Source organism: Rhea pennata, chromosome 3 (genome assembly GCF_028389875.1).
Source record: "Rhea pennata isolate bPtePen1 chromosome 3, bPtePen1.pri, whole genome shotgun sequence".
Classification (NCBI taxonomy): Eukaryota; Metazoa; Chordata; class Aves; order Rheiformes; family Rheidae; genus Rhea; species Rhea pennata.
In genome coordinates this window covers 34,550,503-34,622,591 of record NC_084665.1, presented here as the reverse complement: position 1 = coordinate 34,622,591, position 72,089 = coordinate 34,550,503, and the positions used below count along the sequence as shown (strand labels likewise).

Here is a 72,089-nt window from a genome sequence, read left to right as displayed (position 1 = left end):
TTTTCTGCAGTGAAGCATCATGGTAACTTAAACATCTACATCCCAAAAGGAGAGTTTCTCCCCTGCTTTGTCGGTGCTGCAGAGGAAGCAGTAGCAAAGAACTATGCTGTAACCAGTAGCAAAGAAATGCTACTGTGTGTCTTGAGAGACACATACCTGGAAAGAGTTGGAGACTACAAGCTGGAGATAGTGATCAAGGTGAAGAGGTTGTTTTAAGTAGCTAATCACTGAGATCCATTGGCTTATGGTGGCATGGAGTGTGTGGCCCTTTCTCAGTGTTTCTGAAGGACAGCATAAATAAGAGGAAGAAACAGCCTTTTGAGTGACTGGTTAGCCTGTCAGATATACTTATATTTTTAGTTCAGAGGAACAGTCACTTCTAAAGGTCACAAGGACTATAATGGGTCAATTTTGGTACTTAATCGGTTCCATAAATTCCTTATGATCTGGAGATGGAAAACCAATGACAGAAAATAAACAGCTTTTGAAGCTGATGCCAAGGTCTGAGCTCTTGAGGTAATAGGGTCTTCCTTTGAGCCACTGGGCATTAGAGAGTTCAGAGGCAAAGTCCCATAGGAATGGTGTCTGGGATGCAAAGTTAAATACCATGGCTCTGGCAAAGCATGTCTGAAAGACCAGTATCCGTCTCTGTAAGGATTTCTGGAGTTTCAGAGGAAGGTGAGGGAACACAGCAGATTTGCACTAAGTGCCAGTAAGATGAGGCAAAGTTCTGGCCAGCTCTCTCAGCTATGAATTTGGGTGGCAGTCTGAAAGACAGGAAAGGTTGATGAGTCCAGTGTTACTGCAGCATCAGAGGCTAATGATCAGATAGTTTCCATGTAAGTGCTTGTACTGCATTTAAAAGCAGTAGTAGCTGTAAGCAGGACAGACATCCTCCCAAGCCTAGGAGAGAAATAAGAAGTTGATTTAGAGCTGGAACAGGATCAAATGGCACCTCTGAGTCTCTCTCTCTCTCTCTGTCTCAGGATGGTATAGGCCAGAATAGGGTCTTCTGCTGGCAAAAGCCAAAGCTGAAAGCTCCTTGTACAGATCCTACTACCTCTGTGATGTTGAGAGGTATGAAGATGTTTTTGAGTTTTGAAGATCAGCTTGTGGTTGCAAAAAAAAACCAGAAGTAGTAGAAAAGAGTGGGAGGGGAAATCCATCCTAAGTGTGAAGAATGGTCTAAATGAGTTGCAGGAAAATACACTATAACTGCCTGGGCAAAACTGAGGAATGGAGAATTTGCACTACCCTTTCTGTCTTCAGGGTATAAAGAGGGTATAGCACCAATAGCACTGCTATACAGGTACTATTAAGATGGAAATTTGAGTTTGGCGTATGGCATACCTATGCATTTACAATAATGTATGTGTTAACAATGTCTTAAATTCTACTCTAGGTTTTTGACTTGCTATTTTAAGCCATGACTGAAATCAGTTGTTTTCATAGTTTTGATTTAAACTTGTATAGCTAAAGAGTATAACTGGCCTTAAAATTTTTGATCTACAGCTGCTATCTGAGCACTTTTTTTTCAGAGAAAGTAATTGCTGTTTTCCGTTTAGGCAAGTTGTGTCGTTACTGGAGATGTCCTTCCCTGGTTACTATTGACATGCAGAAAGAGGGACAAAAACCATGACAAGCATTTTCTAAAAATTATTACTCATATGCAATTTTGTATTTAATTCTGACACGATATATAAATATATTTTTTTAAAATATGGTCACTGGCAGTGGCTTACTTAGAATTAGCTGCTTAACTGCTGCAAGCTACTTTATATTAATAAACCCTCCTGTGAGGTCTTTTCATAGATAGAGATGATATAAAAGATCCTTCCAAACCTTGCAAAGCGGGAATAGATCAATCCAAACATCGAAACTATGATCTAGATTTTCAGAAGTGTTAGCATGCTGACTCCATTGATCCAGTAGTCTGTCGCCATGCTAAAGTGTCCACAGATTTTCAAATGAGTAAGATGCTCTTTCCACTTTGACTCAAATGTCCACCACACGGTTAAACAGCTGCTGCATCCTACCCTAAAGCAAGCTTTCCATCCAGTTTTGATGCAATGCTTTGGTGCAACGTTTCAATGCAAGCCCATACTCTGTGCAAGCACTGCGTGATCCTTCAGGACAAAATGTGCCATCTGATCTTCAGTAGATCAGCAGATCATCAGTCTGCTCCTGTATTTCCACAGGGTGCCGGTAGAGGGCAAAGATGACTGAGATGACTGTGGGCCTGGGAGAAACCAGGCAAGTGGCCCTGCAGAGCAGAAACATTTCACGAAAGAGGGCAAAAATGAGGGGGAGTTTGGGAAAAAGAGCTGTTCCAGGAGCACTTCTTAATGCTTTTGCCTGCCTTTACACACAAGTTTCCACTTGTCACCAGGAAGTGCCCCAGTGCCTGGGCTCAAGCCTTGCCTGTGGATCATGGCAGGTCATCATGGCATCAGATGTGACCTGCGAGGTTCTAGGGACCCAAGGGCGGGGAGGGGGCTGACCCTTCTCCATGCTCTGTGGCCCAGGTGGACGCAGCCCCTGCCTGCCTGAGGTGCTCTTGGGCATGGGCTGCCTGTGAAGAGCACCTATCTGGCGCCTGCCTCTGCTGGGGGCAGCAGTGGTCCCCAGCACTGGCCCAAACCTCACTTCTCAATCAGCTTTCCACTTGCCTTTCCCACACTGACTGCTTAAAATGGGCTAAATCTAATGGGCTAAGTCTTCCATCTCTTTTCTGGTAGTTTGTGGCAGCTGAATACAACACCCTTCTTTCTTTTTTTTCTTTCTTTCCTTTTTTTTTTTTTTTTTTTTTTTTGACTCTAGTCTGGGCAAATGTAATTTGCTGTAACATAAATAATCTTTAAAGGTGTTGCAATCCAAGTAACCCAAGAAATTAAGATTCAGGAATGTACAAGCTGATTTTAAATTACAATGAAAGGAGAGGAAAAATTTACTTTAATAAGGTTTGTTAGAGACAACTTGAAACACTTACTGACTTAAATTCTCTTTTTCTTGGCCCAGGGAAAAGAGTTAAAGTAAAATTTTCTCTCTTTTCATTGCAATTTGGACTCATATGTCTGGTTGTTTTATCAGTTCTATGTAAGGTGCAGAAAAGTTTCTCTTGTATACAAGCAAAACCTAAGTCTCTGAGACATGAGATCTCTGTTTATTCTTCTACTCCAGAAACTGAAATACGTTAACATTATGTAAAATTGTAGGAGCCTGTCTCAGGAGCTGATGTAAAACCTTTCACACAAAACTTCAGGGATAAAATTGGATGTGAATTGGAAATAAGCTTCTTGTTCCATTTCCTGAGAAAACTGTTTTTATAAAGCTTTCCAACAGTCGGAGGTTTTGCCAAGTCTCTCACCCGCAAAGAGAAGACATTCGTTTGAGAAGCCACTGGCTGTGTTTTGGCTGTGGCTGCAGAGAGCGTCTGTGCCCCTCCAGATGGCAGAGCCTTCTGCAAGGTTCCTTTTCTCTCTTTCAGTCCCTTTTATTAAGCAGTGAGGTAAACAAGCTGGGACCTGCTACATGGCCGCCAAAGGCTACCAAATTCAGAATCCAGAGGACCATAATCTAGAGAAGAATTTCATAACTGATACATAAAAGCCAATGTATAGTACAGCCACTTCAAGTCACTAAAATATCTAGGAGATACATGGGTTGAGAAGCAATGGAAGGTGACTAAGGAGTGGGAGGAAAAGCTAGGCAGGGAGGAAAAGCTAGGCAGGGAAGAGATTGCTCAAGAAGCTGCTTGAAAAGAGAAAAATTGCTGTTTCTCTCCAAGAAGGAAAGCAGATGGAATATGCCTAAGTATAGCACAAACTTGTGCCTCAACGCTATCATATCCAAACACCAGCAATAGAAAGGAAAGACAGACAAGAACTAGAAAATCCGATACATCATCATTTTCCAATGGCCTCAGCAGCAAAGGAAGCTCAGGAAGAAGACTCGTAATGATATGAAGTTTCCTCATATTTTTATTATTTGTGAGATTTTTTTTTCTTTTTCTTTTTTTTTAATTTTTTTAAAGTTAGCACATTTGAATTACGTTAGGGCAGACAGTTAATCCTACTAAGTAGAAGAGAATATTTTACTTGCATGTGAAATATTGCATCTGATTTCTAGCAAACAGTATGCTGTGTGACCCCAATGATGCAATATAGTAATAATATTACAGAGAGATAAAAGAATATCAGCCCTCTTAGAAAAGGACACAAAACACAGAAATGATGGAAATGTAAAACTAAAAGGAGCCTCAAGAGATTATTGAATCTCTCTTGCTATTTTGGGCACAGTAAATACAGCAAGACAGATGTTTGCCTGAACTGCTCACAAATCCTCCAATAATTTGAATTCTACATCTAGAAAAGTTTATTATTCTTACAGTTAGAGAGCATTTTATAGTACTCAGACTCTCTTTATTGCAACGTGAACTGATTTCCTTTTTGCTCTTCCCTAGAGTCTGCAAGAAAGAATTTAGCTCTCTCTTAGCACTACTCAGCAGCCTTTTGTCCATCAGAAAACTTAGGTATACTGACAGTATTTCTCTTTGCTAGTCTAAAAAATGCTGAAAACAGGGTTTATTTAATATTTTTCTCGAGAGACATACTTTCTTAAAACACTTATTCTTACTGCCATGTAGACTTTTCTCAGCTCATCTACATCTCCCTTAAAATGTGGTGACCAGAGCCCATAGCAAGTCCTCCTTGCCCTAGAAAGTGGAACAGTTGCCTCCCAATCCATTCATGTGCCACTTTTGCTCATGCATCCGAGGACAAAACTCATACTTATTACAAGCAATCATAGTTGGCTAATGTGGGAGCCCGTATATCCCCAGATCTTTCCTGCAGTAGTACTTTCTAGCCAGTTATTGTTTCATTTAATTTTAATTATCTTTAAAGACTTTGAGATGACTTGTTTGAGGTGGAAGGATGAGATTTTAAGGATCCCTGATCTGGGTTCTATAATGACCCATGCTGTTTTTTTCTAATGAATTCTGTTTTTAGTTTCTTCCTACTGTGCTGCCCAGAGGCCTCTGCACCCAAGATAGCCAAAAATTAAAATTACAATGAGAACAGGAACTAATTATTTCTACTTGCTAATGAGAATAGACAATTATCATGAAATTAAACTTCAAGAGTTGCATGTTACACATGAGAATAATTAAGCTATCTGAAAAAGATCTGCCAAGGGAGGTGGTAGAAACATCAGTAGGAGATCTCTTCAAAGCTAAGGCTAGCTGGTGACTCATTGCCGGCTCACAGTTGTTCAGGACCACATCCTGAAAAGAGTCATAAGTTAGGGAGAAATGAGGTTTGCCCATGTGCTCTGGCCCTCCAGAGCTACAAGCGATCTCAAATGGGTGAGAGAAAACTCAGCCTGATGTAGGGACCCTACATAGGAGACCTGCCTGGGTTCTGGTCTGACCAGAGGGGAACCTGAGTTAATGAAGAAGCAGCAACAAGTCATGAGACTTCTGATGATTTGGCATGGGGAGCAACAGGGAACAAGGTTATTGCCTTGGTAATTCTCAGCTGCCCTCCTGGGGAGTGTCTTCTCCACAACAGAGAATCACTCACTTTTGTGAAGGATACACATATCAGATTTTATTTAAAGCTTGCGCAGTGAAGACCTTTGGTACGAAGGTGTAGCTTTAGCTTTATTTTACCCTTGAAGAACATAGTGCTGATTCAGTGGGAGAGAGTAAATGCCTTTCCCTACTGTCTGCTCCTTATGGGTAGATACTGATTTTTGCTTCCCCCCAATCCTCCGTCAGCTAGCATAAGGCTGCACAAACTCTGGCCTCCTTAGAGAGCAGTTTTTAGGGGACATGCCACATCTTAGAGCCCCAGTGCACAGGGATATCTGAAGAGATGGCCCTCAGCTCCACTGCTTCCAAAGAGACAAAGCTTCCTAGAGCTGTTATATTTATCCTAGCTCATGTTCTTCCCCTTCTTCTTTCAAGCACCAACTAGGCCTAAACATAAGTTATTTAGCAGGACAACTGGCTAGGTCTAGTAGGCAAAAATCAAAGATGAAAAAACAACCTTCTTCATCTGTAGCTAACAAGGCTTCTTCAAGTACACCTCATGTAGAGTACATACAGGGTGCAGATGCCCATGGGTAGCCCTGGAGTGAGGAGGATCTCAAGGTCACCCCACAATCTCCCTCCCTCCCAAAGGTCTGCATGACCATCTAGCCCTGCTTGTAGGTCCCAGGGTTAGGTTTCTGTGTACAAATACAAATGACTGATGATACTAGATGTCCCCAATACTAAAAGATGATACCTCTTCCTCAGTTTGTGGCTGGCCAGCCAGGAAGTATGCAAACTGGGCAAATGCCATCATACTTCTTCCTTGAGCCCAATGTCCCAGCTATTTTGGGTCTATTCCTCCATGTTTGCAGTCAGTCTATTGGGTCCATTTGGAACATGTCCCTTATACTCCCTGGTGCCACATCACACTCAAATTAAACTGTAGGACAAGGTATCAGCTATAGCCATGCTATAAGCTCATGTTTTCACGGGTTACTAGCTTTCTGTGGACTCCACAGTAACACGAATGAGAAATCTAGTGAGGAGGTGTCCTGCTCAGATGGGGGGCCAGGGCAGACTCCTGCACACGCTCTCCCTGCCAGGGTCCTCCGTCAGCTGCATTGATGTGCTACGAATTATATAAGCAGTTCCTGACATCAATCTATAACATTTCTGCAGTCACAGTTGCCTTGACTTTTATTTGGGAATAAATGTAATTGGAAAAGTAGCACATACGGATTTCTCTGGTATTTTAAAAAAATTCTACCGTGGGAGTTTTTGGTAGCCTAAAGACTCAATGTGTAGGCTGTCTGGATTACATTGATTACTATCTGGCTCTCAGTCCTACTCTTTGTTTTCAGTCTCTGGGCCATTATGTCTTTAGTAAATAATCAAACATATTTTGTTCTATTCAATTTCTTTTCTTCTGTTGAATTGTTGATTAAGAGCCAAAGGTTTATTTAAACAGGTGATAACTTTGCTGCTTACTTGGTGCTATTGGAACATAGTTTTAGGTCACATCTCCATGACAAATGCAGTCATGTCAAGCAATCTGAACATACAGCAACAAAGCATAGTGTTTCTAAGGCTTTGGAGGCGTTCTGGAGAGCTCTGAAGAACAGAGAGCTCTGCCTGAGCTGTGTGCAGGCTCCTAGTCCAGGGGCTGGAGCGGTCGGGTCAACCGCGGTCTTGAAGAGGGGCTGGGGAGTTCAGGCATGGTGGTAAAAGGGACACGGGGGTGGGAAGAAGAACCAGGGATATGGTCCTGAAGAGGGTGCAACTACAACAACTCACAGTAGGCATAACCTTTTTCAAAGACTGTTTTCAATCCCAGCATCGTTACAAATCTCTACAAGGCTTCAGACAGGCTTCCCTGTCTCTCCACGGCCTGTTGGGGGCCCTGCGGAGAAGCTCTGTCTTTGCTCGTAATGAATCCTGTCCCTGCAAGATCAAATCCACAGCGGATACAAACAGCGCGTGGCTGGAAATGTGCAAAAGCGTGAAGGTTCACCTTGAACCAGGCCACGAGCGCTCAGCTAGGTGCGGCGGCCGCTCGGTCACTAACCGCCTCCCTCTGTGGAGGCTGTAGGGGCTGGGCCGGCACTGCAGGGCAGGGGCAGCAAAATCTGTCCTGCACTTGTCTGCCTGAAATGCCAAGTGGCTGCCGTGTCCTGCCTGCCGGCAGCTGCGACATTCCTTGGGAGCCACAGGACAGGTGCAACAGAGCAGAGCAAGGGGAAAATTAAGGCATATAAGCAAGGAGAAAAGTGGCGGGAGCCAGAAGAGCCAGACTAAAGGGGTGGAAGTTGGATTCTTCCACAAAAAGAAATGAGTTAGGTGGTTACTGTGCAGGTCCAAGTAGAACGGTGTTTGAATCAGTCTCTGCTCTCCTCATCCTGAATCTTGGTGTGGTTGTTTTAAATGGTCATTTAAAACCATTTTACAGTAAATAAACTGTGATAACCCCAAAGCCTTTTCCTCTTTCTCTGTGCCAGAGGAAGCTAAGTTTATCCCAAGTAATCAGTATTCCAAAATCATTTGCATTTTAAGAAGCAGTAATGTATGGGGTCAGACGCTTATAAATAAAAGCCAGTTTGAGCCTCAATCCATTTCCACCTTGTTTTTTATTTTTATTGCATACTCTGAAGGAAAAGTCTCTCTCAAGCCTACATGTTTTAACAGGCTGCCAGTTCTTTTCAGCAGCTTTTGCAGCTTTCAACTATTCATGCTTCCGTAACTTTATAGTTTTTAGTTACTGACAAACATTGCAGAAATAAACTTCCTCAGAAAAGTCAACGCCATTTGGCCAGTCGTCTTCAGAAAACTGCAATAAATTTACATCCAGGTGCTTCAGATCAAATTTCCCCACAGATAATGGATCCCTCAACTACTATGGCTTTGGGTCTCTGATTTCTTCCTGTACTTGATACAAATTGTCTCTCTCCTCCTGAAAAAAATGCAGCTCCCAAATCAGCAAGAAGCCCCCCGTCTCCTTCAGTTTTGCTTGGGTGACGTGTTGGGGTTATCAGAGCGGTACTGGCGTCAGGCTCTCTCCTCAGTTTCAGCTGTTGTGAAGGATGAGGAACTTGCACCAGCAAACTAAGGAGAACTTTGAGCTTAAAGTTTATATATAGGTATTCACTTTATCTTCTTGCATTTAGCTGATTCCTGTTGCACATCTCAGAATCCAGTTGGATATTTTAAAATTAAAGACACAGGAGACTTACTTACTTTCTGAAGAAACAGCACAGAGCGGAAAGAATCTTACAACTTGTATCTTCTTCCTTGCGCAAAAGTCCTCTTTCTACGCCTTGCTCGCTTGGAGGTAAACCATCAATTTTCTCTCATTTATTAAAAACTGACAGTCAAAGACAGCAGTGTCCCCCCTCAAATGTCTGCGGCATACTGCTTACTCCTGCTTTTATATTCATTTCCCATTTTAATCAGCAATTAAAAACCAGACCAATTAGCTGCCTATTTTTCCTTCCTTTCCAGCCGTGCCAGAGATGGAGTTGGCAAAAGTCCCAGGCTGAGAGGAATAGAAAATATCAACAGAGTTTGCCCGTGCCTCAAGTCTTGATTTGTTCCTTTACTTTCCACTAACCGCCAACGTACAACAGATAAGCAGCAAAGACGAAGGTTGCCAGAGAGGGACAACACAGCTTTAGGGAAAAAATACATATCCTCTAGCTTGTGACTTCTGGTTCAACCTGAGCATAAATTTATTTCACATTTGTGGACACAGACACTTTTCAGCTGCGCCCAGCAGCTCGGAGCGTGGAGGAATGATCGCTTCTCTGCAGCCGGTTTGTGTTGATCAGTGTAAGCAGGGCCCAACCCACAAATAAGCACACAAGAGGAATTTTCTCTCTGATCTTAATGACATTAGGAATTAATTACAATACTTCCTTATACACCCAGAAACTTAACTAGATAAATAAATATGTGATCAACAACTGCCCTAAGTTGTAAGTCCATGGAAAGTAGAAAGCCCTTGACAGGATCTTTTCTTCTCAGCGTAGGACTCTGTTCATTCATACTGAATATATTAATTCTCCTTACAATTAAAAAGCATACCATAGTGCCACGCACTACTCTCATGTTTAGATAAGGTGACAAATGAGCAGAAGTACTTGTTTTTTTCTTGAATACATAATGCATAGAACTAAACTGAAAACTCAAGTTTTTCTGTATGAAGTATTTAAGAAAGTATCCAAAAGAATTTTGTTAAAGTTTAATGTTGAAAAAAAAAAAAAAGGTCTGTGGGAAAAAGGTTAACCTTAAATTATCTTTTATTTTAGTTCCCCTCCCAATTCAGAATACATACTTTCGGATTTTTTTGTTTTGTTTTCTCTATCATTCATAGTTCCATGCAAACGAGGAGAAGAGGGGGCGAAAACAGTATATTTTCCACGACTTCCTCCGTGTAGAAAACAACCAGCAAAATATGACAAGTGAGTTGTCACTATCTTTCTATTCTTCCATATGAGCAGCAAGGAGAGGCAGCAGGGAGGTAATTTCTAGTAACCCCCAAAAAAGAAATCCTAAAACCAGGAAGCATAAGTTGTTTTATTTGTAGTTGTTTCAGTTCAACTTCTAAATTCAAGGTGAGTGATTCTTTAAGTATTCCCATCAGAATACTTCTCAAAGATCAAAACTGGCTGTTTTTCCAACTGTTCAAGTGACCACTGACTCTATCTGGAAACTTGGGACACCAGAGAAACCCTCTAACCAGAACACATTAGCTGCCTTTCAAAGGCACTTTGTGCAGGATAATGCCTCTAGCCTCCCATGCCACCTCAACTGTCCTTTTTCAGATTATCCCCTCTCAGGTGAAATGGCAAATTTCTTTGGGCAGCGAGCCCAGTCTTTGTATACATTTCTCTGTATACTATACATTTCTTTTTGGACCTCTGTGCTCACACCGGTCCCAGTACTGCTCCCTATGTTAGGATAGCTGCATAAGCCAGGAAAATCACTCCACGAATTTGTTTTCATTCCAGGCTGTAAAACACCTGCTTATGACACCTGTCTGTGTTCCCACGAAACATCATCAAAAAAAAAAAAAAAAAAAAAAAAAAAAGAAGAAGAAGAAGAAGAAAGGGTGGTGTGCGGCGGGGCACAGCCCTTGCTCTTGGGACGGTACCTGTGTGAGTCAGCAGGAACTGCACGAGCTGCCTCACTAAGGAAGGCACCTGCCAACGTGAAAGCACGAAGCAATTGCTAAGCAAGCCCTTTAAGCTGCATAAGACCTACGGGTGTCAAACACGTCCGAGCAGAGAGGCGAACACCGCAACAGTCTGCTGGGAAAAGGCACGGCTGAACACTGGCTACCCGTGCCGCGGTGAGGTGCGAGTCCTCCCAGTCACCTGCACGGTCCCAGCCCCGGCATCGAGGGCGAGCCCCCTGCTCTGCCAGCTACGGAGCCAGGCTGGGGCGAGGTGTGGGGGACTGGCCCGAGCAGAGGCTGTGGCCAAGCCCCTCTGCCTGCCTGCAGCGGCCTGCTTTCCCTCCAGTTATCTCCACTCTGCTCTGTCTTTTTCTCCCCACAATAAAGGAGAACAAGTAATAGGGTTCTCCCTTAGCATCGTGGGGGAAAAAGAAAGAGCATAGTAGAAAGTTTATGCTGTTACTGTCTTCTCACCCGGCCATCCTGCCAGTATTTGGGGGCAGCAAACAGCACAGGGTGAGCCGGGGAGGCCTTGCAGTCCACGGAGCCAGGGCTGCCCAGGGGCACGGGGGCACGGGGGCAGGATGCCTGGCCCTAGGTAGGCTGCGGCAGTGTGCACTACGGGCAAGGCTGGATTTGCTTCCACCCGCTGCACCCCCTGTTCCTCAGGCATGGAGTCAGAAGAAAACTGCAGCCCGCAATTGCGCAGCGAAGCCAGGTGCAGTACGCGGATAAGGAAGCATGCGGTCTGTATGCAGCGCAGAGCTCCCTGCGCGTTCTAAGGAGCCTAAAGAGGCCAAAGTCTAACGAACGTTGTAGTCGGCCCAACCTTTCATTCCTCAGTATTACATACTGGCTATCTTACAAGTAGGAAGTTGTGGCAAACTGAGCTGAAAGGCACAATGCACAAGCCATGAATTTAAAATAAAAACAAAAAATTCCCATTCCTGTTCTAACCATAGAGCAAACTCCTCCACCCCACTAGCAGAGCTTTGCATAAGAGTTATTTTAGCATTTCTTCAGGATACATGTCTAACTACAGAAAAATGCACCAAAGAGATTCAGGTAGCATTTTTCTGTCTAAAACCATACTGAACAGCACCTTAACCTCCTATTTCACCATTTGATTCTGTGATTTTCATCTGCCAGAACAGAAAGTTTGAGTTCTACATTTCCATGAGCTGCAGGTTTCTGGTATCATGTTGCACCACACGTTATAAAGAGCTACAAGTGCTCAGTAAAGATTTCATTTTTCTTAAATGTTGGCTGGTCTGTGATTTTATCAGCTAGGCTATTGTGTTCAGAGAGGAACACACAGCCAGGCATGGACCATAAGAACAGATGCTTAACAGATACAGGTTTATCCTGTTTTTCTACTTCTTGCTACCCTACCACTCAAAATTACTAAATCTCTACTGAAATACTGAGAGTAATAGGTGAACAGTAGTCTGCAGGCTCTAATCTGCTGGGACCTGATGGGAAGTGTTATCAGGTGCTTACCAAACTCAGTGTTGCATCTTGTCACCCTCAGCTCCATCAGGACCCCACCTCCCTCTCCATTGACTGCTTCAGCATTAGTCACCAGTCAGGCACCTCTTCCTCCTCCAGTACCTCTCTGTTTGGGTGAATTCTTGTGGGGCTGAGGGTTAATGTAGACATTGGCTACATTTACCTTACTCAAATCATGACAGCATTCCCTCTTTCTCCTGTGCTGGTGCAACTCCCCATTTTTCTAGCTCACACCTCAATGACTTCCCCTTGTTGCTGAAAAACTAAGATTCAGTCTCTTCTCCCTCACTACAAGGCTGTCCTCATTTCTACCGATGTCTATCCTGAGTAGCACTGAATCATGTTTTGACACTCATTAAGGCAGACAGTTACCTATTTTGCAAGGTAGTTTAAGGGTACTGTTGGAGATGAAAAAGACTGTAAATACTGCCAGACCACTTGATATAGTTACACTGTTGCTAAGTCTTGTGAAAAATTCATTAACAGTTACTCAGATATTAAGTATTTCTGGCATTCAGACAGCAACCATAAAAGCACATTTTATTTTACTGTAGTACTAATCAATTCTAATACTTCCTGTCTCAGTTCATTCTTTTAACCTCCTCCTCCAAAAAAACATAACCTCTAGAAATACTTTTGTTCCTCTTTCAACAGCTGTCCCTAATCCTTGTTGTATAACTCACTATGCTGTACCCAACTGAAGACCAGATGCTACTGAAGTCACCAATATTCCATATAAATGCAGGCATCTGCTTGCATCAAACAGCTTGCTTTATCAGCTCCTTACCTCCAAGCTCTTTGGAACAGAATCAGTCTCATCTGTGAGGTGCCTTACAAGTGTAGGGAGTTGTAAAAAGAAATCTAATTTCTTGATTGGCAAAGTTTTCATGACAGACAGAATAAATTGTAATTTTTTTATTGCAAAATATTAAAATAAATTACATTTTACAAAGACTTAGCAAATATTTACATACAGTGTGATTCCAGTGACAATCAGCAACAAAGAACAGACAGACAGGCATATCATGGAGTGATAGAGTGAGGGTTGTACAAGCTTCAAAAGCCATATGAAAGACAAGCTAAGTTTTTAAAAGGTAAATGTATCACAAGCGGAACAAAGCCCATGAGGCACAAGAATTACAACTCTACAACAGAGTTCTTAGGTTTCGGTTTAAGTCAACAGACTTGTATATTGCTTCTCACTCCCTCTATCAGCAAGGCTTGTCTATCTTTACCTGTACTCTCCCAGATCAACAGGAGAAAAAACAAAGTCTCAACTTATACAAGTGTGTCACCCTGGACCTGTTATCAGTCTATCATTTTATTTCTGCATGTCTTGTAACATCCATTGCCAGCAACAGATTCACAAATCATTAGTGGAGAAAAACATAGAACAGCACTTCCTGTATTTCCTCAGTGATTTCGTACCAGTGTATCGGATGTGTTAGACTGCCTGCCATGAGATACATATCTGCTACTGATGGTCCTTCTGATTACCCCAAAACAGGTTTCAATAGCACAAGACACAAAAGCAAGAAGTGTCACAATGACCATTTAATTGTAAAAGGGTTTTTGTAGGAACAGAGTTTTTTTAAAAAAACATTTCAAGATTTTTTTTGAATTATTGGCTCACTTGGAAAAATTATTAATATTGTGCAAGTGGATCTATGCTTAACCTAATGGCCTAAAAGTGACTAGAAATCAATTTATTTGCAGACAATAGCTAGAAAGAAGATTTTTCACTTTTATTCCATCCCTTCTTCATACATCCTTATAGGCTTGCTTTTCTTGCCTTTTTTTTTTTTTTTTAAGCAAACAAAAAAAAACCTTTCCCTTCTCTCTCTTCCCAGCAAGAGATCTGTTTTACCTATAAAAATTAATTACATAGAATTAAAAGTTACTAACATTGCTATTAAGCCAAACGAAATCTTAAATGGCATCCAAAGAAAATGTTTCCAGATTGCCCAAGTAAGTGAAATAGTTATATGACCTTACCAAATAGCATTGGGGAATTCCCCAAGATTAACCACAGGTACTTCTAAGGCTGAACATCTCAAAACCCAGCCTGGACACTCTTCTAACTCACTACATGTAAATCTGAAGGCAGAAAGACAATATTAATTTAGGTTCCCCAGAAAGCTGCTTTTCTCAAGACATGGAAGACATGCAGTCAAAAAGCTGTCTTGCTTAGCACTTCAGGAGTTCTGAGGTGGCACCATAATTTTAAAAACTCTGGGAAATTGTTCAACTTTTTGTAGAGAGCCAGTATGAAAGCTGTATGCCATCTAAACTCCCCCAAAACATAGAGAACAAGTATGGCTTAGCTCGAACATACCACTTGTGCTGGCCCTTGTGCAAAGAGGTGTTTTTTTCCCCAGTGTTAAAATTGCATTAAGGCACATGGTGGGATGTCTTGAGAACAGTTTTGTGAGGTATAGTGTAATCATGTTTTGCCCTAACAGTGGGAATTTTTTAGTTTGTTTTAATAAATTTAAACTACTATTTTAAATCCCATGATGCTTGTTATGCAGACTTATAGTTTATGCTGACTGCACTGGGAAAGGCCAAAGAGCCACATCTAACTTGATAACATGAAACAGATCCCATCTGTCTTCAGCTCTGCCATACAAGTGCACTCCACTATGGAGAGTCTGGGTTCCAGTGTGCAACATCTCCTCCCAATTGAAAAGCCCAGCCAAGTGTCTGGCTTGTATGATTTCTGCATTAAAGAGGATGCTTAAAAAAGATGAAGATCATACTTTGGCTATGCTTTTGCATTTGGCAGGCCTTTTTCTGTCCTCACCATCCTGTAGGTTACTAACTGTTCCAAAAACTTTGATCTTTGCATCAATAATGGAAGACAAGTTGGAGGACAGCAAGAGCAGTATGGAGTGCTTTTTCATTTTCTTGTAAGTTAGTATGCACTTCTTAAAAAGGGAAGGTTAGACTTACTATACAAGCATGCTTTATATCAGGTATACTGTCATTCTTACCATTTCTTATGGCTACAAGGTACAGTTGTCAGCCACAACCCTTCAGACGCATCAAAACTGTTGAAGGGCTTGGAATCCTTTCAAATTAATGGGGGGGGGAAGTGGAAGGTCTATTAGAACTAAATCAAAACCTTCCCAATAGGGCTTCTTCCTCTTTCCTCTCAGCTGGAACTCAAATCAATCCAGCCACCCCCATTCCAAATGGCTGTTGCATAATGGAACCAGACTTCAAATTAGAATCTCCCTTCAGCAGTATTATCATCAAATATGAATTAACTACTGAATCCAATGATGTTGATTCCGTATTTTGGCCAGTGTTACAGAGCTGGCCCTGGCCTTGTGTAACTTTCTATTTGAAAATCTCATACATGTGGAAGCTTCTAAAAAGAAATTAATACAGACATTCTCATGTTTCATAGTGGGTGACTTCAAAATCTCTTGTTAACAGGATATTCAGTCAGAGAGTTGGGTTCCCATGTGTCCTCTTCCTCACTTGGAAGGAGTGGTCAACAATTCAAACAGCAGTCAGTATTTGCAGTTATTAGAAAATTTAGTCATTCAAGATTAGCATTGCAAGATTCCATAAACCCTTCTTACAAAATTAATGAGTCAGCCAGCATTACATTCAAAATTAGACAACTTTAACTGTTCACTGAACTTTGGAAACTTTAGGGCATACTGGAATGACTTAAGTACTGTAAAACTAAACTAAAAAACAGAACTTGCCATATAAAAGTTCACAGGTCTTGGTAATTTTCTGTTCCAAGAATATTTGATACAACTAAAATTAGTACCTTTTGCCAGCATGTGATCAAGAGCCTCATTTGAAAGAGTTGTCGAGATTAATGCATAGATATGCAGAAAAGGAAGAAAAATAAAAACCATGTTATAAATTTTTTTGTAGGCAAAATGATTTGGACTTAAACGTTATTAAATGATATACTTCCATATATCAATGAAAAGCCCATCTCCAAATCAAATGATAACACTTTATAGAGCTCAGAACTGAAGTCCAATTAAAAAAAGTGCCTTACGGTCTTAAGTCACACAATCACATTTCAGTTTTACACAAGATCTGACATTACCCAGCCTTCTTGAAAGTGGTATAGAATAACCATTGTGTACCTATACAGGTCAAGCTTAAAAAAGAGAAAAAAAAAGCAGAGTATAACCAACTGTTTCATAAATCATTTCATTCAAGTCTAATCCGAAGTACCAAGGCAAGGAGGAACAGCAAACAGCAATACTGACAAACACACTGCGCAGAGCAGCAGTGCTGAAGGTCCCTTCTGACAAGCATCATGGCATTTGGAGAGTATCTGCTCCTCCAAAGCTGATTTTTTCTCAGAAAAATAGCATCACTAAAACTTCACCTGTACATCGATACTGTATAAGGTTCATTCAAGTATTTCCTCTAGGAAATGAACAGTGGAAGGACACTTTCAACATTAAAAAAAAAAAAAGTTGCAATCTGCTTGTGCTCATATATTCTTTGATCAATAGTTCTTCTAGTCACCTTATCTTTAAGGGTTCTGGGGCTGACGTGCAGTTTAGCAGCCCAATAGGTGAGCTTCATCCCAGATGAGTTGTTCTTTGTTAGAGGGCTCCTTCTCAATTCATTTCTTTGGAATTTTTAATTTTAATATTTTATTCACAAAAATATTATTCACTATCTTTTGACCAGCACTGATGTATTCTAGGCAGATATTTTAGAAGATTCCTCTCCAGTCTGTCAACACACCTCAGCTCAGATCTGTGTGTCCTAGTATTCCATCTCAAGTTTCTCGTAAAGAGCAACTAACAGTTGTACCATTTTTTGTGGTAGCAACTTACCAATAGGAAGCTAAAAAGCCTCACACTCTTTTCCCATGTGATCAAAGCAGGGTTCAAATCCAGGTTTTCAGAGGTGAAGGGCTAGTGGAGTAACTGGACATATTTGATGGCCAAAACAGTCTATCCACAACAGTATAGTTTCACTCCCAAACTAATTTCTCCATGAAATGCACAAATGCAGAGTAAGTCCAGTGTAAGAACTAGTCTCTTCTTTTCTAGTTTGTTCAAGAACTATAAAATCCCAAGAGGGAGAAGGACTCCAAATTCAACTGTTATTTTAAAAGCTTTCTTAAAAAACTGAAAAGCAAAGCTGACGGGCTCAGAAACCAACTTAGGATGGCAAAAAGACACCAAAGTTTATTAGTCTGGGGCTTGCTTTTGTTTTCAGAGAAATAGAAGAAACTGCAAAGACATGCTCTTCTTCTTGCTCCATTAACTTGTTCAATATGCACTGACCACTTTCAGAAAACTGTTGTCAAACGTGCTTCACGTTGCAGCCTTCGCATTGCTTACTGTATTATATTCATTCATCAGTTGTTCATAAGGCACAGAAAGTTCCAGCTCATTGCTGGTAAAGGTAGATTCATCAGAGGATGGGAATTTTACTAGTTTTTTTGCAGTTTCAGGTTCCTCTACAAGATTATCATCCATGGAGGATTTTGAAGTTTCCTCATCATCTGTGAGATCCTCCTCTTCATCATCATCTTCATTTACAAATGTTATGTTGGCATTCTCAAAGATTAGGGGTCGATAGTCTCTTGAGTCCCACACTTCCCCTTCTTCTTCACTGATCCTGTCTAGCTGGTTTACAAGCATTGTTCCTTCCAGAGGGCTGTCACCAACACGTTTATCATGTAGGTGTCTCAGCACATGCCCATTCTGAATATCTAGGGAAGCCTCATCATACTCAAATGACTTGGTCTTTGTATAAGTCACCTGAGCATCTTTACTGGAATTCTGCATATTTTGCTTGGCATTTTCTACTTTAATAATTTTGTCATTATTCGTTTTCAGGGCCTTCTTCCCAATCTGCTTAATAAGATCATTGTAGGTCTCTTCCTTCTTTGAAAGGAAGCTGAAAATGTTCACATCCTTTGAGGTACCCATTTGAAGGGGTTTCTTAGACCGAGGATGATTGTCAAATGATTCTTTTCTTTTTTTCCTCCGTTTCTTGATTGCTTTGTGGACTTCTACAAACATACTGACCTTCCAGTTGACAAAGAGTGAAAGCCAAGCCAGACCAAGATAGATCCATAACTCCACAAAGTATCTGTAAAGGGCATGATAGTTTGCATCTGGATTTACACCTACAAAGAATTCAAAACAAGAACATTATTGAAAGAGGACTTGCAGCTGAAAAGCCTTCAAATTCAGTGTGGGAGGGAGTACTTCTCCGGCTAATAACAGAGCCTTACTATTTGAATGCTGCTCTGAGAAGTGGTAGTGGGGACCTGAAACCTCCTGACAGAAGCAGTTGATACCAAGTCTTCTACTTCTTGCCTGTGTTCTACCCATTGGACTACAACATAAAATAGCAGCATGTTTGTTCTCCCCTTGTAAGCGCTAAAGCAAACTTAGTTCTCTTCAAAAAAATACTAGCACTCTCCCTGACCCTAATTTTCCTTGAGAGAGGGCTCATCCTGATAATTCCATTTGCAAGAGCTCTCTTCAAAGCCCTAATCAAGGCAGTGGATTTCAGAGAAAAATAGTGGCTCTCCCTTCTAAATCCTATGTTTAGCATTTCCTGTCGGTTAGTTCTAGCTGCATAGAGAGCATCACTTCATCTGATGTTCCCTGCTCAGCATACAGGATCCTATTCCAAGGTGCTTAACTATTAGGGTGGATAGAAAAGTTCCTTGCCTGAAGGAGGGACCTGATGCACCTGAGTGTTATGAACTCCAGAACTTTGCTTCAGACTAAGGCCAAGGGCTTAGCTCTCTAAACCAAGCTAGAAAAGCCAGATCCAATCCATCAGAGCAGTATTCAGCTTTTGCCAAATCTTTTACTAAACAAAATGCTTTGGAGAAGCTTAGAAACCACCTTTTATTACTATAATTTAAAAATACAATTGCTACACTATCCACAGTGTAATAATATGAAAAATACAATTACTGACCAGCAACAAAATCTCCAAATCCTATGGTGGTGATAGTGATGAATGAGAAATAGAGGCCTTCAATGTAATCCCAGCCTTCAGTCACCATAAAGACAAAGGGAGGAATAACCAGATGGACCAAGACACCCCAGACAATGAAAATAGCTGTGCATGTAATTTGTGCTTTCCTCTGTAGAGAAAAAAAAATAAAAAGTCAGGGAAAGAACTGGATGACAAATTTGCTGTAACTAAAAGTCACTGTCTGAAGTAAACACTGAAGTAAAGGTTTTTCCTTTATGCAGAACAGAATATTCTTACAACCATTACTCAAAAAATGAGGGAATGATCTGAAAACAAATAATCATGCTTCTCTTCCACACACTCTAAAAGCTTAATAGTTTCTGATAGTTTATAAATAGGCACAGTATACAGACATACCACTCTGGTCTAAAAAGCACAGTTAGTATCTCTTGATATTCACTTTATTCATTTGACTATAGAGGATGAGGAGCTGGGTTAGGACACTTCTCTGCTACTCATCTTCCCTTCTCTATACCACTTGTCTAACCTCTGCACAGTTTGCATGCAATTGTTCACTTCTCCATCATTTTCTGTACTTTCTCAGGTGCTAAACCAAGAAAGTTTTTGATGCATTAACACTCAGGCCAGCTCTGTTTGCGAAATCAGAGCCTAAACCTACCTCATCCTCTCTCCCAGGCATTCTGCCCCTGTATTGCCTCCCTTCTCTGCACACTGAACTAGAACTGAAACAAACTCACCCAGCAAGGAGGGAAAGAGAGGAAAGACAGAAAGACAGAAAAAAAACACAGTAACACAGAACAAAACATCATCTCTCATCTGGTTCACTACATTGCAGGAAATGCCCATGCTAGCATAAAAGCAGTTGTGAACAAAGTAGGAGAGCTTATTTCAGTGCTAGACATGCTTGATGGTAATGTTTGTGAAACGAGAGTCTCATCTACATTCAACCTGCAGTTTTTACTATGGAAAAACCTATATCTCCATAGAAGCAACAATATTTACATTTAGTATCATTCAAAGGTTTCTTCAAGACCTCAATTTGCTGAGACTTCTGGTAGAACTTACCTACAGGACCTAGTCCTACTGTCAGTTATATTTATGCAACACCACTTGGGAAATGAATACTTGCATGTGTGTTTATTACCAAGATTATCAGGTAAGTGAAGAAGCCTAAGCTTAATTTATGCATACAGGAAGATAAACAAGCAGAGGATCTTACCAGGCTTACTCCTCTTTTTGTCAGAAACTGGCCCAGCCTCTTGGCTCGTCCTCCGAAGAACTTCCCCAGAGCACTGATCCAAGTCAAACAGAGAGGAACTCCAAAGAGTCCATAAAATATGCAGAAGAGACGCCCAGAGGGTGTCTTTGGAGAAACATTTCCGTAACCTAAAAGAGATAAGTATGTACATGGTCTGTTCTTCTTACAGAGAAATCGAGGCAATTCTACCTATATATAAAACATTGTGTGGGCTTCTGCTGTATCAGATACTCCTTACTTCACCATCCATAACAGCTTTAGTCTACTGCAGCTGCTGATCTTCTGAATCTGGATGCCTTCCAGCCCTACTCCAGCAAATGTGTATTCCATTAATGCAGACTGAGAGGAGTGCTGCATTTTGAATATTTCCTGGATTGTGTGTATCTTTTTCTTGATTAGATGAGGTAAACAGTAGATAAAACTCATCTCAAGGCCTCTGACATGATTTCCCTCCCTCCAGTAGCAATGTAAAAAACCTGAGTTTTAATGTGAACCAACTTTACACAGTAGAAATTCAAAATTGTCCCCAAAGTTAGCTTCCACTTGCAAGAGCCATTATGCCTATATGCCCAGTGCCTATCCAGGAAAGAAGCTTGTGGGCAAAGTGGAAGATAAGTTGTGACACAACAAGGTATTTTGACTGAATCTAGCTTTTTGCTGGCCACAGAACCCAGTAGGTTCTGGCTCTAAAATCAGTCTACTTTCTAACTCTCTGCCATGGTTTTCTTATTTAGGTCAGTTCCTAATTTCTTCAACTTTTGGTCATAAGTTATATATTATGAGTTTCAAATAGCATATGAAAAATATGATGCTGTACACGGTTTAGTAGAAAGCCTTCAAATTCTGCATACCTCAGCTTTCTCTAGTTACTTTGCATTCCTGTTTCTTACATAATAGGTGTAGCAAGGGTGTGACAAAATCTTTTAAAAACTAATTTTCTGTAAAAGCAGAACACAAATAATTTTGAGTTCTTTTGTATGTTAAGGAAAGAAGTCCTTCAGCGCAGAGCATATTATAAGCACAAATTAGCAGTAAGATTTATAGGAGTCCACCTGTCCTTCTTTGCTTTCTTGAGGATGGAAGGGAAAAAATGTCTAGACTGTTCTGCAAGCCAAGAACACTGCTACTTCAGCAGCTTAAGAGAAATGCATGTTAGTAGTAGGAGAGCCATGTAAAAACTTCACAAAACATGTGACAAACATTAGCTTAATGAAATATTTTGTAACAGTTCTGTTCTGGGATTTTATGATTTGGAAATTTAAATGCACAGTTCAGTGCAATTAGAATGAAATCAGTCATCCCAGAAACCAGCACCCCAAACCAGTTACTCATCAGAAAGGGCAGCATTTCTTTCATTTAGCCCATTAATGGAGTACCAAAGAACTGTTTTTCTCTGTGAACTTGCCTGTAAAGACAGGTATTCTATGCAGCTCCAGTGACAGGGACTTTATTCAGTGGATATCTTGACACAGAAGAGTACAAACTCAACAGAGCATAAGGAAAATTACAGCTAGGAAAACTGATAGAGTAAATACTTACCGATTGTAGTGATTACAGTAGCAGCAAAGATCACAGCGTTAGGCCAATTCCAGTTGTTGAAAGTGTTGTTCCCAGTGATGGCAACTCCTTGCCCAGCAGCATTTGACACAACCTGTAAGGAAATAATTTACAGTCATTCTTGGAAAATAGTGGCAGCCTTAAAGAGAAATGTGCGTGTTGCTTTCAGGTTTTCCCTATTTTGTTCATAGTTGCAAAACAATCACATGAGTTTTTTGTGAACGCTAGCCTCGCATATTCACTGACAGTAATTTTATGAAATAATAAAAATTTGCCTCAGTAAGCAGCAGCACAGGTGCTCTGACATTTAAACAGTTTTTTTTAATTCAATAAGTTCTTACTTGATTTACCAGTTTTACCCAAATGGATCTCTTTTAGAGACCCAACACTCTCTTCCAGATCTAGCTGGCATTTAATTTTCAGTATAGTTCCTAAATTTGTTTTAATACTAGACAGGGACATCTTCAGAATTACCACTCATTTCAAAACACTGTTACAAGCCTCAGCTTGACTGGGGTATGAACAAGACATCATAGAATCCTTGACAAAACTAGTGTGATTAATGTTAATTCACCTGCTGTCCCTGGCAAAGTCAGACTGTCTACAAGCCAGCATAAAATTGTATTTTTAAGCAAAGAAAGATAAATTACACTTTTCCAAGCTAACTAAGCTGTTTCCATGCAACAGGATTCTGATCATTGATGCTGAATTAGGCCCCTGTCTCATCCTCTGTCTTTGAATCTAGCAAGCTATTACGAATGCAAAGCTTTTGTTTACAATTTTGTGGGAGGTGGGGAGCAGGAAAAGGGCAGTTATTGGTGTTTCCACAGATTCAGCAGGTCAGTTTTTTGGTATCTGTTCATGTCTTCAGGAACTGAAGAATTATTAACCATCTCCACCTTTTGTAGGAAGGGACATGGACCTAGCCTGCTCCGGTTTTCAAAAACCAGACTGTAGAAACTGCAGTGATAACAAAAATCAATGCCTATTTTGCCAAAACTCAAAGTTTCAAATCAAAATCATACATCTTGCGATTCCAACGTGTATTTCTACCTCCCTAAAGTGAAAGAGAAAAGCAGTTTACAATATTCTGTCCTAGAAATCCCTAGTTATTTAAATCCTTGTTCTGCTACACCATACTGCAGTTAAAGTCTTCTCAAGCCAGAGTTGCATTTTCCCCTTCATTGTACACCATGCCGGTCTAAAGAAAACTCTAAAGCTACATCTAAAAACGGAAAGGGACAGGTATCTTCAAAAGGTGATTCATCCCATTATCCCACCTTCTATGCCTCTTCCTCAGAAAATGTTGAGCTTAAACAGCTAGTTGAGCTAAATGTCTAAAATTATAGATGATAGACTTTTTTCCTTTTAGCACAAAAGGTAAGGCTTATCTTTAACTGGTAAGAATTAATACAGGAACCTGCATCTGACTTTTCCTTCGCTCATCCCCTCCCTCCTTTCTTCTGTCCTACTTGATTAAGATCTGATCTTGGACCCAACAGAGACTCAACATAAAGTTCAATCATCATTAAAAAGATACACATATTAACACAGGCTTCAATTATTCTTGAGACTTATTACATATCATCACCCTCCTACTGTAATAAATTGCCTTCAGAGTGAGTGTTTTGTGCATATACAAGATGCAAACAATTTAATTAAAAATGCACTTTCAATGCAAAAGCTATTACAAAAGATAAAAGTAGCAGCACAGAGAGTGAATAAAGGTACAGAACTAGACCTTTCTCCTGGGAAGCTTGGTGTTTGTACAAAGCAGCATGCAGTGTCTTTCCACAGCCTAAAGGCTCTAGATAGAAAAAGATGTAGAGAATGCTCTCACCAAGGCAGTTCTTTGTCTTAAGAAAGCAGTGTTGAAATCAAAAGTAGCCCTAAGATGGGCAGGTAGATAAACACACACAATACCATCCCCTTTCAAAAAAATGAGCCAGTTAATATTTAAGATAGCTATACTGGATGACAAGTTCATCTGAGAAAAGACCAACTGAAGTAACTTCATTTCTGTTATGGCCTGCAAATGAATTTCCTAAAGTCTCAGAAGATATCCCAAACACCTGATAAATACAATTTGTGATCTACGGACTGTGAGAAGGGCTTCTTCCACCGCCTAGCAAAACCCCGCAGAATGTTGTATCAAACACCAGCTCTCCAGTTATTTTCCACACTTTGAGCTGACCTGGATTTTCTTGTTTTCCTCATAGAGCAACTGAACCCGTAGGAGAGGCACTGAACTCTTGTTTCCATTGTCACTGGGCCATTTTCTTGTTGCTGGACTCCACCTTCAGCCTGGGCTAAAGGAGCTCAGTTTCCCAGCAAGCAGAGGCAATTAGAGCTACAAGACCTGCCAGTGGCTGAGCGCTGGAGGTGTGAAGGGGGCCCTGACTCCAGCGGGAGAGAAGCAGCTGGAACAAGTCGCAGCGGCCCTTCACACCCAGTCAGTTAACATTTTGGGAGAGGAATGGCCAGCTCTTCTACAGTTGTATAAACGCTTGAAATTCAAAATCACAGCTATTCTCCAGCCAAAGCTGCACCTCCTTTATCTTGTCCCCATTAGCACACAGTTATCTGCTATTAGCGCATAATTATTTACAAGCTACAGCCTAAACTTCAAGTTACTTTATGCCTGTAATAGGCCTGAATGCGCATTGTTGCGCCCCAACACCCCAGCTGCTGAAACAAAGACGGTCACAAAACAGGCTTAGATAGCTATGGTGCAGTGGGAAATACATAGCTGCTTTCCAAGCAGAGTAAGTTTTGAACATACTGAAATAATTAAATCTTTTGGCTGCAACAAACGAATGGACACTATACAACTGAAACACAAATTTCTTTTTTTTATTTTTTTGCTTGGTAAATCTGTTAGGCAATGTCCATGATGCCTTTATTTTCATATGCTGGGATACAGAATGCTCCAGTTTGCCTGTATCCTATTTCTCAAACTACATAAAATTTGCTCTAAAAAGCCTTTGGCTGGAATTATTGGGGATGAGATGAGAAAGGAAGAAGAAGTAAGATCTTTCTATCTGCTCCTAGTATCCTGAAAGAAGCTGTTTTGAAAGTTTCTTTTGAAGTATGCCCAAATTAACAAGTTGAAAACAGTTAACTTGGAGTATACACATTGCTTTAGATTCTCAGATACAGACAGCTCAGGACTGTCTGTATTGATAAAGTGAAAAATTTGCTTTAGGTCAAATGACTTCTGCCTCACAGTAATGAAACCTCCCTTCCTCCCCTGCTCCACCAACTCTGCACTTTGGCAAGCAAAACAAGAAAAATAAAGCCTCTAGATCTTGGAGTTACTGCTGAAAGTAAATAGATACTGCAATTGCAGACACACAAAATTAATATACCTTTTGATGACGTTAGCAGAAATAGAAACTTTGAAGTAAAGAGGCTGTTTGAACATAACCAAGCATACCATCTGTTCCACTTGCAGGTACTTCCCCACAGACAAACCAACTGCAGCACTGCTCCAATACAGGCCTGTTTTCTGGTTTCAGTAACATTTTCCTTAACGCTCTGATGATCAGGTTTATGATTTACCAGAATTCAGAAAAACTAGCTGTTCATCTCCAGTATGTATTGCCTTGGGCAAAGGAGAGTTTATCTTCTACCCTCTACACAAGTAAGGATATGACTGGAGAACTCAAAAAAAAAAAAAAAACCACACATGCTCAGTGGGGAAGAGAGAGAAGCCTTGAGTGTTCATACCATACCACATTGGTATATTGGTATTATGGATATTTTCCTACTTCTATATCTTCTTCCGGCCCCCTCCCAAGAAGGAAAAGAAGTACCAGAACAAGAGCAAGGTCCTCTCAAACTGAAAAGCCGCATCCTTAGTAGTGTACCTTTTCAAACTGCTATTTGTTTTTGAATTACAAAACACACTGGCCTGTCAAGGTTTGCTCAGGTGGCTTAAAAGCTTGCAACAGTCAGCAGACCCATCTCAGCTTTCTTGTCTTCAGATTAGCAGGAGGAATGGTTCAGTCTGACAAATACTAGTACAGGATAAACTAAAGGAACAAGCAAATGAGATTCTGTATACATGACTAGGAGTGAGAATTATCATAACTAAGAATGTATAATACGCTATCTTACTTTGCATTTTTACTTTCAGAAGAAAAAATGTAAAGGACAACAACCTTATATTTCTGCGAGCATGAACAAGTGCAAGCTATGGCTTTATTTTCTTCTTTCTAGGAAACACGTTTATAAAGTAGCTTCTGTTCAGTAAAAAGTACTTAGTAAAAAGGCACACCTTTGTTAAAAAGTTGGTTTCACAACTTCATTGCAAAATATTAATTGTAAGCAAATTTACATTAGTAAAGTGAATTTGAAATCTCTTTATAGTGGTACACTTAAGATGTTCACGTATAACAAGAAAAGATTTGAAAGAAGGTGCTGTACACATAATTACCTCATTTAGACACCTACACTGATTTTTGAACTAATTCATGATTGCCAAAACCCAGGTATGTTCCACCATAATGGTTGTAAGCAATTTATTACAGTTGTAGCTAGCAGAGAATTATCTAAAGATAAAAAGTTTCAATGCATTTGACTTACTTGCCTTGATAAGACAGAAGAATATGATGGACCATAAAACTACCTTTGTTACAGCAAAAAGACTTCCCTGAGTAATGCCTGTTACCGCTATACTCTTTGGCACACAAGTGATTGTGTACAGGGCAAGAATACACATGGGGTAGTAACATTATTTTAGGAGTTAAGGGCTACAGGAAAGTTATGATCTAGGTTTTGTATATCAAGTAGGAATAATTTCATATTTGGAATGAAATCGGAGACACTTTAGTAAGGATTGGCTGTGTCTGATAACAATAAGCATTAGGAAGAAGGAGCCCTTCCAAGGTATCGATGGCCAAATGAACTAAAGACACAGGACAACAAACAAGTTATGTAACCAGAGCAACAGATCTTTCCCTACAGGCATGCTATTACCTACAAAGAACAACCAGATACTACCCAGTCTTAGGTCTCCATTTGTAGAGGCTAAAGCCTCCCATCTGTTATTCAAAGCATTCCTTGGAGACTTGACATAAGTCTAATTGTAGTTTCAAGGTTCTCCCACTGGTATGAACAATTCTCTTTTGCAAAAACAATTGTTTCTCTTTGATCAGAAAGGAGAATTGAACTTTTAAGCTTGAAATCGGACCTACTGGCTTTAATTCTACACTCAGCAGTACTACAATGTATCTCTTATATAAAGCACAGCTGCAATGGGCTGATGTATCCAAAAGCAGAGTCTGTTGGTTGAAACAATAACCGAGCTTTGTGCCCACTTCTGACTCCAAAGGAACATGAAATGGCTTTACTTCTTTCTCAAGATCTTATGTCTACACTATAGAACATCTAATGTGCAGAGGAGCATTTAAAATTACAAGTCTGCCCAGTACTTAAGTACATCTTTAGTACCGTATGCCCACAAGGCATAAATCTTCATTTAATCCTTCATACTTTGTAAATGGAAACCTATGCAGTACTGCTTTGAGTAAGCAATTGCATCTTGGGACTGCATTCTAATCCTCCTTAAACTAGCTGTGTGGTTTTATCTGAAACACCAAAATGCAAGCTAAGCATCTAAAAATTTTTAGAAAATCCTCAAACTCCCTGGTGAAGGGAATTCTGGTGAGGTCTCCAGAAAAAAAGCCTTTGCCCAGAAAACCTGAAATGGGCAACGCAGAGGAGAGAATAGGCATGGCAAAGCTATCTCCTACAAACAAACCAGAATTTGGAAGGCCATCAGCCACCATCCTCCAGAAAGCATAGTTGCTACATAATCTACATAACATAGATGGAGATGTTTGCATTCTCAAAAGCACAGCTGACTCATTTTCAGCAAGAACAAAGTAGAATGCAACATAGGCTGAGATCACCTCCAGTTACCTGGGGACAAATAGGTTAAGTAGTGCAAGAACTTGCATGGACATTTTTCATGACTTACAGATCAAAAAAGGTAGTCTAAAGGTAGTTTAGGTTGCCTTTGCACTACCTAAACTACTTCAGAGAAAACACAGCTGTATATCTTCTATTTGTCCCCCTTGTTTTTTGCAGTTACTCAGTTTACGTGGCTACAACATCATGTTATATAGCAACTGAATGTTTACAATAATTTGATTTTAAACGCAATTAGAATATATTCAATTGTTAACATTTACCTTGGCAACAAGAAAAAAAAAATGGACTCAGATACATTAACGCTCCCAGGCCAGACATGCATTACAGAGTTCTGCTGACCTAGATAACACCTACTCAGGATTACATGCAAGTAAAGAGAAAAGACACCCCCTTACTCAGTATCCCTTCTCAAGCGAAAATAATCCTTGTGTAGTCACTGCTAGGTTGACAGAGGAAGTTCCTCAAAGTTAACATGCAGGCAAACAACACAGTCACTATAGCCAGAAATTTCCTGCCTTGTTGGCATATGGCACTTAGACATCTGCTGGCATATTGACAGCAGCAGAAACTGTTCAACAGACATGGCTTGAATTTGTACATCCTTCATAGCTATATCAAAAGTGGTAGTTCCATGGACAAGCTAGGTATATTAGCTAACAGTTGACATTAATTGTCTAGAGTAGAAGTTTGTAGCGTTTAAGCAAAGATATTTTTGCAATAAAATCCCACAATCTATTGTTTTGAGTTGTAGAAGTTACAAAATAAAGTTTAAAGCCAACTGCCTTTTTTCCCCTTCTTTGACCTGACTGAATAGAGGATACTGCACATCACAGAAAATATTTTCCTCACTAGAGTATCTTGGCAGCATGGAGTTTGAGTAAGGAGGAGGAAAGAGAAGCCAACTATGCAACTAACGATCTTACCAATGAGTACAACTCAGAGAAACTTTTCTCCTCCTCCAATCACTTTTCCTGTCTGGATAGGAGACATATATATGTGTATGACTCATGAAAAATTTCTGTTTGAGTTCTCTGAAAATTTCATATTAACCTATATATGCTCAAGACTAAAATAATTCGCTTCTTTCCCCAGCCTTCACTTCCAAAGACAGCTGCACTACTGCTATGAAAATCTTCCTATGCCACGATGCTTACTTTGGTAGCCAAAGACTCAAGGTGGCAGAACTGCAGAAAGACAAGTCAGTACACACAAGGTTAAATTATATGATCTAAGTAGGACAAATGGCAGCTATTCTGACATATCTTTAGGAGCGGTGCTGTACATGTGTACATGTACAGGGAGATCAAAGCTCATTACTTCTGGGATACAGAAAAATCTTTCAAGGAAACCAAAACTGCCTAGAATACAAACGGCAGCACTCGTTTTGGACATGCATATTTTTGCCAGCCTTTTGACATCTGGCCAATTCTGTAAGCAATCTGCTCAGACCAAGTGTGTTAGGGACCCAGGCCAGTAACTATCCACCCCCCTTGAACAGCTCCAACTCCCCAGAAAAGCAGAAACTTGTGATTCCTTCTCATCCTTTTTTCCCCACTATCTCCAGTGTAATGACAACCTTATCCTGATTGCTCACTTGGACTCTTAGCTCCCAGCTGACTGAAACACGCTGGCACATGACCAGGACCAGCACGTAAGGCCAAGTGAACAAGCCTCTCAGGCTGCCTCAGGCACTTGACGGTCTCTGCGGGACTATGCTAATCAACAGGACTTAGGATGGTTGACCTTTCATTTCCCCCTCTCTCTCTCAGCATTATCTGAGTTTGGAATAGGAATTTGATGTTCGTCAGGACAAGAACCATGCCAGATGTAAAAAAGAAGTCTTTTAGCTGAGTCCTGGATTTCCTACCTCACTTTTGTGGGGAATGGTTTGCGACCTTTTTTGTAGAAAGAAAAATAAGACAAGTGAACCGCATTGTCTCAGTCTAACAGGCAACACCCTTTGTCTTGCTAACCTGTGAAAATTTTACTGTCCTTTACTGACCTATGCAGAGAGCAGAAGGTGGTTGGGGCAAGAGATGCAGGATATGAGTCAGCAGCACCTGCATTAGGAAACGATGGTGGGGACGAATCAAACAGAAAAAAAAATCCACATTTATTAAAGAGGACACCACCTGACTGCACAAGTCTGATTCCTGATCAACTAAATATATACAAACGGATCCTCACTTAATCAAGTGTTGTGCAGAGCGATTCTTCCCAACCACCTACTAGAAGTTGTGGTTCTCCAAGTTCTCCAAGACTCTTGCAACTCCTAGAACCTCTACAGGCCATTTAAATGAAAGTCAGTAGGATCTCAGGCAGAAATAGGACATGTTTCTAGTAGCACAATGGGATTATGGATGGTACCCACCTATTACAAATCAAAAGTAGAAATTCAGTCTCAGTAGGAATTAGTCACTGAGGGGCTAATGTTAACCTTAAGTAAATGGTAAACCTGACCACAAGCATATATTAACATTGCATGAAAAGCTAAAGAGATCAATACTATTACACAGAATTCCTCCCCTCTTGCTCATGAATAGAGCTAAAACAAAAATAAAATGAACCCCCAAAGAGCAAGTGTCAGTCCCATTGTTTACATTCTGACATAGAGCATCTACAAACAGCAGGGGACATAATTTTTCCCCTTGCTGTCATACACTGCTTTTATGAAAGGGTTAAGTGTTGCTGCAAATAAAAACATATTTTGCATTTTTTAATCAATAATTTTATCTTAAAATAAAGTTCATATCAAAGGGCAACATTTTGAAAGTTCCAATTTAGAGGAAAAAAAATTCCTGGCAACGTACAGGTTTATGTACTTTAAGAGAGACTTTTCTTTCCAGGAACAGCAAGATTTAATCCTGAATGAGAGATATTTTTGCATTCCTACTGACACATCAGATAGAAAGCTGAGAAGATAACATTCTAAGGTCTTCAGAGAAAGGAAAACCTCTTTAAAACAAGTCAACACATACGTGGATTTTTTTTTAAAAACAAGGCAAATTAAAAAGTTAAATTTGATAAAAGGGACTGTAAATGATCCACAAATATGTTACAGAAATGTTAAATGCACATATATAGGTCAAACATATTGCAGATAACAGATTTTATCTGAAAAGAGGATAAAACAAGATTGAACTTACTCTGCAGTAAATTTAGCCCATCTTGATTTTTAATTTATCCCACCAGTTTGTGTTTCATGCTAATCAATAGTGTTGCTCAATGCACAATTGTATTGCACATCCAAGCCATTCTTCAGTTCTTACTGCTTTCTCTTCATTATACTTAACTTTGGTTTGTCAGCAACTTGGACTTCTCCCCCTCCCCCCAGTTAAAGACAGATATTCAAATGCTGACAATTTTTGTAGTTCATATAGATATGTAACTGATGATCACCTCAATAAGGTGTACTAGCATGTACTAGCTACATGTCCTTAGTGATGCTTCCATTTGGAAGAACAGTATTAGTATTGCTATAACGTATTCCAAGATTACCTGCTCAACAAGCTTTATGCACTGGTCGAGCAACTCCTTTCACTCCCACTCCTGTAACTAGCAACATATCACCTCTTTGTTCCTTTTATGTTGAATATAAGCTTCCTAGAATTTATTGGTATTTCTGATTTTTGTATGAAAAGTTAAAGCTGAATAATCAACCTAATCGAAAGAGAGCCTGCCTTAGGACATGATACTTCCCAAGATGCAAGTGCCCTCTTCCTTTTAATTTTTGTCCCTTGATATGAAGAATGAAGGCTGAGAGTTTTAAAGGAAACGGAAAATATCCTGGGAAATAATCACAACTGACATGACAAGAGATTCTTTCTTGTGGGACAAACAAGTGGGTGGGGAGTGAATGCATCTCACTCCACTACTTAACCCTGCTAGTACTCCTTCCCAGCTTCTGCAGTATCTGAAAATTAACAGAAAAGCAGTAATTCCAGGAAAAGATATTGATTTAACAGATACATGCACAGTACGATCACTTGCCTGTAGATGAAAACCCTCTGCAAACCTATCTGACTTGGTTGAATTTTATCCTTTTTTTTTTTTTTTTTGCAGCCTGGCAAAATATAGCTTGAAATTAACCTACTTTGTGCAATTTCCTTTTCCAGTCTATGCTATGAACTGAGTCTCTCCTTTAACCAGCCTGAACTGAAAGAGCGAGCTCCAAAACTTCTGTATCTTGAAATCAAACCTTATTGCCCCTGAAAGCAAGAGAAGTTTTGTCATCAATTTTATTTGAAGAAGGTAAAGGTCTTAAAATGGTAGCACATGGGTGGTAATAAACCCCAGTAGCTCTGAAAGACAGAGCAGTCAGCTGACGCACTGACTACATCTTTCAAGATTGTTTGCTGGCACCATTTCAATCATTAGGAAGGATGGCACTGGACTTTTCATTCATATTATTTTTTGGGCATCCTATAAGTCAGGTGATACTGTAGGCTTTGACATAACTCCAACATATAAGCACCTTTTTCAAACATCTATTGCTCAGTTGATTTGACAGGCCTACAAACAAGAGTCACGTCTAACTGCACAAGTGAATAGCATTATTGAAAATGAGATATTTTCAAAGCCAGCTTTTGGACATTCTAATCACCCATGATAATTTATTCTGCCTCTCCTTTTCTGCAACAGGTAAAGTGCTGTCATAAACAGTAGCAGTAAATGGAAGGGGAATACATTTTTTCATTACATTTCATTAGTCTTGTCATACACTTTAGGCATGTCAATAACAGAAGCACATCAATAAAAACAAATCAGAAGAATTTCAAGGAACAACAGTTAGGATGCCTGAAATCCCTTTCCTGATGCGTTACTGTCATTCTGCAGAGCACTGGTGAAACTCGGCTGTTACAATCTGTACAATTCAATAAATAAATAAGTAAACGCGCTAGCAGAATGAGAGAACGCTTATGGGCATGCCAGTACAGTTTGAACTACTAAATATAAAGGCTGAAAGCAGACCCCCGCCCCCCCCTTTTTTTTTAATATGTCAGAAACAGAAATATAAGATGACAAACATAATTTAACATTAAATATTTAACATTAAACAACTTGACATTAAGACCACTGTTGGCATAAGAAGAAAACAAAAGACATGCAGGGACTCTTCACCAAGGATTGACATGATGCAAAGTAGTCAGAGAGAAGAGCAAAATTAATTACCTAGGAAGAAACAACTATACTAATAAATATACAACAATAGCACCTTAGCAGCACGAGTCTGAATTATATTTTTTTCTGGGAGACTTGTAACAAGAGTTTTAAGTTTTTTCAATAAGACTTGCATATCACAAAATGCGTATCATTTCCTTTGTTGGATATACCAGTGGTTCTACAAAACAGACACACTGCTCTACTGATTTTGTAAAGTCTAATTTTAAGACTATATTTAGTAAGAAGTAAAAGTCAAGATTACTGATTCTGTATCAATAATTTCCACATTCATTATTTGCATGAAGCGCTGCTTTACTGAAGGCTTATAGACAGCTGTTATGTCTACAGCTATCAGACATAACACAAGAGCTGTCCTCTTCAGATTAAACAAAGTTTGCATGAAAATATTCCAGCTGATAATGGAAACAGAACCCTAATCAAGGATTGCAGTGAGAACACCACACAACTTAAGGGTGGGGGTGGGGGGAGGAGTGAAGAAGGCGAGTTCTTTGACTATTGCTTTTCAGCAAAGCAAAAGTTTCATTTACCTTTGCAGCTTCCAGTCATAAACCATGATTTTGTAAAAACAATTTCAAAATACACAGTTTGAGAAACTCTCAACACACAGGCATTTTCTAAAAAGTCTTCACACTGTATACAGTGATGTTTGTGGAAACCTGTTCCATAAACAGTGCTCATTGATTTCATTGTCTACAATAAGTTTTCTTGCTTCCATGTTTCCCATTCTCACGTAAACCCTCATCATATTGCTAGACTTCCTGTACTGAAAGGAATGCCCCAAGTCTGAGACTTTAGTTCTCACATTGTAAATTCAAGAATGATGCCACAAAATGACATTCAACCCAAACAAGGTTGGGCCTAAGCACATATCCCTTCTCTCTTTTCAAGGCAAGGAAGGCCAAACCAGCATTGCTCATACGCCCTTACGGAAAAGATAATGGTTTAACAAGGAATTAGTGATCATTACTGCTTTGTTCAGATTTTAATAATCTTTTTACAAACTTACAACTCAAAGGAGATGCAGGTTGAGAGTAGTCAGGTCTTTGGAAGTATTTGTTGCTATTTCTGCACCTTTGTGTGTAATACTGAACTCTTCTTGTGGCTACTGCTGCAGTTTTCATTCTTACTTTACATCATGCATTCAAACCCCTAAGAGAAAGCACAAAAGAACTGAAAACTACTGTGCAATCAGAAATTGGGCAGTCTTAGTCCACTAACAGGCAAGTTCTGAGTTTTCAACAAATAGAACCATTACAGTTCAACAGTTTTTCTAAGTTTCTCCTCACTACCAACAGCCCCCTGCCCGCACTCCAGCATAGGAGAAACTCAAGACAGAGTCACACTACTTTCTAAAGCTTTAAATGATCCAAATGTCTTCATTTGTAAGACCAATGGAATTGGTAGAGAGGTCAACCTTCCTATCTAGAAGTCAGCCAACAGCTCTTGGTGCTCTAACATTGAAGTCCTGCTCCTAATATTTTCCTTGCCATGATAACTAGATAGCAGCGTGCTTCCCTGATGACCTCTCAGCCCAGATGTATAAAAAAGACAAAGTGCAAACTGTTGTGACAGAAGTAATGAATTCCCTTCCAATAAACCCTCAAGTTTTGGAATATTTTCTAAGATGAAATACGAAGTCAAGTCATTTTGATACCTAGGTGGTAAGAGTTCATCAAAGAAAAAAAAAGTGATGTGAACAAATTGAGTTCTACTTCCATTCTTCAGTACAAATAGGTTTTACTGTTTCCTATGGAAAAAACTTCTAATTTGTATGGATATTAACCTCTGGGAGGCATGTCAATATTTTTACAGCATGTGCTCTTTAAGACCTGCTTATGTAGATGTATAGCATGAACAGTTAATTTTCCTATAAGTCATAATTCATAGGACAAACAATGTGAGAGATATTAATGGAAAGAGATCAACAAGGTTATTTCCTTTTGCAGCTTTCTGCAGAGTTAAATAATAAGTGAAACTCATAATTCAGCATATTAGTTAACTGGAACTATTTTGTCATTGCAGAATTGAGACCTGAAGCTTACCCATTTGTGATACTTGCAAAGTCCACATTTGAGTGAACTAAGTGCTACTTAACTTTATTTCTCCTTTCCATTTATGTGCCACGGACTTGAATACTAACGGTTTTGAAAAGGCAGCTGGCTTCTTTGTTAGATGCTGAATACAAAACTTAACAGTTGATATAAATTTTTCCCCTTATTAATTTCAGGACTAGATTCCAGTTTAATGAACTTGTTAATAAACTATTTTGATGAAAAGCATATTCATGGCTTTACCAGCATTGCCTTGCTTTTGTGATTAATACAGTTGCAAAACTGTTTCCTCTTCACTTTCCCAAGTTCCACATAGACATGTTTTGAAGACAAATTAACTAAAGGTTACTGCTGCATGAGAACTGCAGCTGTTCTGCAGATGCTAAGTGCCCCAACTTTTCTTCCTCAGAAGAAAAATTACTCTTGTTCAGAAATAAAACATATCATAGGATTTCATAGCTTCATTAATACAGCTTAATTTTGAGAGATCCTATGCAGATATGCTTACAATATACCATTTGGTTGAGAAGAAGTATTTTAACAACTCTTACATTGCATCAGCTGAATTAAGAAGTTGGAAAGCAGTAATAGCTGATTAGGTTTCCTTCCTATCTGAATACATACATAGTGACTAACATAGCCAACTCCCCTTTCAAATAGCTTTGGTAAATGCTGTTGTCCCCATTTTACAGATAAGAAAGTGGAAGCAGAAGGTCAAGTAGTTTAATCAAGGCCTGACACCAGTTGGTGACCTGTGTTAGGTAGGGTTAGAATCAGATCATGTTTACATGAAACTACATGACAGTTTACCATAGAGTTGGTACCAGCTGCAGAAGCAGATGCTGGCCCACACAGCAGCTTGGGTTTTCAGAATAATAGTTGAGTTTAGCTGAAGTTGATTTCCAATAAATTTAAATTAAACCAAAAAAATCTTAGAGTCGATAAAAACAGTTTACTGAGATTAATTTACTAGATGGCGATGGATTGGATTACATATTTGAAGCATTGTACTTTTTTCCTTCCACAAGCAAGGTCTCAAGACCTGGAGCAGCAACCCAGCAACCTAGTTCATCTTAGTAGACTTTCACCTACCTGTAAAATGGAACTGAAATACACACAGAAAGATCTTGATACTACACAAGAGAAGCAAAAGAGTCAGCAGAATATAGAATTAACTCCCCTCAAGCTTTCACTGTATACAAATAGTTCATTAGGACAAGTCAAAAAACAGGAGATCCAAATTTCACAGCTTTGCTTACAGAGGCCTAAAGGAGCTTCTCAGCTCATTGGGTGAATTGCAGCATGAAGTATTACTGCTTTGAGAAGTTTATTATGCTTCCTCCCATACATAGCCATGTATAAAAAAAATACATTTCAAATTAAAAGTTACAGAAGGTCACTTGAAGAGTTAAAAACAAACAAACAAACAAACTCCAAACAGTTTTTATGGATGTTCATAGCAGCTAGGACTAAAAATTACACAGGTTTCTCTGTTCAAGAGTGTTTTTAGATTTCACTGCCAGATTTCAACACAATGTTCATAGAATCATAGAATGAGTAAGGTTGGAAAGGACCTCTGGAGATCATCTAGTCCAACCCACCTCCTCAAGCAGGGGCACCTAGAGCATGGTAGACAGGGTTGTATCCAGGCGGGCCTTGAAGATCTCCAGAGAAGGAGACTCCACAACCTCTCTGTCACTCTCACAGGGAAGAAATTTCCCCTCACATTCAGGCAGAACTTCCTGTGCTTCAATTTCTGCCCATTGCCTCTTGTCCTGTCACACAGGACAACTGAAAAGAGTTTGTCCCATCCCCTTGACACCCTCCCTTCAGGTACTTGCACACATTGATAAGATCCCCCCTCAGGCTTTTCTTCCCCGGGCTGAAGAGGCCCAGCTCTTGCAGCCGTTCCTCATAGGGCAGATGCTCCAGCCCTCTGATCATCTTTGTAGAGTCCATCTATGCTGGACTCTCTCCAGTAGTTCCATGTCTCTCTTGTCCTGGGGAGCCCAGAACTGGACACAGTACTCGAGATGAGGCCTCATCAGGGCTGAGGAGAGGGGCAGGATCACCTCCCTCAACCTGCTGGCAACAGTCGTCCCAGTGCAGCCCAGGATACCATTGGCCTTCCTGGCTACAAGGCCACATTGCTGGCTCATGGTCACCTTATTGTCCACCAGCACTCCCAGGTCCTTCTCCACAGAGCTGTTCTCCAGCAGGTCAGCCCCCAGCTTGTACTGGTGCCTAGGGTTATTTTGCCCTAGGTGCAGGACTCTGCACTTGCCCTTGTTGAACCTCAGGAGGTTCCTCTCCACCCAACTCTCCAGCCTGTCCAGGTCTCTCTGAATGGCAGCACAGCCCTCAGGTGTATCAGCCACTCCTCCCAGCTTGGTATCATCAGCAAACTTGCTGAGGAGGCACTCTGTCCCCTCATCCAGGTCATTGACAAAGAAGTTGAACAGGATGGGAGCCAGTACTGAGCCCTGGGGGACGCCACTAGCCACAGACCTCCAACTAGACTCCATGCCACTGATGATGGCCCTCTGAGCTCTACCTTTAAGCCAGTTCTCAATCTACCTCACTGTCCACTCATCTAACCCACACTTTCTGAGTTTCTCTAGGAGGATGTTATGGGAGACTGTGTCAAAAGCCTTGCTAAAGTCAAGGTACACAACGTCCACCGCTCTCCCCTCCTCTGCCCAGCCAGTCATTCCATCATAGAAGGCTATCAAGTAGTATTTCCCCTTGGTGAATCCATGCTGGCTACTCCTGATCACCTTCTTCTCCCCCATATGCTTGGAGATGACACCCAGGATGAGCTGTTGCATCACCTTTCCAGGGATGGAGGTGAGGCTGACCAGCCTATAGTTGCCTGGGTCCTCCTTCTCACCCTTTTTGAAGACTGGAGTGACACTGGCTTTCTTCCAGTCCTCAGGCACCTCTCCAGTTCTCCAGGACCTCTCCAGACCCTGTTAAAGGTCTTCCTTCTCTGAAGACAGACTAGAAGATGCTGCCCAAGATACCATCATACCTTTCATCTCCTGTTTAGCACCCTAGAAATATAGCAAAGGTAAGAGGTACTAGTGCAGTACCTGCATTAAACTTACTCTGTGTAGAAACCTCAAGCTGACTTTTTTTTCCTAGCAGCTGGCTAAACAAGAACTGAGTCAGGATGATCAAGAGCATTTTTTCAATGATCTGGAAACAAGGGATTTACCTCTCTAATAATAATATCTTAAGTAAAAACAAAACAGCACAGCTCCTGCACACCTGTTGCTTACTGGAGAATTTAGTGAACTTGGGCATGATAGAATAAAGACGCTATGTGTTCCAACTGCATCAAAACAATGAAATGAAGCTTCAGTCAAACAGGCTTGAGAACAAGCGCAGTGTTTTTAATCAAGCAGACTCTTGAACCACAAAACAGGAACAAGAACTACACTGTAGGCTATTAACTCTCCAGGGTAGAACCCTTACTAACTCACCTTGTTCAGCCAAACAAACAATTTCCAGTGTAGCTTCAATCAGCTGAAAACTTTACATAACCTCAACCACGCTAGTCTCCTGCCCTGTAGCGGTCATTAGAAGGGAGGAGGAAGAGGCAAGGCAAGGCAGGCTTCGAATGTCAGCAAGACAGGATGCTTTGTAAGAACAGCAAGGTGATGGTTTTATATTAACAAGAGCCTCAAGGAAAAACCCACCGCCACAGAAACACTGCTGATTTTGAGACTATTACTACTGTGCATTTAGCTTTATCCACAGCCTAGAACAAAATTATGTTACCATTCACTTTCATGGCTTGATGTGCTACAAATCCCTTCAAACTAGATCAGTTCAAGATTGATCTTGGGCTGGGCAGGGAGCAAGGAGGGGAGGTTGCTTGGGACAAATATATTAATATACAAATGCAGAAAACTGCCAGCACAGTTAAGACAGGATATGAAGAAGCGCAATCAGTGACTAAGATAAACGGCCTGGGAAACAGTCTGATCTAGACACTCTCACACCTGTAATAGTATAACTTGGCTAGTATGCCTTGTTCCTTGTAGTCCGGGAGTGAATTGACTGGTAATAACATCACTGCTGCTAAGAATTAATAAACACACTGCAGTACAATCAGCATATGCACAAAATCCTTTTTTGCTGGACTAGTACAACCTTAAAACCCATTCCCGTGCCACACACACTGGAACACAATCTTGTCTTCTGCTATTTTACTATGCTCAGCACTATAGTATACACATAGTGTTTTCTTTCCCAGAGGGCTTCCAATCAATAACTTAGACAAAAACAAGATTACCCCCTCTGGATAACAGAGCTGATATTACATGGAAAAAATTATTGAAGTATCTTTTCAATTCTGTATCCCATGTAGTTCCTGGGCAGAAAACCATGGTAAACAAGCCACCACATTTAACTGGGATATATCCTGTAGACAATGTTTTGAACAAACAAAAAGCAGTATTATTCAACTGAAAAATCTTTAAACAAACTTGTTTCACAGATTGAGTTTAGCTTTAAAGTTTGTCCAGGAATTGTTTTTGCTGCAACGTTAAACTAGCAGATCTTAGTTGTTAATTAGATTACAGTCTTTAAGTTCAGCTTTATCAGCTCAACATTTTTTCAAGCTCTTTTTACTATGTTTTTCACTCTCACCCACCTGAATTGTTCACAGTTCAGACTGGCAGCATTACACAAAGCAATTCAGAACTGTCATAAGGTTGTTGTCATGCCTGGTGTCTTTACAAAGGTGTTTTGTATCTTAGTACTGAAATCAAGGGGAAGGAGGGAAATTCTAATGACTATCAAAGTGGGATAGTTTCCCCAAAGACAACATTTAGAGGAAAGAAGAAAAATGATTTCATATGATGCAGAAGGATCAAGAAGTTATGATAGTCAAAAAACTCCCAGTATCAATCCACTAGTTATGCAAGGCAAATACATTTAACCACTGACTTTGGAATGAATGAGGACAACTACTTTAGCTACTGCATTTCACATCATAGCAAGCCATATTCATTAATGACTGAGTTTCAATGGAATTATTGCACAGAAAAGTTCAGCTTTTTGGCACAAATCCAATTTCTCCCTGCTGCAGCCACTCCCTCCCCCCTGCCCCCTTCAAGTCATGAGACTACCAAATCCTGTACACTTCCAGATTGGCAAAGTTTCACATGTATCTCCATGTGAAATTTCCATTTCACTCCTAAACATGTAACGTGAGCTGAATTGAAGGCAAAAAGTAATGTGGAGCATTGGTATTGGGCAGGTAAGTAAAGATTGTGCTCTGCCACTTCTCAATTGCCCTATCCCCAAGCATATAAAAAAGCCAAACCATCTTGCTATCTTCCTGCTGCTGTACTATGGGAAGAGGGATCAACTGGCAGGAGCACTATCATTGCTGCCTTGTGTTTATTACACTCTTTCCTTCCAACCCGTGATTTCCTAACACATTCAGTAAGCATCTATTTCCTTCTCCTTAGGAGCTGGAGGCTGAGGAAGCACTTGCACTTTGCTAGGTAGAGATACCTCCATCCACCTCAAGACCTGCTTGGCATCAGAGACATACAGAAAGTTAAACTCACAGAAAAGCTGCAGTTACTTCAAATGAGCAAGAATTTTCTTCAGAAAGATCAACAAAATTCAGCTGTAAGCACCTAGACAATATGCAGTGTGAAACTACTTTATCTCAGTGTTTCTGTGTCAGGAAAAGAAAAAACAGCTGTTGGAAAATCTGTCCAAATGACCAGCTGTCTATATTGTAGCAGAGCTGGGCATGCATTCTTAAAACACATGCAAATAAAGCCAAGACTCTCCCAAAATGTGAACTATATCTCCCATTTAAGCAAAATAAACACATCTACTTTCATTTCACTAAGTGGGTTGGCAGGTTTAGGACCTTGCAGAGACTATGTAGCAACTTCATTAAATACTGCAGTTTCCCTACTGACCCAAAAGGAACTATCAAACCATGAAGTCTAGTCCCAGAGTCTACCTTGAAAATTCAGTGCTACTGTAACAAATTACACAAGGACAAAACAAACTTTGCTACTGTTTTTGCTGCTCTAAAGGAGGCAACTCTGAAGTTTTACCTTTTTCCTTTCCCTTCTCTTGCCCTCCACCCCAAAAGCCTTAAATAAATGAAAGTGGAAACATGCAAATCTTATTTTAGAAGGGCAAATTGATAGTGATCACTTGACACAAGTGCAAAGCTTTCAGTGTACACTGATACCAATAAGAAAGTGATTTTCTAAGCATGAACTCCAATGCCACTTAAAAATCCTTGTGCCAACAAGGCAAACGTTGATTACAGAATTGCCCTCTATCATTCTGCAGTCACGTACGCACCATTTACACAAGCTTGAAGGTTGAAATTCTAACTTAACTGAGAAGTTATCATGACTTAGATTGGCTTGAAAGTTGAAATTCTGATTCAACTGGCAAGTTATCATGGTCCAACTATTTAATTTGATTTTAACATATTTTCATAACAGTCTGTGGAGCTAGTTAGCAGCAACTATTACAGCAGTGTGTGTAGTAGAGTGAGGGCTCCAGCCAAACTGATGCAATAGAAGTCTGTGGAAGAAATCAGTACTGTGAGTGAGTTTGGTTAGACCCCTTCCCTCTATGCAGCTGCTTGGCTCCAGTCACCTCCCCTGTTCCTTTGGTGCCTGGAAGAGACTCATCAGCCTTGCTTCCCTCAAAGGCCAGAGCAAACATACTTGCAGCTGCTGTTTCTCTGCCAAAGAGCCACACATGATTCTTAAGTAACTTTCCCTTCACAGCTTTCTTTTCTTTTCTTTCTTTTTAATTTTTTCCCCTCCCCTACAGGGGGTTGGGAGTATAAGAGAGGAGCAGCAGCATGAGCTCTTAGAGGTTACACATGCAAAAGTCATCACTGACAAACTTGATCTTTCAACACAAGCCACAAAATACTGCATCATAGATGACTATACTTTCCACCTCAGGACCTTCATAATCATTTGCAGGATTATTTTCAGGCTCCATTAGCTATCACTCGTTAACTGCCATCATCCAACAATCTCATGCCTTACTTTAGAGTCTAAATTTATGTTACATAACTGGTGTCTTTGTTGTTAAAAAGGGAACAGAGTTCAGAGTCCTGTGACAGGTCTAGAGACTAGTCCTAAGGCTGTTTTGTACCTACTGCAACCTTGGAAGCACACAGGTCTAGGTTTTATTTCTCAGCAGCTGGAAGCTGCTTATGCAATATTTCAAAGATGTCAGTATAGAACAAAGTCAGTTTAGTATTTGCCAGTTTGCTCAATCATGTCCAGCTTCTACCTTTTCTTTGAGGCAGAAATATAGTCCTACAGATGGGCGCAGCACTAACCAGTCCCACAACAAGGGTTAAAATCAGGCCACGTCAAGGGTCAAAAATCCGGAGAAATGCTACAGATGCGTATGTTGGTAGAAAAGGAATGTTTCATGATGCAGTGATTTCATAGCCTTTGCAGAGGCTATGACATACAACCTATTGATGTTAGCTTCCTACTTCCTTTACATCCAGGCATGTTTCTTCCTCTTCAGAAAAGAGTGCAAGAAGTTTGAACTTAAAGCACTTCTAAAGCTACTTGGTGCCCAGCAGTACCTTTGAGCCCCTAGAATTCATATAATGCAATGAAAAAAAAGAGAAAAAGTTAGCTTCTGTTCCAATTTGACTGCAAATAGACCTATTAGGGTAAGGCTTGCCTAGAAGGGCTCTCTCCTGCCTATAGCTAAAATGTTGGTAAGTATGTAATGAATACAGTGAGATCTTGCAATGTAACGACACAACAAAATAACATGCATGGAAAAAGGAAAAAATGCATGTATAGAGTTATCTGTTAAAGAAGAACTTAGTGTTCTAGTGCAAAGCTTGAAACAGCAGATCCTGCTGTTCTTGCTCAAGGAATATGAAGCAGAAAGACAACAGGAAATAAAGGAGTACAAAGTTACACTTTCAAACCTATGCCATCCCTTCAACAAACAGGGTAGTAAAAATGAGGAGTGCTTACTGCATGCTGTGTTTTAGAGGTTTGCTTGGCCTAGCAGTACAGCTCTGAGGAGGGCTGTAATGGCATGAACAGCTTTGCGTGTGACTGCAGTGGTATTTTAGTTCAGATCAGGAGTGCACTGCTGAAGTTACTCTCCCTATTGTCCCCAATTATCATGCTTTGATTGACACTGCAGAGCAGACTCAGAGCATATGAGCAGAACTCCTTTCAGATAAAGCAAACTACAAGATGTATTCCAGGAAGAAATCTAATGCACATGAACTGCTCATGGGCATTCAACCCATAGGATCATAGTACAGTCAGTAAAAAAAGTAAATCCTGCAAATGCACACACTGGGGGCTTCAGGTCCTTATCACCAATTGTTTTGCTCTACACAACTACTCCCATTGGGCTGCACTAACTGCTAATATAGACATAGCTTTAGAGCACTTGGCTTCCAGTTTTGACAAAGCATTAAACACATAGGGCATGATGAGAACAAAAGGATTATCCCAGCGGCATAAAAAGGATATAGATTTTAACCTTTCAAGAGTCCCCATAAGATTGTAACCTAGTTTAATACTAGAAAAATATACAGATGAAGGTTATGACAAACTTGCCTCAGAAATTATTTTTTCTGTTTGGGTTAATATTATTTAGGGATCCTGAAAAAGTAAAAAGGCATGCTCTCTTTGGAAACCTGTATCACAATGTCAACTTTTTCTTTCAAGATAGCTACCTTGGGATTTAAGCACAGCACAGAGTTAATATAAAAACAAACCACGAATTTTCATCCTTGTAAATATAGCTGGTCCATTTGGATTATACATACGTATTTACAATCAATAGTTTTCTCAAAAGCATTTTCACATGCTTCCTTGCTAGTCAAGCTATTGACTCTCATCCGCAATCCAGCTTGTTTCTGGTTGTATGTTACTATGTTGACATCTGCTTGCAGTATCAGTGCCTAACGCGATTGCTCCGAAGGTCAACAGCATTGGGAGGAAAAAATAACAATTCATTTTGTTTAATTAGATTAAGGGCAAAAGCAACAATTTATTCCAAAAAGAAAATCTATACAAAGTTATCTTACACTGTATTTTCATTGGCTACAGCAGGTATCTTGCAATAACTGTACATACAGCATAAAGATAAACAGTGGTTCCAAGACTTATAGGGATGGACAACAGGCAGTTGATAGTCTGCAAAGTTTCTTGCGTGGTATCATCTCTGGAGCAGAGCTTGTCAGAAAACACATCTCATAGAGGAAGGTAACATCTCAGGTAATACTAACATTCTGCTCTAAAATAACCAAAGGACAACATACTACAAGCACTCAAGGACAAGTTCATAGCAGAAAAATTAGAACCTCTGATCGATTGCTATTGCTTCATCAGCAGAGAGTATTGCAGTGTATGCACTATCAGTTTTGTTTAACTATGTTCAAAGAAAGTTTAAACAATATAATGGTTAAACAGAAAGAAAAACAGAAAAGCACTCCATGCTTTTGCATATAGGTGAACACAGAGAAAAACTATTAAGTAGAGTAGTACTCCCCGTCCTAAGTTTTCCTCTTACACATGCAGCATTATAACTGATAGGCTGACAGTTCATCCCTTCTGAACTTTGAAGGTGCAGAACTTGATATATACTTGAAAACAATTGGAAATAGCTATTTCTTAGGCATAAGCCTTAAATGACACTGTAAAGTTTTTAGGTGAGCAATATTAAATGCTTTTGTCAGCAAATTTACAGCTAAAGGTTTTGCTTTGGCAGCCACTTGTGTCTGTCATAGCTGCTGAGCTTTATTTTGTTCAGACCATGCAAAAGTTTGTCTTGAAAAGGACAGCTCATCTGGCAGTTCTAACTAAGGAATTCAGTCTCCAAATAGTCTCTTCCTCCCCACCCCCCAACACCAATATCTTGGAAGAGATGAGGGAGTTAAAACAAATAAACAAGCAAACCCATCCCAGAAGCCTAGGGAACTTTCATACCTTATTTATGCACCTCCTGAAGGGCACAGGGGAAAACAAAAATTATGAAAATGTCCATATTGACTTTATATCAGTGAACATAAGTTTTAGGGTCACTCTGCAAACTGTAAGGAACAGCCACATTCTCTTTATTGACTGTTGAGCTAACAAGAGACATTTAAACTTAATTCCAGTTTTGAGAAAGCTTGCAGGTTATAGTTTTCTAAAAAAGAGTATTGCATACAGATTTGAACTTTGATGTGTCAGCTTGGAAGTAAGTGAAGTACAGTGCTCAGAATCAGAATATTTTTTATAAAGTTTCATACTAAAACTGGAAAACTCCAAGAAAATCGTCTATAATGAAACTCCATTGCCCTCACCTTCTCCCCACCCCTAAACACCAAACAAAACCCTGCAAATGCACCTGTCAGAGTTTGGGGATGTAGAAGACAGCTTTGCTTTAGAAAATAATAATAAAGGAGGAAAACTACTATCAAGACATTTATAGTTACTTCCTTTAGCATAATCTCCCTGTGTGCCATGTATATCCTAGTAGAAGCTCTCCTTAAAAGTTTTCTAAACGTTTATTCACAGCACTGGGCTCCAAGTCTAAACATTTAAGTTTCTAAAGCTATCTCTCAGGCCTTCTGTTTACAGTCTTGTAAGCTTTTCAAATAAAGACCTCAATTATTTGTTCTTATACTTAGTATGTTTATCTGCTTCTCCTAAATGGAGCCAGCAGTTTCTTTTTTCATTATTCTGTTTTGAAAGTAATCATTTTAATTATCTTAAAATTCTTTCCTTTCTTTTCACCAACCTTGAGATTTATCAATGGGAAGTATTTAATTTCTTAACAACTGTGGTGGACCAGTAAAAAAGATTTCCCAGTAAACAAGATGTGGGCCCAGTGTTGCAAACCTTTGCTCATGCGAATAGTGACATGAGGGTCAAGAGGGCTCCTCCTTGCATGAATAGCTCCTTTATCATTAAGCTGATATTTCACAATCAGGATGGAGCAATAAAGAGTAAAAGTAAGGAACTAGAGAAGAGGGAAATGACTGCATTGCCTTACTTTTGCTTCTGTCTCCAAAACTCAGTTCTACAGCAGGGTAGGCAAAGGTGTGATCACTGTGGATTTCACAGCCTTCTCCCTCTTCCTCCTCAATAGTTCCCAGGGCTTTGGGCCACAGCAGCAAGTTGCAAAGACAAATTATAGACTTTTATCAACACACACGAATGTTTACGCTACTCTGTACTGTTACAATTAAGATTCCACAATATCAATAAATATGCTGCAGTTACACCAATATTAAAAATTCTAATTTTTACAGCTGTTCCACAGTGTTATGAGACATTTCTATCTCAAGATAATTGTATTGACACTAGGAATTGTGCAACCTCCCCTCTCCATATACATGGTTGTGGCTGAGTCTCTTCGGAGGTCTAGCTAAATTGTCATGCAAAGCATCTTAGCCATGTTTTCATTTGAACAATCTGCTTTATGCAGAACATAACATCAACCAAGTAGGCAGCAACCAGTCTATACACAGTCCAGAGTCAGTAACCTTTAACATCTAGGTTGAAGTAGCATTATCCCAACAAGAATTTAAGCACTTCTTTCTTTAAGCCTTATTGTTCTGATAACTAATGTGGTACTTACAATACTGAGAAGAAAATAGGTTCTTCATATAAGACCTCTAAGTGCTGTTTTTAAACTAGCTTATTTAAGCATTTCTCCCAGTTAAGACTGGGGGGAAACAGGCTTTCTTTCTAGCATATCCTAAAATACTCAGCTTGTGAGTTTTGTGCAAGTCTGTTAAACATATTGCAATAAATGTTTATTGCAGTGTATTTCTACTGTAATCAGATGTTATGAAATCTTCTATTACAGAACATAAACTTTAGATTATACTTGACCTAATGCAGCCCCCTTAATAAATAATCAGTTAAACTGTCAGTACAGACATAGCAGCCTGTATGTGACTTGAGAGTCTGTGCTGATAAGCTACTTGTCTTTTTAAGTGGTTAAGATCACACTACAGCTCTAACTTTGTAGACACTCCACACAAAAAATTTCCGTTGCACTTACAGCTAACATTAGGCTCAGTTGAGCTCAGAGCTACACTAGGTGGCAAAAAGGGCAGCAGAGAGATCTGTGTCTGAATAAGTCAATCCTTGTCACCTTTCAACCTGGTTCTGAAAACAAAATTGATATTATTAGTTTGAAGATTTCTTTGCATCCTCATATTTTATTAACAACTATTTTAAATTCACACTTGCTGATGATTTTTGAAAAACTTCACACAGTGTGTGTTTTAAATGGAGATGTTACAGAGGGTATCAGTGGATGGAACATCTCAAAGTGGCTCTGTAGAGTCACGTGAGTGTCAATGACAATGACAGCAGCAGAAAGAGAGAAAAAACTCTAAGATGAGCTGAAGGCCTGGCAAGAAGAGAGAAGAGCTGAAAAATGAGACAAGTCATGCAAAAATCTCAAGCACAAGTTCAGAGATTCCCTGGAAGAGGCTCAAAATAGGAACAAAATAAAGGTGAGAACTAGCAAAAAAATACGCTTCTTAATAACATTCTGGATGTACTGCAAGAGAATAAATTCGTACTTTTAATGTGAAAGCAGGATGACCAGGATTTGCCCAAAGAGAGCAAATATTAGTAATGTTTTAAAGAATCAACAGAATACAACAGAAAAAAAGCATGGACTGTGGTTGAGAAAGGACAACTATGAAGATTGTTTCCTATATCCTCTACAGCTGATGTCCTTACATGATTTTTTTTTCCCCCCATTAAATCCAGCTGGGCTAGATTTCACCCTGCATTTCTCCTCTGTAGGAAATGTCACCCCCTTCCCTACCATCACTCCTCACATAAAGGTTAATAAGAAGAACAACAAAAGCACAAGTCTGGAAGAAAGTAAGCAGTAAAATTTCAGACACCAATACGAGTGAAAGAAGAGCAAGTGAAGCCTTGTATTTAGCCAAGCTGAGCTTGAGCTGACAAAAGAAAATCCATGAGGAATCGTCACTCCAGCGAGATCAGATATGGAAAGTAAGGTATGACTGGAAATACTGCAGAGGCAAAACTGAAAGTCACAGGACTACAGGGATACCATCAGGAACTAACACATGCTGAGGAGAGAAGTCCTTTCACATTGTGGTGTGTCGAGATATTCAGAACAGATATTCTGGTCTGTCTATAGTTTGAGCTATATCGCTTTTTTCTTCTCACTGCTTTTGCACCCATCCCCACACTATATTGAACTATACCATACAGTCGATTCTCACGAACTGCCCTAGAATTTTTTCCTAGCTGTTTGATCTGTTTTAGGGAAATCTTTCTGTCTCTTCAGGATTGTGGTTCTCGTTGTGGAAAAAAAATCACTAGTTAAATGATCCTCTCACACCAATATGGATTTCATCCCAAATTGAGCCAGAATCTAAACTCTGAATTATATTTGCAGCATGCTGAGCTTAAATGCATACTCCAACCCAGATAATGGTTTTGTTTGAGGATGTTGGAGATGTTTGGGATAAATCCGAGTAAGCTTTCAGTAAGATTCCAGCACAACAAAGGCATACCCCACAAGCATGGCTTGTCTTTCATTTCCCCACATCCCTCTACAGCTGCAAGCCTCCAGCCATCCTTTCTACCATACACTAGAGTTATATTTAATAGGGCACTAAGATTGTAACAGTAAGGACACTACCACACAGCAACAGAAAAGTCTGCTATCTGAAGCAGACAGAAAGCAATCACTAACTGAAGAAAGAGAATTTAAACCACCAACTTTTAGAAGCAAGAACCACATTCTCCTCTAAGTATTGATGACACCAATAGAACCAATGACTCATTATCTCGGTCTTCTGTATTTAGCATTTTACTAGGCTTTTGGTGAATTAAAAAACAAAAAGATCTAGTCAATATAAGCATGTCTTAAGAAAAGAAAAAAAAAAGTCCCAAATGACTCATTTTTACCACTGGAGTCCCACATACCTGGGCAGCCTATTTTCATAGATCACCACTGCCTGCCACCATATTTTAATGGACACCACATCTATAAAAAGGCACTAAGCAAGTTTGCATTGCTCTGGGATTTACTGCATGCTATTGATTAATAATTAGCTTTGAAGAGGCATTCTATCAGGTATGAAAGATAGGATTATCATCTCCTTATGCCTTGGAAAGAAATAATTCTTCTAAAATAATAATAAAAAACAGCCAGTGCAAGAGTTGTAATTATCCCTCCGAGCAAGGCATTCATTTTTGACCAGTTCCCCCAGCCCTTCTTTCAGTTAACCTGACTGACCTCTCAGACGGCCACACAGACCGCAGACACGTTTTCCTCACAACGAGGGTATTCAGGACAGAAAAAAAAAAAAAAAAAAAAGTCAGAAGAGGACCAAGAAGCCTGGCTTCACCTTCCCTTCCTCATACACAACACCCATTGAGGCAGGAGAAACCACCCGGGATGCTCCAACAAGAGCTGCATTCAACGCCTAACGCTTTCAGCTAGCGGAGCTGCAGGCAGGCGTGGAGGAGCGCGCTCAACAAGCCCCCGAAACCCCAAGAACCAGGCAACAGCAGCAACCCCCCCCCCCTCCCCCCCGAGCGGCCGCCGCGCTCCCCGATCGCCGCGGCGGCAAGGCGGGAGCCCGCCGAGCCCCGCGCCGCGGAGCGGCTGCTTTCCGCAGGGCGCCTCCGCCCCGCGCCCGCTCCGCCGGCACCGGGCGCCTGCCGGGCGCTTTCGCGGGAGCCCGCTCGCCTAGCGGCGCCGGCAGCGCGCCCTCCCGCCCAAAGGCGCCTTGTTTTCCGCTGGGCGGCGGGCAGCACCTGCCGCCGCCGGCGCGGCCCCCCGGCGCGGCCGCCCCCGCTCTACCTGCAGGATCTTGTCCAGCCCCTCCTGGCCCAGGCAGGGGAACTGCTTGAGCAGCTCCGTCTTCTGCCGCTTGTAGTCGTCGGTAGCCGAGCGCCAGTGCGGCTCCTCCAGCACCTCGAAAATCGCCGCGCCGATGGACAGGTAGAAGATGATGGCCGAGGTCAGCAAGGGGCCCCTGTCCACCATGGTGCCGGCGGGCGGGCGCGGCAGCGGCGCGGCGGCGGCGGGGGCCGGGCCGGGGAGGGAGCCCCGCGCTGCGGGCGGAGGGTGCCTGGAGCCGCCCTGTGCTTCCCCTGACACCTCTGCCTTCCCCCGCCGTGCGCCTCGCCGCTCTCCCGGCCCCCGCGCCGCGCTCTCCCTTAGAGTCTTCCACACTCCCCTCCCACTCGCCTCCTCCCTCCCTTCCTCCCTCTCTCCTCCTCCGCTTCGCTCCCGCTGCTTGCCTCCTTCCCCCGTTCTTTCTTTTTCTTCCCCCCCCCCCCCCCCCCTTTCTCCCCTCCCTTCGCAGCGGCGATTTGAATTTGGTGCCCTCCCGCTTACTCCGCGGCCCGCCCCGACGCGCGCATGCGGGGCGGGAGGCGGCGGTGGGGCGCCACGGCCCCGGTGAGGGGCGGCGGTTGGCTCCGGCCCGCGCGAGGCCGCGGCGGGGGGGTGGCGGCCGCGGGGGTGGGGGGCGAGCTCGGCCGCCCCCTCGCGCCGCGCGGCCGTTGGGGGCGGGCGCGCGCGCGGGGCCGCTGAGGCGAGGCGAGGCGAGGCGAGTCCAGCCCGCCCGCAACGCCCGCGCCCGGGGGGGGACGTGGGGTGCGAGCCGCCTGCCCCACCCCGAGGGGGCTGCGAAGCGGGAGCCGGCTTTCCTCCTGCCCCCGGCAGCGTGCTGGAGGGAAGGTGAGCGGGGAGGTTCAAGGCGGGGGCTACAGGCAAGTTTCACGCCTTCCTTGAGATGCTGCCTGTTTGCGTTACAGAGCCGTTGAAGCAGGAGCTGCATCTCCCTCCCTTCGTGCGCTGTGTGCATTCAATAAATAATACGTTTCTATGCGTGTGTGTATGCACGTCTGTGGGTGCGGGCGCTACAGGCAACAGAGACCCCTGCCAGTGATTTTCCATGAGATGCTCGACACCTTCCAGGCTGAAGCTATCCAGCTTGTCCTACTCACGAAGCCCTAAGCAGGCATGGTTTGCAGCTGCACATAAGTGCACGCTCCTCCGCCTTCATACTTCAAGGTAGAAGGAAGGCAACACAGCTGTTTTGAATGAATGGGGCTGGAAACAGGGTTAAACGGGTCAGGGCAAGAGTAAGGCAGTGACAGGATATGGCTATGTGTGAGGCTACATGGCAAAGGGCTCTTGGTGTGCACAGGTTTGTGTTAGGAGAACCCCTGTCATGGGGATAATTTATTCCCTGCCTCTTCCCCACCTCCTCCCAGCAAAAAAATCTGTCAAAAATGCAGAGCTCTCCACATCAGCTGCATCAGCTGTAGGCTTTTGGAGTGCACAGGTAGAGCTGACGCACTGAAGGGCTGAGGAAAACCAGCAAAACTTTCTTGGGCAGACCTAGTTGAAAGAGGAGGAGGGAGAATGGAGAAAAGGAGAAGGAGGAAGAAGGAAACAAGTAGAAAATACACAGGAGAGTAAGAGAAGAAAGAAAGGAGACTATGCAGAAGGCAAAGGAACTGTTTTGGTTAGGAGATACCTGGAAATATCTTTCTGTAAAACTTTGAACTGTGCCAAATGGATGCTTTTGTGAGATTGCCCACAAAAAATTAAATGGCCCTTAAGCAGTCCTTCCTACTAGCTCACATAGCACTCGCTGAAAATACATCTGCAAGAGGTTCCTGGCAGCTTAAAAGCAGAACTGGAGAAACCGCAAAATCCATAAGCACATTATGGGATCAGCATCACTGTCTCCACATGGGAATCCTCAGATGTGTGAAGACACCACTAAAAAAAGGAAAAGATTGCCAAAATGCAGGAGTTTGAAAATTGCATTTATACGTGCTAGAGAAAAGATCAAGTAGGAGGGGACATCAACATTTTAAAAATAATGAATGACATAGAGAAAATACAGTAACTGCTGTTTGTTGACTTTAAGTAAAACTAGGGGATGTTTCATGAAGCTGTAAGGCAGAACATTTAAAATTAATTAAAAGGAAAAGAATTTCATGATGCATAATTACCACATGGAATTTATTCTCAGATGTTATCACCTGGCCCAAGACTTTAGTAGAACCTGAAAGGCTATCAGCTGTACAAGCAAATAATATTAACATTCATCATTGTCTTACTTAAGGATTTAAAAATAAAGTTAAAAGTTTGAAGGTATATAAATACAAGTGACTGAGAGACACTTGAGGAAGAGCTCTCCCATAGGTGGACTCTGACATAATTCTCCTTTTGGTGCTCTCTTCTTGCACCTTCTTCTGAGTCACCTGCAACTGATTAGGATATTCTAACAGTGGGATCAGTAGCCCAACATGTTACAGAAGTATTGTATTTGTGTGTTCTTGACCCCGAACATCTGTGCTTCTTAACTGGAAGGTATTTGATTGCATCTTTGAAACTGTACTCTTCTTCCATCTGTCTCTGACTCTCTAAAGGCCCATTTATACCAGTGAAACACTATCTTAAAGGAACAAGGAATGACATGAATGACCATAACCTACTGCAATTATGTACTTGCAGATAAGAGCAAATACACTTTCAGGCATTTTATAGGAAGTTTGTTTGCAATTTTGATGGAACATTTCTACTTTCCATTCTAAACTCTCAATCACTGATTGCTTAATTAGTGCTTTCAGCAACTGAGTCACTCCATGTGTAAAAACAAACAAATCTGTAAATCATATACCATTTTTTCCCTGTGTTGAAATGCTATTGCACTTGTTAGACTGTCCCCCTGTGTTTCTCTGTTTCAAAGAGAATTTCAAAGAGAGAAGCCTAGTAAGGAATAGCATGTTGGAGAACAGTTTATTTCCCAATGAACTGTAAGAAACTGCTCTTAGAAGTAGAAGTGATCCTCTGAATATTAACAAACTTATGGTAGTTAGGTGTTATACTTTGATATTTTTTGGATATCTTGCAGAACAAATTACAAGGCATATTTTCATGCTGCTGTCCAAGTGAGTGTGACAAGAAAGAATTTATTTTCTAAAGTTGGCCTCTCTTTGCCCCTCCTGATTTAAAATGCCTCTCCTGACCTCATAAAAGTTCCCATATCCTTTTATTCATGGCCCTTTTCTCCCCTCTGTTTCCCTTGGATTAAACAGTACCCCTATTGTTAACCCATAGCACCTGCCACATAGGCTCCTCAGCTTTTCATGCTAGCTGAAATAATGAAAAGGCTGGGGTTATTCACTCAAAGGCTTTAAAATTCCATTAAAAATCAGAAGAGAAATGGCAGATAGCACTGTGATGAGCAATACCACAAGTATCAATCATTTGTATTATTTGCATAGGTCATTATTTCAGGCTGTCCAGTCCGAAAGGAAATCTCTTTCAGCCAAACTGTATGCCTAAGACACATTTGCTGTACAGATGTTTCCTAGAACAGTCTGAAATGAATGAATAAATGTCAGAAAATGTTTTAGATGGAGCAAATAGAAGACAGTATTTGTCCAAAGAAAACCTGACATGTAGTGGCAAAGGGTGCATGTTGTACTGAGTGTGAGATATGACAAACAATTAGATCTCTTCAAGCCTGTGCTGTTTTTCAACTGGAAGTCTTTATTTTTGGCTGGCTGATGGCTGTGATCTAGATGATGCCTGCCAACTCTGCATCTTCCACTTTTTTTTTAATCTATCCAAATTCTAGTCTCTTCAGCATTGCTTTCAAATGTTAGAATATATCTAGCCATAGTTTTTGAGTAAACTAATGGGTTTATTAGCATGACTAGCGTTTTTCCTTCTTAAGTATAGTGCAGTGTATATCGCAAGGATAAGGCTGGTCTGCACAGGGTACAGAATTTTCTCTGAGCCGTTTGTTGAAAGTTCAAGAATTATCCATATGATCATTCACACCCCTTGGCCTAGGTATTTACACATGGCACATTTTCTGCTCTTGTGTATTCTACCATCGATCTACAATAACCTATGTACTATAGGAAAGAAATTAAACAAGAGTAAATCCCCTATCAAACCGACTACACACCACTGCAACACGCTTCTTCACCCATGGGCAGATAATGAGTGAACAAACACCATATGACAAATGTTAGTCATGCTGCTTAATGAATAACTGGTGACGAGTATAATACCTGTATGGAATGGCTGTAATTTGTTCAAGGAGAAATATGTGTTTGGACCATCTATTTTTCCTTGGGATACTTGCAGTGTTCAAGAGAAATGTCTACATTAGAAAGTCAGCGTTATGTCAATGTTTTTGTGTGTGTGTTTCCTTGACTTCCTCATTCCTCAGCCATTCACAGCAATCACTGGATCTTCAGAACGGGTTGATGATGTCCTGTTTCCTTCATAATAAATCACCATGGCTTGAATCTTGCAGGCGGACATTGTTGCTACCAAGTATTTATTATGGTCCTTGATACTGACATTCACATCAGTCACCTGGGCAGCCCAGCATAGAGCTTAGGTAGTATCAGTCCTGCAGTGAATTTCACCATCATGGTAACTGGAGAATGTTACTGTTTTAGATAGGATGATCAAGGCTTGCTGAGTTCCTTGGAAGCAGAATCAGCAAATAATGAAAAAAACCTGCTATTTTGTTATATGAAACATCATTGCCAGGTCTTATTTTTGTGTAATTAAGAAGGAGTTCTATTTGTTTATAATAATATGCACGAATGTCTGCACATTCCTCTGAGACTTGTTTCCCAAACCAATTTACATTAACATGTATTATTCTTATGTCACAGTGCAAAAAGCATCTCCAATGTTATGGTATCTGCTTGAAAGTGCCAGAGGCAGGGAGAGGTAGGCCTCCCATTCTCCCAGCTGGGCTGTGCGGTTGGATGCCACTGTGCCAGGCTGTGCACCAGAGGGCCTGGTTGTTCTGGGCAGCTCCCACATCCCTCTTGGGCTCCAGGCTTGAAGTGCTGTGCTCATGTTTTGTTATTCAGCTTTATCATCTGCCACAGGCGGTATTCCCACCTACCTCTTTCCTTTATAGAAGCAAAGTCATCACACTAATTCTACCAGAGGAAAGGCAAGGAGAAGGTTGATGGCTTTTCTTTTTTTTTTTTTTTTCCTTTTTGGGTGAATACATTTTTGTGGGTAACAAATGAGGATAGCTATGCACCCTTAAAAACATCAAAAAGGATCATGTTCTCATCATCTCTTCTCTCTTCCCAAATCCTGCAGCAACAACAGCTTGTGATATTATCTTGGGTCTTAGCTGAATGTAAAAAAATAAAAAAAATAAAAAATAAAAAGAGGGAGAATTGGCTACCTACAGCTAATGGGGTATGAGTTTTTAAGAATTTTTTTGGTATGGACATCAGTTGCATCTCTGCATGGTGTTCTGGAATGAAAGATGGCTCATGGGCCGTGATGTTGTCAGGCATGAACTTCTTCCTCCTTAAAGGAATTTTGTAAGATAAGTGTTCCTGGCACAGTCTATTTCCACAGCCCCTTTACATGCCACGTGGTCCTTTGTGGTTCCTCTTACATCATGTGTTGTATCAAGAAAGAAGAAAGCAAAGCCTGGGATGTAACACCCACAGCTGCTCTGCATGTGAGATGCTTACAAGCTCTTTATGTCTCTTAACTTACGGTTTGTACCCTCCTGGACCATAGCAAGATGGGAAATTAAAAGGGTTTGGAGAGAACTTAGATTTCATTGTTCATTGCCTTCCAATGCTTCCTCCCACAAGCCAAGACCCAAGGCAGAAGTAATAAGCAAATCCCAGTCATTAGCAGATAGGCCTCTAGGGAGGCAACCTGGCACAAAATTAACAGAGTTCGAACACAAGGAAAAAAATCTACCTGATCTAGTGCTTCAGTCAACAGCTAGGCTGTTGTAGCTGCTGTAAGAAGCAAAGCTGCCTATAAGCTAAAACTGACCATGGGCCCGGCATCATGGTGAGCACCGTGCTCTTATAATGTCATAATAAAATATAACATATAATATATGTTATAATAAATTATAACATAACCCATGATTGAGGTGGAAGGGCAACTCGAATGCTGGAGGTTTTCCTCATTTTGTGTAGTACCTCAGCGCTACTCTGTTCTTCATACTGCCTAGTGGCCTCTGTGTCTCACGGATGAAACAAAGTCTGGGAAAACTGCAGAAGCAGTGAGTGAATGGGAGTATCCCTAATAATACCTGAGGATCTGCTGAATTTGAGAAAATCTCTGGAGCAGTTGCGGAAGAGGGAGAGAAGATGGATGGGGACGGGTATGCTGACTTCATCAATATGGGGGAGGTGATGCTCTGTAAGGGCATCCTAACAGAGATGAACTCCCTTCGCGTCTTCTTTCACTCAAGAGGAACATCTGAGTCAGCCAGCGGTCCCCAGTGTATATTACATTACCAGCATGGGTTATAGAAGCTAATGGTTAGCAGGCTGTTAGAGGTTTCACAACTCATTTCCTCTAAATATTAGCTATTTCTTTTGCCAAAGAGAGAAGGAGAGGGAGAGAGGAAGAGGGAGGAGGAGGAAATAAAAGCTACATAGGGTAGTTCATCTGTGTGAAAGGTGGAGTCAGTCAAGCTGAAGAGTGCTGAAGGTGGCACTTCAGTGAGGACACAAAATTTGGTGATCTCTTTGCACGTGTTTAAAATTGTAAAAAGGAAGCCTATGTAAATAATGGGATCAATCTGCAAACACCCAGGTTAGCAGCCTCTGCTCAGGAGTTCTCGCTGACTGGGGATACTTGCAACAATAAAGCTTCCCGAGGCTGGAGAGCCTGACCCTTATGTCTGCTTCATCTTCTACCTTTGCTTCACTCCCCACTCTCACCCCCAATCTTTTGCAATTCAGTGACAATCAGAGTTAATAAAAGGTGTGTCTGCAATCCTATACAGCAATTGGCATCATCATCTTTTGTGATGAAATTTTCACAGGGGAAGAAGGAGCAGCAACATTTTGCCCAAGTTAAGGTTGCACTGGCAGTATACCAAGAAGCCTGAAGCACTTAATTTTCAAAAGAGAGATCTGATTACAGCAGCCTGTATCTGAGTAAAGAAACGTGTCCTGCAGAAACTATAGCCCCCCCAACTCCTGCTTCCAAAATAAGTCTAAATGGAGTCTGAAGCTTATGGTCTTGCATTACTGCCACTGTGTCACAAGCACATGGACAGGCTTGGGCTGCTGGCTGAGGTTAATGTACTACATGTACAACAGACCACCCAACAGCTGCCTCTGCCCTTCCGAAAACATCATTTTCTTTAGCTGGGTTGAAAGAACTGCACTGCTTTCACTAAACAGAAGTGGCCAGAACTTGACAGTTGATGTTAACTGTGTTGTATGTTATTTCAATTTGTTCCTATTATAAACAGATGACAATGCAACTTTCATTTTGACAAAAGGAACTGATAACTGACACAGAGCTATTAAAACATAACAAATAAGCAATGTCTATGCCAATTGAATAAAAGAACTGTCAGAAATGTCTTTCTTCTGCTGTTCTGCTAGTGCAAATACAGCAGACTTGCTTAATAGACAAGGCCTCATTTAGTTTTGGGCTTGTCTCAACATTAGTCTTTTACGGGCACTTAGGACAAGATCATTAAACCTGCTTATATCAGCTAAGGACCTGCCTCTCAAATTTCCTTCTAATGCTGGGAAAGGCCCTAGTTACACAATTACACACTAACTAACAAATAATTATTCTGAGCAGTGGGAAGTGAATTATTTTGCAGTTCTCTGTTAGAGCGTTCTGATGCCTTGTATGAAATCTGGAGAGATTGAACTCCTTTGCCGTCCCTTACAGTTGGACTGCTTGCCGGGCATGCTGCAATGCTGGCATCTAAATCTGCTTGGAGAGCAATGTGGAAAGCTTAACATTGGAATATCCATTATCATGATAGTGTGTGGAAATCTGGCACCCGTCAAAGAGTTGTGTGGGAAGGATATTACCAGGGCTTATTGGCAAAACAGACAGGAGATTTTGATACCTAACCTCACTAATTTAGAAGAGTGAGAAAAACTGGTACTGTCACACATTGGCAGGATGCTGTGGGGAGACTGCTCTTACAGGGAACAGTCAGACACTGTAAGAAAGGATGGCGCTGGAGCCTGTGGAAGGGTTGTGCAGGCTGTCTGCCATTGAAGGGCAGTCGCTGAACACATGTAGGCAAAGGAGACTGAGGGATAAATAGGTACTACAGATGTAGCTTTTTTTTTTTTTTTTTTTCCCCACAAAAAACTGGCTTTTATATCCAGACTGACTAAACTAAATTGCCTTTCCTCTATTTAATCTACATTCAAACTCATATCTGGTTCTGAGCAGAAATCCCAAATTCTAGGATGCTCTTCAAATCTGAACTTTTCTTTTGTTCTATTCTCTACTTCATGGGGAATGCCTCAGAGTCCAGGAGTTTTTCATATCAGAAAAATACTGTTAGGCTGGTATGATTTAGAGATAAGGACTGAATTTGTCCCTGTGTCGATACCAAGATTGAAGCCTTCAGACAGTGGCATGGAGAAAGGGAAAGAGCGAATAACAATCCCTTGAATAATAGAAGGGTGCAATCTGGCACTGATAAGAAGATGGATCAAGTAACCTTTTAGTCTTTTTCCATGTATGACTGCTGCATTTCCACGCAATCTTTTCACAATAGTTGAGTTCACTGCATCAGACCATTGTGCAGGGATAAGGAAGAGCTCACACTACAAGCTTGATAATTTTCCAACGCGTACAGAAGCAATACGCACCCTTCAGTTAGTCACTGCAATGAATTATGTTTTCAGTTGTACCTTGTGGAGTGAATAGCAAATAACTTTAGACTATAACACTGTCCAATTTGTTCCCCCATATGCACTCCTCTTCTTTTCCAAAGAATACACCGTACCATGCAGCTAATGAGAGCGCTCAAATAACAATGGAAAGAATGACTGTGATAGTCTGCTGAACTAACTTTAAAGCTGCATATCCAGTTTTCTGCCTTTTTTGGTCAGTCTCTTCACACCATTTATGCCTGTTTTTAAACAGACTGGATAGAATGAGAGATTCCAGCACACCTGATCCAATTTTTAAACTGAGCTCCACAAAAAAGGCAGATATTACACAGTCTTAGAGGAAAAATAATAGAACTTCCCCTACTCACAGCACAGTTGTAATTCTTAAGACCATTCAAATGATATGTTGGTAGAGTAGGTAAAAACAGAATGCAGGACACAAAAGGTCACATCATTCTGCAACACTAAGTATTATCTCATATATGAGAGGCCACTTGCAGGCAATATATCAGAACTTACAAATAGTCTTTTAGGCACCTGTGAAAAACCACTGAAACCAACACAGGCAACCTGCGAAGTGCAAAGCAATCAGCTCAAAGAGTCACATTCATGAAGCTGAATTATAAAGTCGTCAGGTTTATTGTTCTTTTGGGGTGAGTTTCAGGCACACAACTTATTCTCATTGAGCTCTAAAAGTTTCATATATTTGATTTCCTCTCACTGCAACTTCTCTGTGGCCAACCTTGCAGCCAGTTGGTCTTCTAGCTTGATAGGCTGTCTCTGTGGTAATACCAACACTTTTTGGGCCAATGGAGGTGATGATGGAATCACATACATATGTAGGATAAAAAATAGGCCAATTGGAAGATAGGCCAATGGAAAGCTTATTCCTTATCCTTTGTAATGACATCTCATTTATGGGTTGTGCATAGTGCGCACTGAGTGAATTTCATTTCTGTGCACTGGGCTGGGTTATGGTTTATACAACACTTGGGTTCCACTTAATCCTCAGCATGACTGTGAGTAGCACACACCTCTTATGTTACACTTCTACACAGGGATAATTTTGATTTAAGAGAACTAAAGATTATTTTGGGGAAGTGGGGGCTTTTTTTCTTCTTTTTCTCAGTCTGGAAAGCCCCTTATTGAGCTATTTAATGACAAAGAATGAAATGTGCAAATAATATACCAGGGAAAAGGTTTTAACATCACCCCTATGTCCTGTTTGTGTGGCTCATCTCCATACACCATTCATGGTTGAGCAGTGCAGTTTCTATTCAGAATGTGTGCGCTACATTTGGTGATAATTAACAGAACATTGTGTCAAATCAGTGCCTGGCAGAGTATGTTGTTCTGCCTTTCCCACCTGCTACTAAGGGCTCAACTAAGGGCAGTGGCTGTGATGATACAGATCAAGGCTCCCAAGTGCACTTGCTGAAGCAGGTATTTTTCTCCCAAAATAGTGCCCCAGAATAGGAGGACAAACAAAAACCAAGAAGTATCTCATTGAAAAAACAAACAGCATATAATTCTTTCAGCCTTCTCCTCTTCTGTTGATTCGTATGAGAACCTGTTTTATCTGTTGGAATAAATAACATTTACGCAGAAGATGGCCACAAGCCTTCCCCACCTCTAAAATCATCTGAGACTTAAAGATAGACAGGTCCTACATTAGCTGTCTTTCCACAGAAACATTTCATCCATACTGCAAAACGAATTTGGCTGAGCCTTTTGCAGACTTCTGAACTGTCAAAAGTCTGAAATTGCAAGACTCCCAAGTAATTGCATCCCGTGACAGGGGTGGAGATTGAAGGGAATCATCACTTGAGAATGCATGCCCACATGTCAGCTCGCATATGTGATTTGACATGGAACGTGTCAGATCATGCACTGAGGAGGTGCACAGGGCACGCCACGGCTGGCAGACGTGTGCTGCTTGATGAGGTTGCTTTGAATGCTGGCCCATGCTGGGTTTCTCCACCTGATCCAGGTCCTGGCTGCAGCACCTCTGCTCTGCAGCTGCAGTGCTGGCAACAGGTCTTACTTACAGGGGTGTCAGGGGGGAGGGAGATGAGCACAGTGGAGGCTATCAGACTGAATCTCACCCAAAATGCCTCAGGCTCTGCAGGCTCCTGTTCGCATCTTCCAGTGGATCATGCCACCGCCATTACAACCACAGAAATAATGACCATGACTGACTTTTCTTTTTAAAAAATGCAGAAGCTTCATTTCGTGACAAAATACACTGAACCATACGTTTCTTGGATGTTATTTTGGTTCCAAGTAGTTGTAACCTCTCAGCATTCAGTTTCTTTTTACAAGGTCAGCTCAAGGCCTTCTGTAATCTCCAAGAAATGCTATGTCTTGTATCTTGTTGCTGAAAGATTACTTTATTCGTTCTAGGATAGAGACGCTCTTTTCACGAGGGTCTGTTATCATGCAGGTTACTGAATTCTTTGTAGCTTTCTCACAGAGCAAATATTTTTCCCTTTTCCCTAGAAAAAACTTTGCAATTGTCAAGGGATTTGTGTATATTAAAAAAGAAAAAAAAGTAGTAAGCAAGTCAGAGAATACACGGGTTCTTTGCGTTCCTGTGTTTCAGAGCCAAAATGCTGAAAAGAGCTTCTATTCAGCTTCAGACACATACACTGTGGCTTTCTGTGTGCTCCAGAGGGTGTCAGTAACTGCAGAAGTGTGCCAGAGGAGAGGAAATTTCATGGCACCAGCTGAGGGCAGGGGAGGCTGTGAAGTGAACAGTGCCTCTTTAAACTGGGAAAAAGCAGAGGAACCAGCAACTCTGTTTTTCCTGCTAGCAGGATGCTCCTCCCAGCCCCAGCTTCAGTTTAAACTTGCATTTCAGAGAAGTAGATGCAAATGCCCAAGGTGAAGGCTAATTTGTGTCACAGAAAATGATGGGAGCAAGAGTTTCCTAGAAAACTGAAGTCAGGAAAAAAAAAGACTTGAGAACAGGCTAGGTGTCATAGCCTGACACTTTGCTTTGAACTTGCTTAAGTTCAGGTGTATTCGGAGCTGGAGTTGCAGAGCAGACCCATCTCTGTTTTCAGCTTACTTAACCTCTGTTGTCATGGATTGTTTATTAAAGAGTAGCATAAGCAAGATATCACTCAAGGTAAAAATGCAGAAAAACGAGTTGTGAATGCAGTGGCTGTAACATTTTCATTGTGTACAATACTTTAAATAATTTGGTTATGATGGCTGCAAACAAATGCCTGTGAAGGTAAGCTGTTTAAAACAGTGAACTTTAGCCACATAGATCCGCACCTTTGTACAGATAACCACGTCATAAAGTCAAGCACTCTTAGGTTAAAGCAGGCTGGATTTGTTAGGAACTCTCTAGTTGCAGGCAGAACATATTTCACCTGGTGAAAAGGAGTACAAAATTACAGTCTGAAAAAGCTTTTATGCGGCTCTAAGTTGCAAAAAGAGTAGGACTTGACCCCAAAATATACCGTCAGAAGCTCTTTGAATGAACATTATAATAGAAATACATTTTTATACCTTCTAATTAATGGCCTCAAATTATTTTATAAGCATTGTTTAGCACTAACTACAGCTTTGCGTTGTGGGAATGTATTTTCATAGACAGCTCTGAAATGTGAGTTACCCTAGGTCGCAAAAAAAAAAAAAAAAAAAAAAAAAAAAGGCCATAAAAAGAAGGGGAAAAAAAGAAGAACAGTAAAAGCAAAAGCAGGCTGGAAAGGGAGGTAAGAAAAGGACCAGGGAAGCAGTCAGGACTGGAGCAGCAGAGTTTTGCCTCCTATTCCTGCTGGGCAATCTTCTCTGTCACCATCATTCTCAGTAACTTACCTCACCAGCATGATGTCAGGTTAAATATTGTCATGCTCTACATGATATATATTGTTTTTGAGATTATTATTTGCCTTCTTTTTGAATACTTACTAGGTTCACTCAGGGGAATATTAATGTCTTCACTCAGAGAGGCCCAGATGGTATTATCAGAATCTAGGAATAGTTTCAGTTCCAGTTGCTGCTTAGATATTAGAATAAGCTATATATGTCAAGCCATCTCTTTTTAACTTTCCCAAGCACTGGATGTTTGTGCAGTATTTTGCATGCATATAATTACAGTCATGCATGATCGACATATGTTTATTAAAGATAATTTTATCTATAAAAATATTTTAAAATAAGCTTTATTATAAAATAAACTTCTGGGCTGTTACTCAAGAGAGGTTACTTCTGTTAGGTCTTGTCACAAAAGCTGGCTATATAGGAAATGTATGTTTTTGATTTTTTTTTTCATATAGAAGAAAATAAATTTAGGGAACTTTGTAACTAAGAGGATGTTAAGAGAAGTGCAATTGTTAAAAGCTCTGACCAATGAGTCAGGGAAATGCTAGCAGACCACTAGTTCCAATGAGAAAGATGCTCTTATAGCTTCCCCACCCAGTAAAGGCTGAGTCCAAATGTTTGTTGTTAGTTGCTAGAGAGCCTGTAACTTGACATAATCGGACGCTGATGTCAGGATTCTGTGGCTAATATTGAGCTACAATCTTGCCAGCATTTATAGTTAACATGTTATACTACACACTGATAGCAGGAAGCAAACTTAAGTCAATGTTTACCTCTACTGCTAAAAGTGAGGAGAAGGGGAGAAGACAGTTGGTGGTTCCAAGGGGGCTTGATAGCCAAAGACTAGTGTCCTTGTAAAACTGATAAATAACAGACAGTCCAAATTTTTGTAAGAGCTCCAAGGTTTCCTGTGGGATTCCTTTAGATAAGAATTTGAAGGGCGCTGGTCACTTTTGAAGGTACATTCCCCTCTCAAGGTCCAGCAGATGAGGAGAAACAACGCTCTTTTTAAAAAACAAACCGATTTGTTCCTCTCCTCGGAGGGATGGACTGTGTACAGTCTCTTCAAAGAAGCATGCAGTCAGTGGATGTGTGAAGCAAGAGGAACAATTACGCACATTAGTGGTGAGGAGTAGCAACATAAAAAGTAATGGAAGTGAAAAACAAACAAACCGTACCATATATAGCCTCCTCAGTCAGGGTCATGCCCTAAATATACAATACAGTCTGAAAGTAGTGCACATAGTATTTAAGTATCTAAACACACACTTACTGCATACTTCTAAAATATTTTCCAGACACAGCATAATATCCTTTTACTTGTACAATATGTTCTTTTAAGAGGGAAGAGGTGCCAATCCTGAACCTGCAGTCAGAGCTCAGGGCGCTTTTCTTAGAGAAGGTTCCCGGAACCACCTTGGCTCAGGTTCAAAGGCTGCTCAAATGTTTAGGCTCAAACTAATCAAGTTAAGCCCATTCTTGACAGATTATTTTCTCCCTTTCATAGCTCTCCCCTGAGGTGTATTAGTCATATATTCAGCAGAACGCCTACACTGCATCTACACTATTTCAGGTAGATGTTAAAATAATCCCAACCTGAGCACACAAATCTGGTACCTGTTCAATCAGTTATGCAATTTGCATGTGTACATGAATTCTGCATTTACAGATGGAAGCAGATATCTATTATGGATAGTTCAGAGAGGAATCTGAAAACTGTTCTATAGCATTCATTTAACGTAACGGGACTTTTACTGCGTTAGAGTAGAACGCTGTATGCTTATGTATGTTTAAAGATGCACAAAATTTAATTGGTTGCATTGGTTTTATTTCTGGAGCTGTGTCAGTGCTTGGCCAACTGGAGTGGAGCTCTGCACAAGACAGTCTTTACTTGTCATGAGCTTCAAGAAACTGCATGGGACAGCAACACTGGCATTTTGTTCGAACTCTATCAGCTGATAAGAACGGCTGATTTCATACTCTGGGTGTCTGTATTTCAGTTTGCCTATCACTGCAACTCTTACTCTGCCTTTTTGAATACCCATTTTCAGGTTGTGCAATACACTATTCAAATTCTGTATTATCATTGCTTAGAAAGGAATTGTGTCACCAGTCCCACTGGCCACTTGTTGGCACTGGGTTGTTAGCAAAGGGCTACCTGAGTGCTGAGTTTCTGGCACCTTTTTTTTTTTTTCTTCTTCTTCTTTTTTTTTTTTTTTTTTTTTTTAAGAAAATGGACAAATGTACAACTCTGAGCTTGCAATGAAATGTAAGAAAATAAAGTGGTTTAAAGTCTGAGTCTTATCAACACCCTGCCAGTACTATCAATTCCTGTAGTATAGTTGCAAATGAAAGTATTTCTGCAAGATCAGGCCAGGAGAAAACCTGAGTGGTTACTATAGCCAATATTTCACCTAGTCAGAGAGAATTCAGCTCCCATCAATTTCTCAGTAATGTGGAAACAGAAACATATTCCTGCCTCAGGTGATGAAATTACAGTACCTTCTTACTCCCTCATTTACAAAACATGATTTTCAGTTTCTGGATGGCTGAGCATTCCAAGAAAGGTCTTTCGAGAAGTCATCCTCCATTTCATGTTTTGTGATCGGATTAAAGTTTAGGTAATGATAAATCTAGGCTTTTCAAATTCTTCTTAGGAACCACAAAGTTCCTACTAGGATCCATGAATGTGCTCCATGAATATATACGCTTATAGCTTTTTAGATCTGAAAACTCTGTGTAAGATTAACAAAACCACTAGTGAATGTAAGATGTTAGGATCAAGTCACTTGATTAATTCTCCATGGGCATCTCCCCAGTATTTATCTAATTTGGATCAACTGGAATGTATTTGCCTCAAATTCTGTTACCACATGACCTTTAAAATCTTAATCACAAAGATTTCTGGCAAATTTGGAGAAACTAGAAAAGACCTATAATATTCTTCTTCAATCAGAACCCCCAAAGAACCCCCCCCCCCCCAGTTAACATTTATGTATTGCCTATCTTGATGGTTTATTTTTTAGGAAATAATAATAATAGGGATTCAGAAACAATAATATTTTGGAAAAATTATTATACCATTGAGCAGAGATGTGGTATAGGACATTAGCCAACTAGAAAAACCAAACTTGATTAACTGAGCCGATAATGACTACTTTTTGCTCTTCAAATCTATTTTGCGTTTGCATATTTCTATTCTAATGTCTGAGAAAGAGTTACCTGGTAAGAAAGTCTTTGCTAAAGACTTTACATTCCCTTCCTTCCTATTCTGTCATATTACCTAATCAAAGACTGATGCTAGTAATTGAAATAAACAAAAATAAAAGGGTTACCATAAAACATCCAAGGTTCCCAAGGAGTACTATAGGTAATTAAGTCTTTAAAAAAGTGTTAACAACTCCACTGTGTTCCAGAACCTCATAAGAAGGAAAAACAACAGAAAAACTATTGTTTTCCCTTTGTAGATCACTTTAAGGTCAGGGTATGTTACTTTACTTGAAAGTTTCAACCCTAAAAAAGAAAGTGTCAAAAGAATATTAATCCTGTCCACTGATTACTGTAGAAGACGTACTGTTATGGGTACTCCCTGTCCTTTTGGCTGTTGCCAGCTGCCCTTGTTTATACCCACTGCTGAAATACAGCTTTGTTATAAGAGCTTGTTGTGTTTTAGTGCTGCTTCCTACTGGTGTGCTCTTGTTTCATTTCTTCCCTCACTGTCTAATATGTAAGTGGAGGCAGAAACTGGAATATGAGAGACATGGGCTATCCAGGTAAAGCTCTAGATACAATACACTAACACATCTACACTAATACACTTACAGCAATATAATATATCTGTGTTTACCCTCAAAATGCCTGTTTATTTGGGAACCATTTTGGTTAACTAGGGCAGTAGGAATGTTTCTTGCAGGCAGGGCAAGTGCTTTTTCAATCCAGCATTGTCTTCAGGCTTTCGTGATTTTTTAACAGATCTGCTTATTCATTTCTCTGTCATTTCTGGTGTGGACTGTTTAGTATTGATGTAATATTTTGGTCAGAGGCAACACAACTACACATCTACAACCTGTAGGAAGAATGTAGCTGAAAAAGCCATATGCAGATATAGCATGTTTTGCTTTTCATAAGGGATTAGACTATTTTGCTATAAACAATTTACTGTCAATATAACTTCATCGACACTTCAGATGATTGTACATGCTAATTGGACCAGTACAATTTCTGAATAAAAACATGGCACATGTGAATTTTTCATTATTCCTTTTAAAACCGGTTGGCTACCCTGCAGAATTGCAAAGCAGATCAATTACAGTATCATTTAGTTTAAGTGGTTTCTTTGAAAAGGAATGTATTTAAAACCTTGAGTTAATTTAAGTGCTTTGCTGAATGGGGATTTAGGTAAGTGCTTATCAGTTTGCTGCATCAGGAACCAGTGAGTTAGTGAATAGTTACCTGCTTTTGTAAGTTTTTCTTCTTTTAAATTTATTCTCTGGCTCAGGAACTACTGATGATTCCGTACAATGATTATTATACCACATGAATAAAAATATTAGCTGTTTTAAAAATTTTAGTATATTAATTATGCTCTTATTATGGTATCCTACACTATATGCTAGGTGGACAGACATTCAGAAAAAGAGTACTCTTTCTTGGGAAGATAATGGTTTGAAGACAGATGGATAACAACATAAATTAGGGAAGGGGAAATAGTATATATGAATTACTCATAAAATCTGTGGGAGGGGACTTGATACTGAAGCAAAGAATAACTTTAATACATAAAAGATAATTTAATCTACCTAGACTTCAAAGGCAGAGAAAGATAAGAAGTTTTGTGACCCTTAATTTCAGAGAGTCCTTCCTCCTTGCAGATGAATTTTTCTGGTGGTCTACAAGCAGTAGCAGAATCAAATGGAGTCATATATGTTAGGACAAACTGTGTGAATATGACAAAAATAAACTGGGAAAATCTAACTGTTGAGAGCAGTGAGAAATTCACAGTGTGAAAGGGAAACTGGAAAACATGTATTCATGTATTGTAAAATTGAAAAACATGTATTCACAAAAAACAAATTGTTTCATCAAAATTGTTTTGATGAGCTTCTGATGAAGTACAGACTGGATCTACTGGACACATGCAGCTTGCTTAGAGTCTAGCCAGCTGATCTGGAAAGTAATTGAAGAACGTAAGCCTCCCAGTCCATAGCTGTGTGTCAGCACTGCAATGCTGCCTCAACTGCTTGAATTTGGGCCCTGAGGATTCCTGATCCTCTGCCATCAGCTCTGCCCTGACAGATGTATTGCTTAAAAACCTGTGGTCTAAAGGTTTCATTGCTCTGCATCTTCTGGGTAAAGCCTGGACGGCCAACTCGAGGACTTGCTCTGAGGGCCATTTCAGGGAATGGGAGAATCTGCTTACAATGAGGTCTCTCTGCTGGAAAGAACAGGAATTATATAGAAGAAGATAATGGGGATTTATCTATATTAAGGACTAAGGATTTAATCTTAGATACATAGAAACCATCTCAATCAAAACTAAAAAGCAGCCATTTCATCTCCAACACAGAAAGAGTGCCAGTGAGAATGAAACGTGGTTATCAGAGAGCGCTTTTGTTGCCATCTCGCACCAAAGCTAAGACAGAAAGAACTGTAACAAAAATAACCCATCTAAGACTACTTAACTGTAGAGGTAGGTGTAGATACAGCTTTTATTCTGTTTCAGATGTGAAATGTTTTGTGTTTGTGGACAGTCTGATTGTGTACACTGAGATTTGCAATTTTCTAGATATAACCAAACTCTCAAAAATATCATGTGAGAAAGTGTTGAGGTCTGGCAGAAGAAACAAACATTTGAGACTGAGCCTACTCATTTCAACAGACATTCAGTCATCTGCTTTCAGAGTACATTTTATTCTTTAAAAAGAATAACAAATTGACAACTAATATTCACAAAAATCTGATTATCTGTGCTCCATTATCCAATGCCTAATAGTTTATCTGATGTTCTATTTTTGCCTAAAAAGAACAGTTATATTGATTTAATTTAGGGTGCAGCATCCTTATAGCAAGGATGATCTAAGGTGTCATTGAAAAAGGTGTTCTCCTTTTCCAGACAGATTCCACAGGCAAAGCTACACTAGCACAGTTATAGAGGTGTTAGGTCACTAGAGTCTATATTCAGTTTCTGTAGACAGGTAAGTCTTACACTGATTTAGAAACTAATATTAAACTGATGTAATCTGAGTGGACATAGCATTCTCTATCTTGGTTTAGCCTCAGTTAATTGCCCACTGACTTAAGCTAAATCCTTAAAGCCACTCTTAACTTTCTATGTATCAGGGTGTATTCTGTTTAATCTCTATAGTTTTCTTTTTATGTAAACAGATAAAGTCTTCAAATGTACCTTAGTGATTCAGGATCCTAAGATGTCCTTTAGAAATGACTTGCATGTCTAGGAGCCTCAGTCTGTTTGTAACAAATTAAAACTAAAGCTTATTTTGAGAATATTATCCATCTTAAAATGGATCTGTCCATCTTAAAATGGCAGGAGCGAAGCCGTAGATTAGAAAACAAGTCTAAAGTACATATTTAATTCAGGATAAGCAATTAATAGTTTAGAGAGATCAAAGAGAGAACCCGTGTTTCTGACTAAGATTGTTCAAACCTGCCTGGCTGCAGGTTCTCAACAATGACCACTTTGAGTTTGTCTTCACAGCCAGGAGTGACAAAATGTTAACATTTAAGTAATCTCAGATCTCCAGATGTAAGATCTGCGAAGGCCCTGAACTCCACACTTGCCATGCATTTTCCATTCTTGGCGATTTCTAATGTTTCTTTTAACAACAATCTCCAACCTTGAAAACCAATGGTGATCACAAATCTTAAACTTTCATTAATCTGGCATTTGCATCTTGTTGAGGGGAATGAGCAGGGTGTGGAAAAAGGAAAGATGGCATGCAAACTGAAACTGAAGTCAAAGAGAGATTTGCAAACATGAAGGCTAAAAGGCTAGCTGTTAACCTACCCTTTGATACAGAGAAACAGGAAAAGTTAGCAATGGGGTAATATCTTCTGACAGTGTCAATACACTGAGAAAGAACAATGTTAACATGGCTTAAGACAGTTTAATGAGCATAAAATTTCCTTCTCTGCCTTACACATTAATTAGATTAATCTAGTATAAACAAAGGGATTTAATACTTTCACCTTCCTCCTCATTTGAATATGATAGTATCAGTTCAAAATCTGAGACACAAAGGTACATCAACATCAGGTATTCTTGGGTTAACTTAAAGACCTTGCCTTGTAATACGGGTGACAACAATTTCAGCATTAATCATAGTGCTGAATTTTTCACCAAGAATGAAGATAATTTGAATATCTAAATATCTAGATAACTACAGAACAAACTTCACTAGCAAGGCTATCCCGTTTGTTGCCTCCTGCTAGTGAAGCATTGCAAAATGCTTCAGGGTTTGATGATGGACCTGGTACCCTAACCACACTGACTATTCATAATGTACAGTGAAGTTTGGGGGTTCTGTTCTGATGTTGTAGGACAGCTGGGCAATGCTATCCCAGTCCATTTTCCTCTTGTGTAGGCCACCTTGAAAATATTAACAGCAACAAACTACTTTTCTGTCAATAACAGTGCTATCACACAAGAAAGACCAAGCTGAAGCTAGAGATGAGCTTTAATTTAGTTGAAAGGAAAGATTAACCTGTGTGTGAAACAGTGTGAAAGTATAGAACAGACATTTTTTTGGTTCAGAATGGAAGAGTCAGATCTCCAAAATCAGGCTAAAAAAGTTTGTGTTTTTATTTTTTCACATTTTGAATTTTATACCCAAACTCAATACCCCTGCATGTGTGTCTGCATGAATGAGACGAGCTGGTAGATAGCTCCCTGGTTTCCCTAAGACTACAAAGCCTCACTCAATCAGTCCCACTGCTCTACTCAACAGCCAGCATCTCTCTCTGTCCCACTGAAACTGTTCTCATGGTTGCAGGTATTTTTCACCTTACCTTTTATCTTAGGATAGCTGATGTACATCAGTTACCCCAAGGTTAAAAAAAAAAAAAAAGAAAAAAAGAAAAAGGACAGAGAAATCAGATTTTAGTGCTAAAGACAAGCCCTAGGGAGATACTGACAAGTAATCCATCTCGGGGGTAATTTCCAGATGGACCCAGTACAGAAACCACATTCCTGAAATCAGCAGATGAAAGCATGGCAGCTGATACAGCTTAAGTTTGTGACTCAGTCAAATCTGTGTTTACCCAGGTAGGATTAACACTGATACCAACCAGAGCTGCAGTCACTTAGTGCCAACAGTAATGGCTCTGGGGCTGTCCGTTTAAACTGACTACTTGCTCTGCTGACTGCTGTGAATATACCATTGATTTCTTCACTTATTTAAGAAAATGGCAAAACAAACACTCCCCAATACAATCTGGGCTTTTTATTTGCAGGAGGGCTGAGCTGGTTCAGGCAGGTTATAGTAATTTGTCTGCTGACATTCTTCTGATGGACAAAACACCTGTTACAAACAGGTTCGTTGCTTCTCTCAGTCTGGTGGCCTCTCGCCAAAAGTATGGTCTGATTCTAGCTTTCAGAGTTTGCTCTGCAGACACAGTGCTCCTATATACAGTATGGCTCCAAACACCATCTAAGAGAAAATTCATTAGACATACCATTAAGTAAAACAGAGAATTGTAGAAGGCAAAATCTTTTCACAGTTGAGTGGAAAAGATGAGAGACACATATCCTTCTGTGGATGGTGACTTCAGGGCCTGTGCAGATTTTATATCTCATTTAAAACTGAAAGAGAATGTAAATGGCCCATAGGCCTGGAAGCGGCCAACTACAGGAAAGGAAAGTGCAGTTTCATGGCAGTTTAAGCTGTTCTAAGTCTGCTAATATACCTATATTCAGTCCTCTCGACTTCCCCGTCTTAACTTCTGTCTTCTCCCCTGTTCCAGGACTGCCACATATGCAACTATTTGAGAATTGATTCAGAAGCTGATCTATCTTAAGACTAGCCTTTCCAAAAAATAATTTCAAAAATGGTTATTTTTAAACCAAATCAACTCTAAAATCAGCTCATGTTGCAGACATACAAATATTAGTTTTGGCACAAGGAAGGAGGTGGGAATATGAAGCTGAGAAGGAGTGAAAGGAAGAGTTAAAACTAAGGCAGCTCAGACTTAAATCATCTCAAGGTGCCCGGAAACAGTCAGACATTCAGCACTTGCATTTTGAGGCCTTGCATGTGTTTGATTTGAGACCAGTGCAAAATGGACTAAAACTGTAAAAAACTAAAAATGGACTAAAACTGTGCATTGAATTTGCAGTCATTCTTGTTGTTCTGGT

The 72,089-nt window shown here is 40.5% G+C and overlaps 1 protein-coding gene across 1 annotated transcript; it reads right to left on the bottom strand.

The window, feature by feature from the left end:
* Window positions 1-17,371: 17,371 nt before the first annotated feature.
* Window positions 17,372-50,213, bottom strand: KCNK5 (potassium two pore domain channel subfamily K member 5). Its single transcript, XM_062573609.1, has 5 exons — window positions 50,028-50,213; window positions 21,976-22,087; window positions 20,398-20,564; window positions 19,158-19,326; window positions 17,372-18,348 (listed from the first exon to the last, which is right to left on the bottom strand). Exons 1-5 carry the CDS (start codon window positions 50,211-50,213, stop codon window positions 17,528-17,530), a joined length of 1,455 nt encoding a protein of 484 aa, XP_062429593.1. The 3' UTR covers window positions 17,372-17,527.
* Between the last annotated feature and the right edge of the window lie 21,876 nt (window positions 50,214-72,089).

What these genes read in the sequence shown, in the direction of transcription:
- KCNK5 (XM_062573609.1), bottom strand. Translation starts at nt 50,213, where the DNA reads ATGGTGGACAGGGGCCCCTTGCTGACCTCGGCCATCATCTTCTACCTG. An exon ending in GGCTGGACAAGATCCTGCAG is followed by an intron (nt 22,088 to 50,027) that starts GTAGAGCGGGGG and finishes ATTTCCTTACAG; the next exon opens with GTTGTGTCAAATGCTGCTGG. An exon ending in TACTGTAATCACTACAATCG is followed by an intron (nt 20,565 to 21,975) that starts GTAAGTATTTAC and finishes TATCTCTTTTAG; the next exon opens with GTTACGGAAATGTTTCTCCA.